The sequence below is a fragment of the Chlorocebus sabaeus genome, chromosome 24 (assembly GCF_047675955.1).
Source record: "Chlorocebus sabaeus isolate Y175 chromosome 24, mChlSab1.0.hap1, whole genome shotgun sequence".
Taxonomy (NCBI): domain Eukaryota; kingdom Metazoa; phylum Chordata; class Mammalia; order Primates; family Cercopithecidae; genus Chlorocebus; species Chlorocebus sabaeus.
Genome location: NC_132927.1, coordinates 51,470,317 through 51,542,405, shown reverse-complemented (window position 1 = coordinate 51,542,405; position 72,089 = coordinate 51,470,317). Strand labels below are relative to the sequence as shown.

The following is a 72,089-nucleotide window of genomic DNA, read 5'->3' as shown; positions in this document are numbered from 1 at the left end:
AGCGTCCATTCTCACCTTTCTTTTCTTTTCTTTCTTTCTTCTTTTTTTTTTTCTTTTTTTTTTTTTTTTTTGAGACATGGTTGACTCACTCTGTCACCCAGGCTGGAGTACAGTGGCATGATCTCAGCTCATTGCAACCTCTGCCTCTTGGGTTCAAGCAATTCTCCTGCCTCAGCCTCCTGAGCAGCTGGGATTACAGGCGTGCACCACCACACCCAGCTAATTTTTGTATTTTTAGTAGAGATGGGGTTTCACCATGTTGGCCAAGCTGGTTTTGAACTCCTGACCTCAAGTGACCCACCCACCTTGGCCTCCCAAAGTGGGAGGATTACAGGGGTGAGCCACGGCGCCCAGCATACTGGACTTTCTTATGTTAAAAAAGCTTTCCAGCTGCAAACTCAGACTCCCTCAAGTTAGAGTCCTGGATGATGCAAGTAGGCCCCATCAAATTTGATGCACTCATGAGAGATTTGAAAGGTAGAAGAAAGTTGACTCATGGGCCCCCTTCTTCCTGCTTTGGCCACGTTCTGCTGCAAGCAATGTCAAGGAGATGTGGGGATCCACAGCAGCAGTCCAGTGTGTAATTTCCAGATCCACAACTGGCTACTGGAACTTGTGGCAGAGGAGGTGGACATGATACCTAATCCCTGGATTACAGCTATGGTGGTGGTGAAATCTTAAACCGAGCCATCTCATTAGCAGCCTCCTGCTAATGAAGGAGTTACAGGTCCCCTGGGAGGTCAGTTCTGGGGTGCTCGGGGACTCGGTCCAAGAGGGAGCTCAGTTCCCAACCTTCGAATAATGTAAAATTATTAATTTCCTGCTGGGTTCGGTGGTCCACGCCTGTAATCCCAACACTCTGAGAGGCCAAAGCAGGTGGATTACCTGAGGTCAGGCGTTCAAGACCAGCCTGGCCAACATGGTGAAACCCCATCTCTACTGAAAATACAAAAATTAGCTGGGCATGGTGGCAGGCACCTATAATCCCAGTTACTCCAGAGGTTGAGGCAGGAGAATCACTTGAACCTGGGAAGCAGAGGTTGCAGTGAGCCGAGATCATGCCATTGTACTCCAGCCTGGATGACAGAGCAAGACTCCATTTCAAAAAAAAAAATTAATTTCCTTCTGGCTTAAAATACCTTGGGTAGCTTCTGTTTCTGGATCTGAACCTTGACTTCTGCAATAAGAGGATATATACAAAAGGGTAACTTTTCAATAGATAGACTCAAAAAAATTATTTCATTTGGCACCAAAACTACAATGAGTTAGGGGGTCTGGAATCACTGGTCTGGAATCACTGGCTCATGGACATTCCTAAACTAATGTTCCCAAACTGTGATAAACATACCTCTAGTGGCACACGGGAGGATTTTAGCACGTGGGTGAACATTTATACAATTTCAATAAATGTGTGTTTATTTTACTGTGCACTAGAAAAAAATGTATAGGTAGCATACCAGACCCAATTTCATGAATCAGCAACTTCATGAATATGATTGTTTATAGCAAGGCTAGCATAGGTAGTAACTATGCCAGCAAAAATATGTTAATTAATGAAAAGTATAAAATAAATAGCAGATGGATAACACGAAGATTTGGCAAACATTGTGAGGATGGTATTGAAATGACTGAAGTCTAGAAAACCCTTTCCTAGTTATTCACGCTTATAAGTCCCCTCACTCTAGGAATGGGGAGAAGCAAGTTGGGACCATAAGTTCTATTCTCCCACCTGTCCCACACTCCCACTCCCAAAGATCACCATTCCTTTTAAACTCCAGCAATTACTGAAAAGTAAATACTGTTCTGCAGTGTCCTAGAGAAAACTCCCAGAACCTGAGGTTTATCACATGCCAAGGCTGAATGAGCCTATCAGCAGGACCAAAGGGTAGAGTTGGGAGGAGAAACTGCAAAATGAGCCTGGCTCCAGGAACAGCACGTATTCAGCACAGAGCCATAAGTTCAGAAATACCACACTTGGGTGTGTTTGTTATGGAGACTTACTATAGCAAAAGGAAGGATAAAACTTGGGATTATTGTCCTCAAAGGAAAAGCTGACAAAGTCATCTCTAGAGTCCATGACAAAAGCCACAAGCCCCAGACACACTAACAAAATAAGGTGACATTTAGGAGCCAACATACCTCTCTGTCCTTGTTTTCATTCCGAAGACCTCAGAAGAGATCTTGCAGATATATGACTCTAAATGTAATGAGTACAAATTGCAAGTACTCAAAAGCTAAGCTTTGATAATGCTTAACTGCAAGAGCAAAGAGATAAGATGAGAAACTGGAATGGAGGACATTTAGAAAAAAGGGTCAATGGTTTCCAAATGCCCATCTACACAGACCAGTGTCTTCTATGGAGGATGGCTGTGTGTTTTAAAACTGTAGATTCCCAGTCACTACCCAGAGAGGATTCTAGTATAGGCTGGAGATGAACTCCTGGAGTCCCAACTGCCCCAGATGGCTCAGTCGAGTTTGCAAACTACTTTTTGAGCCTTGTGCCTCATATCTGGTGACTTCATTCCATTCTCCACCAGCCCAGCCTGGTTCATTCCTTCCACAGTGGTTGACAGCTAATAGCTTTCTAACACATCTCCTGCCTCTGTCTCTCTCTCTCTCTCTCTCTCTCTCTCTCTCTTTTTCTTTTAGATGGACTTTTGCTCTTGTCACCCTGACTAGAGTGCAATGAAATGATCTCAGCTCACTGCAATTTCCATCTCCCAGGTTCAAGCTATTCTCCTGTCTCAGCTTCCCAAGTAGCTAGGACTACAGGCATGTGCTACCATGCCCAGCTAATTTTTGCATTTTTAGTAGAGACGGGGTTTCACCATGATGGCCCAGCTGGTTTTGAACTCTTGACCACAAGTGATATGAGCCACCATGCCTGGCCCTCTCTCTTTTTTTCTTTTTCTTTTGGCCTGGTGCAGTGGCTCACGCCTGTAATCCCAGCACTCTGGGAGGCCAAGGCAGGCAGATCACGAGGTCAAGAGATCAAGACCATCCTGGCCAACATGGTGAAACTCCATCTCTTCTAAAAATACAAAAATTAGCTGGACGTGGGAGCACACACCTGTAATCCCAGCTACTTGGGAGCTGAGGCGGGAGAATCGCTTGAACCCGGGAGGTGGAGGTTGCGGTGAGCCAAGATCGTGCCACTGCATTCCGGCCTGGTGACAGAGCAAAAAGAAAGAAAGAAAGAAAGAAAGAAAACAAAGGAAAAAGAAAAAGAAAAATCAATGTCCAGTGGCTACTAGAGCAGATATGTCTCATCTGTCTGGCCAGCATCTGTTCCTTTGGAATTTGTCTCCTTCTCTCTGTTGTGCAGAATTCTGGAGGTCAACCAATCCCGGTCCCATGAAGGGGGTCCCACATGACCTAAGCTAAGCCATTCAAATTCACCCGGGAATTTGAATTTTGAACAGGGATTCAGGGATGGGAAGTTTGAAGTTGAATCATGAGTTAATCCCCAGGAGATCCCCTCTTGCCTGGTCAGTTTTTCCTTCAATTCTATAAACCCCCCAATATCCTTCCTTCAGATGGCTTTTTTTTTTCCCTGTTAACTCAGAATTGGTTCTTATCTCCTGAAACTGCAGAGCCCTGGTATAGTTCTCCATTGTCGATAGAATGAAGCTTACAAAGTTCTCACCCTATATTACAGATTCTCCCCATTCTGTTTATATCTTACATGATGGCTCTGTCCCAACTCAGTTTTAAGTCCCTATGTGATGATCCTCTGTGAGCTAGCAATTAAACAGTCTGCATTTTGTAGGCAAGGAAGATACATATCTTATGTCTATAAGGCCTTGAGATCCAATGCTAGATGGCATGATATGTTTTGATCAGATTTAATTAAGAACTAGCTCTGACATTTTATTTATTTATGTATTTATTTATTGTAGAGATGGGTAATCTTGCCATCTTGCCCAGACTGGTCTTGAACTCCTGGGCTGAAGCAATCCTCCCAGTTCAGCCTCCCAAAGTGCTGGGATTATAGGTGTGAGTTACCATGCCCGGCCCTACATATTCTAAAATAAGAAAAGGTGTTCTACTATTTAGAAAAGACTGCCAAATCACCATTCTTTTGTTGGGTTTGTGCTACTGTCCAATGAGTGCATAGTGAGGGCAGTACTGCTAACACCTACCAAAAAAAAAAGGCAAAAATAAACATGAAAAACAGAAGTGCTTTCCAGAGACTAGGATTACAGACAACCTGGATATAAACTAAGTTCTGGGGGTATTTTAAAAAGAGTATTCTAAAGAGTATATTCTAGGCCAGCCACAGTAGATCACACCTGTAATCCCAGCACTTTGGGAGGCCGAGGTGGATGGAACTCCCGAGGTCAGCAGTTTGAGACCAACCTGGCCAACATGGTGAAACCCCGTCTCTACTAAAAAGTACAAAAACTAGCCAGGTGTGGTGGTGCATGCCTGTAATCCCAGTTACTTGGGAGGCCGAGGTGAGAGAATCGCTTAAAACCAGGAGGCAGAGGTTGCAGTGAGCCAAGATCACACCACTGCACTGTGATCTGTTGCCTGGGCAACACAGCAAGACTTCATCTCAAAAAATTAATAAATAAATAACTAAAAAAGAGTATATTCTATTCCTTTGGTTGGAAATTAGACTTGGAAGTTTAAGATAGAAGGCCCAAACAAACTAGCCCACTGACTCTTAATGAAGCCAAATCCCTCTGGCTTGTTGTATCTTGGGAATTTAAATCAAGCAGAATATATGCATATATTCTGCAAAAGAAAAGGAGTGTAAATTTGTAACAACACAAATAAAATTAAGAAACAAGGTTGTTTCCAGATAGATGGAAAGACTATTAGTGGATTTTCTTTCCCTTCCTTATCTGCCCTGCTTGCTCGGCCAACGTTATTAGCTCCAGTCACCAATTAGCCATTGCTATCTTGGGCCATATTCACCAGAGCTTTTTTATTCCCTGATAATGGAAAGAGGTAATGAGTAAGGTAATTTCTCCTTCAAGAATGATGCAATGATCAAGACTGTCTTGGAGTCCAATAAACTCAGGTTTATACCCTGCTTCGGCACTTGTTGGTAGATTAACTTTGGACAAGTTATTTCCCCACTCTAAGGCTCAAGTTTTTAAATCTGTAGAATGAGGACAATAATGCTGGCCCCATCCTCAAGATTCGGATTCCTTTGGTCCATGGCGGCTTGAATCCTTGAAATTCTGTTTACAGTACCCAATGGGTTGTTGTGAAGATTAAATGTATAAAAAAACTCTAAAATAGTGCCTGGCACTGAGTCAAGGCTCAATCAATGTTCCTTACCCTTCTCCTTTGGTGCCCTCTTCTCTGGCACCATCTGCCCATTTCTACCCCAGACCTCTAATCACATTACATGGAGGTATAGCTATATGTCTGTGTACATAAAAACACATAATTTAATACATAAGCATTCTATGTCCATTTCCACTTATTTGTTCAACAACTGGTTATTAAGAATTCATCGGTGCCAGGCACTGTGACAAACTAGTTAGACAAGTTCCCTGTTCTCATGGAACTTGCTTCCTAGTGGGGAGTATTGTAGGTGATAATGATAGGGAGGGACAGGAAGGGAAAGGAGTGCTACGTGGACTAGGCAGGAGAGAGAAAGCTTCCCTGAAGAGGGGACCTCTGAAACCTGTAGGATGAGGAGAAGCCAGCCATGAACCAGGCTGGGGAAGAGCACCAAGCACAGGGTGCTTTGCAAGTGCAAAGGCCCTAGGGCAGGAGCAGCTCGGTGACTGTGAGGAACAGGAAGGTGCTAGTGGTGGTCAGGTGCGGTGACTCACATCCGTAATCCCAGCACTTTGGGAGGCTGAGGCAGGTGGATCACCCGAGGTCAGGAGTTCAAGACCAGCCTGGCCAACATGGTGAAACCCCATCTCTACTAAAAAATACAAAAATTTGTCAGGTGCGATGGCTCACACCTGTAATCCCAGCACTTTGGGAGGCAGAGGCGGGTGGATCACGAAGTCAGGAGTTCGAGACCAGCCTGGCCAATGTGGTGAAACCCTGTCTCTACTAAAAATACCAATATTAGCCGGGTGTGGTAATGCATGCCTATAGTCCCAGCTACTTGGGAGGCTGAGGCAGGAGAATGGCATGAACCGGGGAGGTGGTGCTTGCAGTGAGCAGAGATCGTGCCGCCACTGCACTCCAGCCTGGGCGACAGAGCGAGACTCCATCTCAAAAAAAAAAAAATTAGCTGGATGTGGTGGCAGGCACCTGTAATCCCAGCTACTCGAGAGGCTGAGGCAGGAGGATTGCTTGAACCTGGGAGGTGGAGGTTGCAGTGAGCTGAGATCATGCCACTGCACTGCAGGCTGGATGACAGAGCAAAACTCTGTCTCAACAACAATAGCAACAACAACAACAAACAAAGATTCTAGTAGTGTCAGGGGTGAGAGGAAGGTAGGGGAAGAGCCAGATCGCAGAGCATCCTACTGCCCCTGGTGAGGAGTTGGGATTGAAATGGGACATACTGGAGATATTGAAGTGGGAAAGGGATGGGATCTCATTTATGTTTTAGATGGAGACTTGCTCTGTCACCCAGGCTGGAATGCAGAGGCATGATCTTGGCTCACTGCGACCTCTGCCTCCCAGGTTCAAGTGATTCTCCCATCTCAGCCTCCTGAGTAGCTGGGACCACAGGCCATTAGACATGTCTAATTTTTGTATTTTTAGTAGAGATGGGGTTTCATCATGTTGGCGGGGCTGGTCTCAAACTCCTGGGCTCAAGTGATCTGCCTGCCTTGGCCTCTCAAAGTGCTGAGATTACAGGCATGAGCCACCACCATGCCTGGCCAGTTATGTTTAAAGGCCTCATTCTGGTTGCTGTGTTTCAAAGGGTAGATGGCAAGGGACCAGGATGGAAGCAAGTTCAAGTGATTACAACACATACATCATACCAGACATGCAGACACTTGGAGATAGAAAGGAGCACAAAGGAGCTCTGGCCCAATAACATGGGAATGCCTGGGGATCACCAGCCTTGAGAACTCTGGTCCTCATCCACCTCTGCACAATGCAGACACCTAGAGCACTGTTAACAAAATCCCAGCCACCGTGAACCAATGGAATCAGAATCTCACAGACGGAGACCAGGCTAATGGTATTTTTACAAAACTCTTGGGATATTTTATGGGCATCCAAATGGAAAACCATAGTATCTGGGGAAATTCTTCAGGGCCCAAGCTCTGGCTGCTGCCTCAGTCACTTTTCCAGCATGGGACATTTGTCACTACAACATCCTTTCCTAGAATGGGCTGAAACCGGCCTCTGGGGTACCTTCCCTGCACACACACTCCTGTGGGGCCAGTCTTTCCTTTCACCCCAACCATCACCCAAGGCAAATCTTGGCCAAGGGGACTGAGGGAACCCAGACTCAGGGAACATGAATGGGGAAGGGAGGAGCCAGGCTTCTGGGCATGCCCTCTGCCCTGCTGCCTGGCCGTCTGCCAGGCTGGTACCCAGGAAGTCTGGCGTGTGCTGCTTAGAGAGCGCAGCCTCGCAGCAGCCGCCATGTCTCCAGGAGGTGAACTGCTGTCTTCTCCCACCCAGTCTACTCACATTGCCAGAGAATTTTAGAACTTCAGAGACTTTAGCATAAATAGTTTCATTCTAATTTAACCATGGGTTGTCGGGGGAGGGAGCCAGACACTAAATATAGTCAGTCTTGTATTTCTGGGGCACTCCTGGAAGCTTGAGAAGGGGGAAGGGAACTTGGTCGCCTACATTTTGGCAGACTCTGTGCTATACAATTTACAGTCCTCACAAAAGAGCTATGAAACAGATGCTGTTATTCTCACTTGCAGATTAGGGAACTGAAGTTCAAAGAGGTAAAGTAACTTGACCAAGGTCACACAGCCAGTCGGTAGTGAGGGCCCCATGGAAACCAAGGTTGGCCTAACACCAAAGAGCATGCTGGGTCCATGGAGGCATCCATAGCTGCCCTGTGCTTCCTCTTGCTGTCCTTCCCCAGAATCTTCCTCCAACACCGGGAGTATCAGCATCCCTCTTTTCCGCGCTACCCCATTGGAGGCCAGGAGGGCCACTGGCCCAAATCCCCAAATCCTGTGACTCCTTGCCAGCCCAACACTCTGTGCTTCCTTCTCCTCACACAACCCGCATACCTTCTACCACGGCCAAGCCTCCTCCAGCCCTTTTCTCCTCTTCTCTCCCACGTTTCCTGCAAACCCAGGCCAGAGCATGAAGCAACCCTAAAATACTAAGAAATAAGCAAACATGTAGGTTTAAAGGTTGTCCGTCAGCAGGGCGTGGTGGCTCACGCCTATAATCCCAGCATTTTCAGAGGCCGAGGCGGGTGGATCACCTGAGGTCAGGAGTTCGAGACCAGCCTGGCCAACATGGTGAAACCCCGTCTCTACTAAAAATACAAAAATTAGCCGGGCGTGGTGGTGTGCGCCTATAGTCCCGGCTACTCGTTGAGGCAGGAGAATTGCTTGAGCCTAGGAGGCGGAGGTTGCAGGAGCCGAGATCACGCCACAGAACTCCAGCCTGGGCAACAGGGCAAGACTCCGTTACCACATTAAAAAAAAAAAAGAAAGGTTGTCTATTTAGGTTGCCTGTTCTGATGGAGGAGGGAAGAAGGGAAGCTGTCATTCCCCTGTGCCTTGATATAAGATGACTACTTTGCCTGCGTTGCTCTGATTTTGCATGCTGACTCCTTAACACTGAGAAATTTCCCAACTCTCGCACGCCTGCAGAGATCTCTCCTTCACAGGCTGTGGCCACAGGATAAGCATTTACCTAGGAAACAAACTTATCCCATCGTAATCTCTTGCTGTTGCATATGGGTATATTAAAACTAACCCCCTCCTAGCACTTTGGGAGGCCAAGGCAGGAGGATTGCTTGAGTCCAGGAGTTTGAGACCAGCCTGGGCAACACAATGAGACCCCATTCCTGTAAAAAATTTTTTTTAATTAAAAAAACACTAACTCCCACCACCACCCACTCCCGCTAAACTAAAGGGTTATGTTTATACCCTTATGTTTATGTGTGTTACGTTCATGTGTGTTCCCCACATTACCCAACACTTCCGTTTTGAATGCATTCTTGTTGACTGGATGATTGGCTGACCCTGTGGTATACAGGGACCTCTCAATTCATATTGATAGGTGGCACCACATGGACTGTGGAATGTCCTTATCTCAGGTGCTCTAGCAGGCCCTCTAGGGATCTTAGTTAGTCCTCACAACAAACCTAGACAGCATTACTCCCATTTCACAGCTAAGGAAATTCAAGATCAGAAAGGATGTCACTTGCTCCAAGGTAAGACAGGGAGTAGAGAGCAGAAATGGGATTCCAGTTGGCGGTGCTCTGGTCCACAAGGCCCATGGCATCTGAGATGCCTCGTGTGCCTCATCTCTACCAGACTCAAGATGCCCAAGGTGGAGACCAGGCTTGGGTTTCCTGCGGGCCTTAGCACAGAACCCGACATAGGGCAGTTGTAAGGTAAATGTTTGCTCAGTAAATTGTCAGAGGAAGTTTACACTGATTACCAATTGTGTGAGAACCAGCACTGGGGGAAAGGAAGTGTTTGCACAGTGATAAGGCCTGTGTGCCTGATAGTACACCTCATGCCCTGGGCCAGTGGCGAGAGTGGGAGGTGGGCAGTAGAGTGGGGCAGTGCGAGACACCTGCCCTAACAAGGCTGAGGGAAGGACTGTGGTGCCCAAGAGACCAGGGATATAGCGGGGGATAGGAGGGACATCCTGAGGGTTGACTGATTACCAGCTCCCCGGCATCAAGACCTTCAGGTTCTTCCACCAGAAGGAGCTACAGAGACACAGGGGAGTGAGAGGGAGGCAGCCTCTCAATGCACACAGGGTCACCTGGGGGCTGTGGGGAAAGCCAGCCAGAGTGACTGTGTGTGAGGAGAGGACTCCGAATGGAGATGCTGGAGTAGGCGGTATTTGGGTTTGGGAGACCCCGGGAACAGAGGTAGGATTTGACAGAGCTTCACGGGAAGGTGGAGGAGTAATGTGGCCTGATTTAACACCCCTGAGAAAAGGACATTTTCTTGGAAGGCCCAGACCAAGAATGAAACAGAAAGGCATAGTTTGAAGGGATCAGATGAAACTTTTTTTTTTGTTTGAGATGGCATCTCACTCTGTCACCCAGGCTGGAGTGCAGTGGGGTGATCCCAGCTCACTGCAACCTCGACCTCCTGGGTTCAAGTGATTCTCCCACCTCAGCCTCCCGAGTAGCTGGGATCACAGGTGAGCACCACCACGTTCAGCTAATTTTTGTATTTATAGTACAAAAGGAGTTTCACCATGTTGGCCAGGCTGGTCTTGAACTCCTGACCTCAAGTGATCCACCTGCCTCGGCCTCCCAAAGTGCTGGCATTACAGGCATGAACCACCACGTCTGGCCCATAAAAGATGGAACTTGATGTAAGGAAGCTATGTGATGGGAGGTTTAGGGAGTTGGTTCAAGAGGATGGTGGGCCTGATGACCACATGGGGAATGCCTTTGAGGTCCTGTAGAAACGCAGAATAGCCAAAAAGGCAGGGCCCAAGCTGATATTTCACGTCCCTGCCTTGCCCTTCACTGGCTGTAGGACTTTGAGCAAGTTAGTTACTTAACCTGTCTGACCCTCAAGTTCCCTATAAATGAAATGGGAGATAATAATATTACATGCCTTATACTTTGTTGTAAGGATGAAATGACATAAAGCATGACCTGAGTTTGGCACAGTGCCTGGAAGAGATAAAGGTCCAATCAACATTGATAATAATTAATGATGGTGGAAAGATCAGGGTACGATCCTGGAGGAGAGGGATCTAGAAATAGAGTGAATAATAATAATAATAGCCGGGCACGGTGGTTCATGCCTATAATCCCAGCACTTTGGGAGGCTGAAGTGGGTGGATCGTGAGGTCAAGAGTGTGAGAATAGCCTGGCCAACATAGTGAAACCCTGTCTCTATGAAAAATACAAAAATTAGCCAGGTGTGGAAGCATACACCTGTATGTAGCCAGGTGTGGAAGTAGCCAGGTGTGGAAGCTACTTGGGAGGTTGGGGCAGGAGAATCGCTTGAACCTGGGAGGCGGAGGTTGCAGTGAGCCGAGATCACACCACTGCACTCCAGCGTGGGTGACAGAGTGAGACTCTGTCTCAATAATAATAATAGTAATAACAAAAGTTTTTATTATTGAAACATTGCCAGCCTGTTCTGTTTCATGACAGGGTACATTTACTAAGTGTATATCATGTGATAGACACTGTTCTAAGAAGCTGGGCAGGGTGGAAATTATCCCAGCCCTATAATGCCAGTACTTGGGAGGCTGAGGCAGGAGAATTACTTGAGCCCAGGAATTTGAGACCTGCCTGGCCAACACAGTGAGACCTCATCTCTACAAAAATCTTTAAAAATTAGCCAGGTATAGTGATGTGCACCTGTAGTCCCAGCTGCTTGGGAGGCTGAAGATCTCCTGAGCCTGGGAAGTCAAGTCTATAGTGAGCTATGATCACACCACTGCACTCCAGCCTGGATGACAGAGCGATACCCTGTCTTAAAAAACAAAAACAAAAACAAAAACAAAAAAAAAGGCATTGTTCTAAGCACTTTACATGCTTTATTTCATTTAATCCTCCTGACAAACTTATGAAGTAGGCACTATAATTATCCTCATTTACATGAAGAAGCAGAGATGCAGAGAGTCCAGGTAACTATACTGAAGTCACACAGTTAATGGATAGTAGAGTTTGGATTTGGTTGTGTCTTTGTCCATTTTGTGTTGCCATAACAAAACGCCACAGACTGTGTAATTCATAATGAATAGAAATGTATTTGACTTACAATTACAGAGGCTGGGAAGTCCAAGAGCATGGCCCCAGCATCTAGCAAGGGTCTTCATGCCGCATCATCTCATGGTGGAAGGGAGAAGGGCAAGAGAGGGTGACAGCAAGAAACACAGAGGGCCAAACTCATTTTTATAACAACCCACTCTCACAATACCAATCTTACTCCTATGACAGTGACATTAATCTACTCATGAGGGCAGAGCTCTCATGCCCTAATCACCCCTTAACAATTCCAGCTCTTAACACCATCATCACAGTGGCAATTACATTTCAACATGAGTTTTGGAGGGGACATTCAAACCATAGCATTCTACCCCTGGCCGCACCAAACTCATGTCCTTCTTACATACAAGTTGCATTCATTCCATCCCACTTGCCCCAAAAGTCTTAACTCATTCTAGCACCAACTCAAAAGTCCAAAGTTTCATCTGAATTAGATATGGGTGAGACTCAAGGTATAATTATCCCAAGGCACATTCCTCTCCAGTTGACAGCCTGTGAAGTTAACAAGTTTATGTACTTCTAAAATACAATAGTGGGTAGGCATAGGATAGATGTTCCCATTCCAAAAGGGAGAAATTTAAGAAGAAATGTGTAATTAGTCCCAAGTAAATCCAAGACCTGACAAGGAAAAAGGAAAAACAACATTAAGTCTTTTTTCTTTCCTTCTCTTTTTGAGACAGAGTCTTATGCTGTCACCCAGGCTGGAGTGCAGTGGCAAAATCACGACTCACTACAGCCTCGAACTCCCAGGCTCAGCAAACCCCCTACCACAGCCTCCTAAGTAGCTGAGACCACAGGCATGCAACACCACACACAGCTAATTTTTTTTTTTTTTTGAAGAGATAAAGTCTCTCTATGTTGCCCAGGCTGGTCTCCAACTTCTAGGCTCAAGTGATCCTCACACCTCAGCCTCCCAAATTGCTGGGATTACAGGCATGAGCCACTGACCTGGCCATAACATTAAGTCTTAAAGATCCAGAATAATCTTCTTCGACTCCATGTCCCACCCTTCTAGGCACACTGGGGTGGGGATTGGGCCCTATGGCTTCACTGGCCTCAGTTCAACCAGCAGTTATCATGGGTTGGAGTCACATGCTTGTAGCTCTCCCAGGCTGATGCTGCAAGCTGCTAGCTCTACAATTCTGGGGTCTCAGGAGTGGCCTCATTCCCACGGCTCCACTAGGCATTGCCCTAGTGGGGACTCTGGGGCAGCTCTGACCCCACATTTCTACTCAGCACTGCCCTAGTATGGGGTCTCTGTGGGCTCTCTGCAGCGCTCCTGCAATGCTTCTCTGCTTGGGCCCCCAGGCTAAGATATCCTTTGAAATTTTGTAGAGGAAGCCATGCCCCCACAGCTCTTGCATTCTGCATGGCTGCACAATTAGCACCACGTGGACACACCACCAAGGTTTACCACTGTTTGTTGGTTTGTTTGTTTGTTTTGAGACGGAGTCTCACTCTGTTGCCAGTCTGAGTGCAGTGGCGCGATCTCAGCTCACTGCAACCTCTGCCTCCTGGGTTCAAGCGATTCTCCTGCCTCAGCCTCCCGAGTAGCTGAGACTACAGGCGCTCACAACTGCGCCTGGCTAATTTTTGTATTTTTAGTAAAGACAGGGTTTCACCATGTTGGCCAGGTGGGTCTCAAACTCCTGACCTTGTGGTCCACCCGCCTTGGCCTCCCAAAGTGGTGGGATTACAGGCGTGAGCCACTGCACCCAGCCGGTTTTTTGGTTTTTTTTTTAAGACAGATTTTTGCTCTTGTTGCCCAGGCTGGAGTGCAATGGCGCAATCTCGGCTCACAGCAATATATGCAACCTCTGCCTCCCAGGTTCAAGCAATTCTCTTGCCTCAGCCTCCCAAGTAGCTGGAACGACAGGCACGCGCCACCACTCCTGGCTAATTTTTTTTTTTTTTTGAAACAGAGCCTTGCTCTGTCACCAGGCTAGAGTGCAGTGGTGCAATCTCGGCTCACTGCTACCTCTGCCGCCCGGGTTCAAGTGATTCTCCTGCCTCAGCCTCCTGAGTAGCTGGGACTGCAGGTGTGTGTCACCACCACGCCCAGCTAATTTTTGTATTTTTAGTAGAGATGGGGTTTCACCATGTTGGCCAGGATGGTCTCAATCTCTTGGCCTTGTGATCCACCTGCCTCGACCAAAGTGCTGGGATTACAGGTGTGAGTCACCGTGCCCGGCCTAATTTTCGTGTTTTTTTAGTAGAGATGGGGTTTCACCATGTTGACCTGGCTGGTTTCAAACTCCCGACCTCAGATCTGCCCACCTTGGCCTCCCAAAGTGCTGAGATTACAGGCGTGAGCCATCATGCCTGGCCTAAAATGCACACTCTTGAGCCCCATCCCTAGAAGGTCATTCAAAGCAGTGACAGTGGGGGCTAGGGCAGAAAGGACAGGACAGACATGTATATTTTTAACCAACTCCTGAGGTGATTCTGATGCAGGTGGTCTAGAGGCAAGAGGAGAAGACATGTACAATATGGGCGTAATTAAATGGCTTGGTGGAAAAGATCATCTATGTGGCAGGAACTGGCAAGGCCTCCTGGACAAGGTAGCATTCGACATGGGGTTTAAGGATGGGAAGGATTTTATATATTCTTCTACACCTTTCCATCTGGAGGCTGATTGGGTTGAATTGTGTGCCCTCCCCCTCTCCCCTAACCCCCAAAGACATGTTGAAGTCCTAATTTCTGGAACCTGTGAAGGTAACCTTATTTGGCAAAAGAGGCTTTGCAGAGGTAACTAAGGATCTTGAGATCATCCTGGATTCTCTGGATAGGTCCTAAGTCCAGTGAAAAGTGTCCTTATGAGACAGAGAGAAGAAACACAGAGAGAAGAGAGAAGGCCGTGTGAAGACAGAAGCAGAGATTGTAATGATGCAACCAAAAGCCAAGGAATGCCTGGAACCACGGAAGAGGCAAGGAAGGATTCTCCCTTAGAGCCTTCAGAGGGATTGCATCCCTGCCAACACCTTGATTTCAGACTTCTGGCTTCCGGATCTGTGAAAGAAAGTATTTTCTGTTGTTTTCAGCTACCCAGTCTGTGTTCATTTGTTACAGCAACCAGCACTTTGGGAGGAAACGAACACTGTCTTTCATCCTGGTCCCAAAAGCTGCTCTGGGGAGGTCTTTGCAACTAGACTCCGCCCTATGGAGGTCAGAGCCTGCAGACACTTGAGCTATGCTTGCCAAATCCCTGGCTGGGACCCCAGACCCTGAAGGAGAATGGTGAAGCACAACTGTTAGTGATGTAGTAATCGTTGTCCTTGTGAACTTGATACTTCTTCACTTCTCTTTGGATGCAGATTTGGAAGAAGTCAAAGGCTCTGTTCTCAGTTTCTGGCTTCACATTTTACAAAGGAGGAAGTCAACACCTAAAAAGGGTAACTATCAGCCCAAGGTCATCCAGCAAGTGGCTGACAAAGGCAAAGCCTCTGTCCAGAGCACACTCTCGTGGGATGCCCAGTCTGTATCATTAAAGTCTGGTTGTGATAATGATGTAATAATGTTACTTTAATTTTACTCCAAAAAAAGTTGGTTACCTCTAACGATTTTGCTTGGTGGTCAGTCTTCTTGTCTCTGACCAACATGTGGGTAGTGGCTTTTGACCTCTGGCTTAGAAATGAAGATGGTCCTCTTCCCCGTAGTTGTGTCTTCTGCTTTAGGGATACAAGTTGAGCTATCTTTGGAAGCCTTCATCCAAAATGCAGAAGTTGGCCATCTGTAGAACTGACAGCACTGGTTGCGGTTTTGAAACACCAAATGTTGGAGAAGTGCGTCTTTAGAAAGGTTATTAATACTTCCTTTGTCCATGTGCCACAATGACTTTCTGCAAGGGAGAAGAAAAAAGTCTCCCCCACGTGCCTGTGCAGAGAGCTTCCTCCTCTTCTGAAGTCCTCCTAGCTTCCCATTCCTCCCTTTTTGCTAAAACTTGAGCTGGTAGCACGTGGCCAGCAGAGGAATGAACCTTGTCCTCAAGCTGGTATTGCAGGTACTCTACTTACCAGAGGACAAATTCACATAGTGTTCTAAGTGAAAGGGTGGCAGTGCTTCAGTAGGGGAAACAGGAATGTAAATCAAACTGAGCAATATTTATTGAGAGCATGCTACATGAAAAGCAGTGAAAGGTTAGGTGCGGAGATAGGAATGGGCAAGCATTACTTTGGAGCATTGGTTTTCAACTATGGATGTACATTGAATCACAGGGGAGTTTTTTAAAAAAAAACTGATGCCCAGGTTACATCCCACATCAATTACATCAGAATGTCCAGGAGTGGGAGACAGGCATCGGTATATTCTGTTGTTGTTGTTGTTGTTGTTTTGAGACAAGGCCTCGCTTTGTCGCCCAGGCTGGAGTGAGGTGGTGCCATCTCGGTTCACTGCAACCTTTGCCTTCTGGTTCAAGCGATTCTCCTGCCTCAGCCTCCTAAGTAGCTAGGGTCACAGGTGCATGCCACCACACCTGACTAATTTTTGTATTTTCAGTACAGATGGGGTTTCGCCTTGTTGGCCAAGCTGGTCTGGAACTCCTGACCTCAGATGTTCCACCCGCCTTGGCCTCCCAAAGTGCTGGGATTACAGGCATAAGCCACTGCGCCCAGCCGGCATCAGTAGTTTCTAAAGATACCCAGGTGACTTCCAATGTGCAGCAGAGTTAGGGAACCACTGGAACATACTATTTCCATGTGCCATACCGAGATGTTTTGTTTTCATTCATCTATGTTGGTAAGTTGGTAGTTTTTAAAAACTGCTCAGGTGATACTCAGAGACTATTCATTCCAGTAGATAATAAAAAGAATAGGCTGGGCGCGGTGGCTCAAGCCTGTAATCCCAGCACTTTGGGAGGCCGAGACGGGCGGATCACGAGGTCAGGAGATCGAGACCATCCTGGCTATCACGGTGAAACCCCGTCTCTACTAAAAATACAAAAAATTAGCCGGGCGCGGTGGCGGGCGCCTGTAGTCCCAGCTACTCGGGAGGCTGAGGCAGGAGAATGGCGTAACCCGGGAGGCGGAGCTTGCAGTGAGCTGAGATCCGGCCACTGTACTCCAGCCTGGGCAGCAGAGCGAGACTCCGTCTCAAAAAACAAACAAACAAAAAAAAAAAAAAAAAAAAAGAATAGAGGCCAGGCACGGTGGCTTGCGCCTGTAATCCCAGCACTTTAGGGGGCTGAGGTGGGCAGATCACCTGAGGTCAAGGGTTCGAGACCAGCCTGGCCAACATGGTGAAACCCCATCTCTAAATATATGAAAAATTAGCTGGGCATGGTGGTGGGCACCTGTAATCCCAGATACTTGGGAGGCTGAGGCAGGAGAATCACTTGAACCAGGGAAGTGGAAGTTGCAGTGAGGCGAGATTGCGCCATTGCACTTCAGCCTAGGCAACAAGAGCAAAACTTTATTTAAAAAAAAAAAAAAGAATGCAATCATACAGGCAATATCAAGAGGCCTGCAGCTGGTACTCTTTTTCCATCTATATGGTCCATCTCTCTCACAGGATGGAGCTTTTGTTGAAGGATAATGAATTTTGTCAGATTTCAGAGCCAACCAGTAATGGTGGATGCCAGATACTGACCACTTAATGGCCTGGAGAGGAAAACCAAAACTTTCTCAGAACCAGGAATAAAGATCTATAACAGTGTAGTTCTCCACTCTAGGCCACAGAGTTTTAAGGTTTCAGAACCCTTTTGAAGTAATCCCAAGCCCTCTGAGAATCTGCATATACTCAGGCTTCAGGCACAGCTGTGTCCAGGTGCTGAATGTAGCTAGTGTTTGGAGATGGATGCATTTTGACTCTCCATTAATCCTCCTTTGGTGGCCTCAACTCTGGAGCTATTTCTCAAAGCTCTGAGCAACTTCCCCATTTCTTTCTTTCTCAATAGTTTTTCCCCTTCCTTTGTAGCTCTACAGACATAAGGTAAACCAGGGCCCCCGCAGTTCCCATTGATCCTCCCTTACCCCACCTCTTTCTCCCATAGAGTCTCATCTTTACAATTCTATTTTTCTTTTTGTCTCTTGGTTCCTCCACTCAGACTAGTTCAGTGGATTTCTTTTTCTCTCATTCTTCCTTGGGATACCATCTTCCTGGCCTCTAGGACTTCTCTCTGCACCAGGACCTGGGGCCAAAACTCTTCATAAGCAAGTAATTATGGGGCAGAGGAGATGCCTCTCTTCTTTTAGTCCTATTCTTTGATAAATAAACTTTGGTTTATTTATCAAATAAACTTTAGCTTATTTTCAAAACATAGGAGTAGTGGTGATGGCTCATGTAACGGTTCTTACATTTTCTGAACTTGTTCTTTCGAGACACATCTTATATATTTTGCTTGCATCATCTCTAAAATTCTTCCTAATAAATTTTGTTGTTGTTGTTGTTAAATCCAGCCCACTTATATCAATCACTAGAAGAACTTTGGTCCTGGCAATCGGACTTACAGGTTATATAATAGCATCTAAGACAGGGTTCTAATTGTTTATCTCAACAATATCCTGTAAAAAACATTGATAAAGGGCATTAACTGTGACGACAAGCTGGTGGGGGTTGTTGTGAAAAAAACTTTCTCAAACTGTGTTTTTCCTCTCCTCTCACAGGAACATAACAATCAACACACAAAAGGCCCTTTTTTTTTTTTTTTTTTTGCTGGAGTGCAGTGGTATGATCTTGGCTCACTGCACCCTCTGCCTCCTAGGTTAAAGCAATTAACCTGCCTCAGCCTCCTGAGTAGCTGGGATTACAGGTACCCACCACCATGCCCGGCTAATTTTTGTATTTTTAGTAGAGAAGCGGTTTTGCCATGTTGGCCAGGCTGGTCTCGAACTCCTGATCTCAAGTGATCCGCCCATCTCAACCTCCCAAAGTGCTAGGATTACAGGCATGAGCCACTGTGCCCGGCCCAGAAGAAGACTTTTGAGTTCAAACGTGTGGAAGTTTTTCCTCACATACCAAGCAGCGGGGCATCCTCTGATTCAACTGCGACACCATCTACCTGGAGATAGCATCAGATCCTATAGGATGAGGGCTCTGTCCCCAAGTCTTCCCCCAACTCCGCCCCCAGTCAGACCAAAGTCCAGGCTTTCGGAACTTCTAACCAATGGGCTTTAAATAGGGTTCCCACAACTCCCTCTTTGAGTTTGATTAATTTGCCGCAGAGGCTCATAGAACTCAGGGAAACACATTTTTTGGCTTATTATAAAGGATATTACAAAGGATACAGATAAGAGATGTGTAGGGAGAGGTATAGGGGAAGGAGCAGGAAGCGTCCAGCCCTCCCTGGGTGCCCCACCTTCTAGGAGCTTCCACGTGTTCAGTTATCTGGAAGTTCCCAAAACCAGTCCTCTTGGGCTTTCACGGAAACTTCGTGATGTCAGCATTCCTTCCCCCAGGGAATAGGGAAGGACCCTCTCTGGGGAAGGCCTTAGGACCCACAATCAGAAAGGTGGGGGAAAATTAGAGGCCTGCCTTGGGGCAGGTGAAAGGAGAGCAGAAGAAGGTCAGCAAGATTCTGTTACCTGAGGCCTGCCTCTGAGGACTAACACACCCAACATTACAACAAAAACTGTAACAAGGGCTATGGGAGTTATGAGCCAGAAACTTGGGAGAAGAATCATGTGTATACCACAGGGGTTCATGTTTCCCACCTAGGAAGAGAAAAATGTAGCACCATACCACGGGAATCTGGAAAAGAAAATAAATCTTGTTTTTTCTTTTCTTTTTTCTTTTTTGTTTTTGAGACAGAGTTTCAGGTTTCACTCTTGTTGCCCAGGCTGAAGTGCAATGGCGCAATCTTGGCTCACTGCAGCCTCCACCTCCCAGGTTCAAGCGATTCTCCTGCCTCAGTCTCCCAAGTACCTGAGATTACAGGCTCCCGCCATCACACCTGACTACTTTTTTGTATTTTTAGTAGAGATCAGGTTTACACCATGTTGGCCAGGCTGGTCTCGAACTCCTGACCTCACATGATCCACATGCCTCCCAAAGTGCTGGGATTACAGGCATGAGCCACCACGCCCGACCAATAAAATCTTGTTTTTTCAAGCAAAATGAGTTGGGAGAGGCTAGTGGATCTTATACTAGCCTCTAAGTGAAAGTAGAGAAAGACTGCCCAAGAATTTAAAACTTCTTAGTAGAGTGGAAACTAAATGATAAATACCAAGTTTTATCAAATGTAATGACAAAAACTGGACTGCAGTTAGGAACTCTCATTTCTATTTTCAGCTCTAACACTGACTCATTGTATGACTTGAGGCAAGTCACCAAGCAGTTTCGGATCTCAGCTTCTCCATATAAAAAATGGCAATTAAAATATTGTACCTACTAGATAGAGGAACTTGTTTTTATGGAGCAACTGCTCTATGTTCATCTCGTGCTAGGAGCTTTATATTATGTTCTGTTTCATTTATTCAGTATTTGTTGAGCACTGACTACAAACAGGATGTTGTGCCTGATCTCAGGGAAAGATCAGGCAAAAATCAAAGCCCTTGCTCTTCTGAGCTTAAATTCCAGTGGGGTTGGGTGATAATAAACAAGAAAGATATATACAAGATACTTTCAAACAGTGAAAAGAGCCATGTAGATAATAAAACCAGGGCCAGGTGCAGCGGCTCACACCCGTAATCCCAGCAATTTGGGAGGCAGAGGCTGGAGGATTGCTGGAGCTCAGGAGTCTGAGACCAGCCTGGGCAACATAGTGAGACCTCATCTCTTCTAAAAAAAAAAAAATTAGCCAGGTATTGTGGCATGTGCCTGTAGTCCCCAGTACTGGGGAGGCTGAGGTGGGAGAATCACTTGAGCCAGGAAGATGGAGGCAGCACTGAGCTATGATGGCGGCGCCACTGCACTCCAGCCTGGGTTACACAGCAAGACCCTGTCTCTAAAAAAAAATAAAAAGAACCAGGTGTGGTGGCTCACACCTGTAATTCCTGCACTTTGGGAGGCCAAGGCAGGCAGATCACTTCAGGTTCAGGAGTTCAAGACCAGCTTGGCCAACATGGTGAAACCCCATCTCTACTAAAAATACAAAAATTATCCAGGCACAGTAGCATGTGCCTGTAGTCCCAGCTACTCGGGAGGTTGTGGCACGAGAATCATTAGAACCCAGGAGGCAGAGGTTGCAGTGAGCCGAGACTGTGCCACTACACTCTAGCTTGGACAACAGAGGGAGACTCCATCTCAAAAAAAAAAAAAAAAAAGAGAGAGAGAGAAAATAAAGATAATAAAACCAGATAATGTGATAGAAAGTAACCCAAGGGCGGGGTTACTTATGTGGGATGGTGACATTCAGTTGGGTCCTAAATGATGAGGAGCAGTCAGCAGAGTCTATGAGACAACAGCTGAGAAGCAGGGCTCCAGGTAGGCAGCAAGGTCCAAGGCTCTGATGCATGTAGGAGCTTAAACTGTTTGCAAGGCCAGGTGAGACATTAATGGGTAGAATGAGCACAAAGAGGCAGGCATGAGCCAGAGCACAGTGGCCTTCAGCCTTCAGGCTGTGACTGGGTGTCTGGATTTCAATCTAGTTGATCTGCTTTACTTAAAATAATAATAATAATCATCATCAGAGAAAAAAAAGAAAAAAATTCTGGGTACATCAACGAGTATGATTATTGTCAGGCAATAATAAAAGCAGAGATAACCATTAAGGAGGCTGTTGTCTTGTTTGCTTAACTGACAGAAATAAACTTTTTCTGTAAAAGGTCAGATAGCAAATATTTCAGGCTTGCAGGTCATTTGAGCTCTCTATCGCACATTCTTCTCTTCTTTCTCCTCCTCCTTTTTTTTTTTTTAACAGCCCTCAAAAAATGTAAAAGCCATTCTTAGCTCTTGCACAATAGAAAAACAGGAGGTTGCATGCCAGATTTGGCCTGCCTAGCTAGGCAGCAGTTTATGGACCCCTAGCTTACAGAGAAGTAGAAACTGATCTGCATATATTTTAGGACCCAGTCCAGAACTGATGGGACTTGTTGATGAACTGACTCTGTCTGGGGAGGTTAGTTAAAGAGGAACCAGGAATGGTGTCATTGACTAGGCAGAAGGTGGTGCCATTTACTGAGATGCAGAAGAAGCAGATTTGGGAGCAGGACAGGGGAAGAGGGCAGAAGGGAAATCAAGAGTTAAGTATGAACTGCCTATTAGTCATTCAAGTGGAGATGTCAAGTAGGGAGCTCGATATAGACTCTGAAGCTTATGGGAGAGGTCAGGAGAATTATCAGTTCTTATGTGGGGTGGTGACATTCAGTTGGGTCCTAAATGATGAGGAGCAGTCAGCAGAGTCTATGAGAAAACAGCTGAGAAGGAGAGCTTTTGGGAATTATCGGTCTACAGATACATTTAAAGTCATGGAATTGGGTTGGGGAATTGGGTTGGGGGCGGTGGCTCATGCCTGTAATCCTAGCACTTTGGGAGGTCAAGGAGGGTGGATCACCTGAGGTCAGGAGTTCGAGACCAGCCTGACCAATATGGTGAAACATCATCTCTACTAAAAATACAAAAATTAGCTGGGCGTGGTGTCGTGGGCCTATAGTCCCAAGTCCCAGCTACTTGGGAGGCTGAGACAGGAGAATTGCTTGAATCTGCGAGGCGGAGGTTGCAGAGAGCCGAGATTGCGCCACTGCACTCCAGCCTGGGGGACACAGCGAGATTCCATAAAAAAAAAAAAATAAATAAATATATATATATATATATGGCCGGGTGTGGTGGCTCACGCCTATAATCCCAGCACTTTGGGAGGCCAAGGTGGGCGGATCACCTGAGGTCGGGAATTCGAGACCAGCCTGACCAACATGGAGAAACCCCGTCTCTACTAGAAATACAAAATTAGCCAGATGTGGTGATGCATGTCTGTAATCCCAGCTACTCAGGAGACAAAGGCAGGAGAATCGCTTGAACCCTGGAGGCGGTGGTTGCAGTGAGCTGAGATTGCACCATGGCACTCTAACCTGGGCAACAAGAGTGAAACTCTGTCTCAAAAAAATAAAAATAAATTAAAAATATAAAAATAAAGTCATGGAATTGGATGACATCACCTGGAATGCAGAGCAAGTTTCCAGGAGCAGGTCCTGGGGGACTCTAATATTTAGAAGACCCATTAAAGAGGCCCTTGGAATCACTCTCTGGGTCAGAGTATGGCATGTGGCAAATATTGCCAAATTGCTCTCCAAAGGGGTCTTTTGTATCCTCACAGAATCCATCTTGTCTTAGCTATGTAAACACATACTCCATGTGGGGTTATATACATGAGTAGGCGGGAACAACCAAGTCAGGAGTCCTTGATGGCTTCTGCATGGAGCTGAGGAGTCTCAAGCCACACTGGACGATTAGGCTGGTGCAAGGAGGTGTCAGGAAAGGGTCCAAGCACTCCCAACCACAGAATCACTCAGCAAGCTTGTTACAAATGCAGATTTTTCTTTTTTTCTCTCTCTCTCTCTCTTTTTTTTTTTTTTTAGACATGGCCCCACTCTGTCACCCAGGCTGGAGTGCAGTGATGTGATCTCGGTTCACTGCAACCTCTGCCTCCGAGGCTTAAGCAATCCTTCCACTTCAGCCTCCAGAGTAGCTGGGACTATAGGCATACACCACTATGTCCAGCTGATTATTGGTATTTCTTGTAGAGATAGGGTTTTGTCATGTCACCCAGGCTGGTCTGGAACTCCCAGACTCAAGCAGTCTGCCTGCCTTAGCCTCCCAAAGTGCTGGGATTATAAGCGTGAGCCACTGCGCCCAGCCCAAATGCAAATTTTTAGTAAGAGCTTCTGATTCACCATCTGGGGTGAGGTGTGTTTTAAACATGCCCCCTCTTACACAAAGGAAAAGTCGAGAAACATACAGGTTAGGGATAGACTGACAGAGGGTGTCTTCATGATATTTCTTCACCTCCAGAGGCTCCAGTGGCTCAGGAATCTTAGGTGGATTTGGCTGGGGAAGTTTCAGGATGACAGGATGGCAGAAGACTGCTGGCCAAAGAGCAGCATTTACTGTAGTTATGGGACACTTTCCATTTGCTCTTCAATCCAAATGAGGCCTTTCTACCATGTAGATATAAAACGGTGTCCTTTTTTTTTTTTTGATGGAGTCTTGCTCTGTCACCCAGGCTGGAGTGCAGTGGCGCAATCTCGGCTCACTGTAACCTCTGCCTCCTGGGTTCAAGCGAGTCTCCTGCCACAACCTCCCAAGTGGCTGGGATTACAGGTGTGAGCCACCACACCCAGCCAATTTTTGTATTTCTAGTTGAGATGGGGTTTCACCACGTTGGCCAGGCTGGTCTCGAACTCCTGACCTCACGTGAATTGCCTGCCTCAGCCTCCCAAAATGTTGGGATTACAGGCGTGACCCACTGCATCTAGTGCAATGGTAACTTCTTTTTTTTGTTTTTTGTTTTTTTTTCTTGAGACAGAGTCTCGCCCTGTCGCCAGGCTGGAGTGCCGTGGCGCAATCTAGGCTCACTGCAACCTCTGCCTCCCAGGTTCAAGCAATTCCCCTGCCTTAGCCTCCTGAGTAGCTAGAACTGCAGGCATGTGTCACCACGCTGGGCTAATTTTTTTGTATTTCAGTAGAGATGGGGTTTCACCATGTTGGCCAGGATGGTCTTGATCTCCTGACCTCGGGATCCACCTGCCTCAGCCTCCCAAAGTGCTGGGATTACAGGCATGAGCCACCACGCCGGGCTGGTAACTTCTTTAACACAGGTGCAGGTCTAAAAGTCTCGGTTCCATTCCACAGCATACAGAGGAGAATTGTGGTTTTGTTTGTTTGTTTCTGTGTCCTTACATAGAAACAAGCATATATTTTCCAATTTTTTTTTAAGAAAAGATATACATGTTGTTGGTGACACTGAAACTGTACCTACACTTTAGATACATTATGGATTAAACAAATGTATGTGAAAACAGCTAAAGAATAATGGGAGAAATTTGCTATTGGGCTTTCTAAGGTATCAGTCTTAAATTCACTGCATCATTATTTATTGTACCTAAGTGCTAGGCACTGTTTTAGGTTCAGAAGATAAAACAGTGAAAAAAATAGACAAAAATCCCTGCCCTCACAAAACAGACATTCTAGTTAGGGAGACAGACTAATAAACACAATTCATAAGTAAAATGTATGCTTTCTTTGATAGTAATGAGTGCTGAGGGGAAATCTATAAAGGAGAGAAGAAAGACAGGAGGTGTTGGAGGATGGGGATAAGTGAGACTACAGGACAAGAAAGGCCTGGAAGCCGGGCACAGTGGCTCACACCTGTAATCCCAGCACTTTGTGGGCTGAGACGGGCAGATCTCAAGGTCAGGAGTTCAAGACTAGCCTGACCAACATGGTGAAACCCCGTCTCTTCTAAAACTACAAAAATTAGCTGAGCATGGTGGTGTGCACCTGTAATCCCAGCTACTCAGGAGGCTGAGACAGGAGAACCACTTGAACCCAGGAGGCATAGGTTGTGGTGAGCCAAGATCACACCACCACACTCTAGCCTGGGCAACAGAGCCAGACTCCATCTCAAAAAACAAAAGAAAGGACTTGAGAGCTGTGACACAGAAAAGTAACTGCTCTGTATCTGAGTTTCTTCATCTGTAAAATAAGGAATCATAGCATCTTCCCAAGGACAGCTCAGGCCCCCAGACAGCTTTTATCACTTTTAAGCTCATGGGGTTTGGAGTACTGACAAAGATTCTCTCCTTGACCAAACTCTACCCAGGCTGTTCTGATCTGCCTTCTCAACTAGGCTCTGACTTTTGGACTTCCATGACTCTGCATTGTCCAGTTTTAGGAAGAATCCTGCTAAGTTAGTTTAGCCAGAATCTCCCCTTACTCCCAATATTTCCTTTTAGTAATTTTCCATTCACTGACCCTGATTCTTGGCTGTAAATCCCTACTTTTCCTTGCATTTGGAATTGAACCCGATCTCTCCCTCCTGCTACAAAATCCTATTGTCGTAGGCGCCTGTATTACCTATCTTGGCAGTACCCCTTGAATAAAGGTTTGCTCTGCAATTTTTTTTTTTTTTTTTTTTTTTTTTTTTTTTTGGAGGAGTCTCACTCTGTCATCCGGGCTGGAGGGCAGTTGTGTGATCTTGGCTCACTGCAACCTCTGCCTCCTGGGCTCAAACAATTCTCCTGTCTCAGCCTCCCAAGTAGCTGGGATTACAGGCATCCACCACCACGCCAGGCTAATTTTTTGTATTTTTAGTAGAGACAAGATTTCATCATGTTGGCTGGTTTTGAACTCCTGACCTCAAGCGATCTGCCCGCCTTGGCCTCCCAAAGTGCTAGGATTACAGGTGTGAGCCACCATGTCTGGCCGGCTTTACAGTTCTTTAACAAATGTCATGAAGTATTTTTTTCTTTAACAGTATGATTCTTTGGCCTCAGAACCTCAGTTTCCTCATCTGTAAAATGAACAAATTGTCCAGACTATTTCACAGGGTTTTTGAAAATGTCAAAGGAGATCATTATGATATGTGAAAATATTTTAAATTGCATTATCTATTATGTAAATGTAAGATGGAAATTTAAAGAAAACACATACACAGTTTTTTCATGGGTTGCAGATCTCTTGCTATTGGTCAGCAGAGCCTCAGGAATGCAAGTAGACAATGAATTAGATAACTGCTTAAACTGATTCCCTGCATTGGCAGGGAAAAGGCCAATGCAAATTATCAGGATGCACTGTGTGGACTAGCAATCTTATCTTAGATCAGTGATACGACAATCAAATGAAATGTTCGTAAGTGGACACCTCATAAAATAATTATTGTATGGCATTTGTCAAAATTGTAAATGCTTTACAGCTTCTTTGTTTGTTCTTGTTTTGTTTGTGGGATTTCGTTTCTAGGAAAATAACTAAATGGACTAAGTTTAAAAAAAAAAAAAACACCAATCGTGTACATTACTAAGGGCAGACAGTCCATCTTCTGGATATTTCTGAAGATGCTCAATAAACGTTAATCAAAGTAGGTAATGATTCCCAACATGGGCTACTGTGTCTTCCACGTTTATTTTCTATGCTTGATCTTAGCCAAAAGGCCAAGAAGCAATTCCATTTTCTTTCTTTCCTTCTTTTTTGAGACAAGTCTCGCTCCGTCGCCCAGGCTGGAGTGCAGTGGTGCCATCTCGGCTCACTGTAACCTCCACCTCCCGGGTTCGAGCAATTCTCTGCCTCAGCCTCCCAAGTGGCTGGGATTACAGGCGCCCGCCACCACGCCCGGCTAATTTTTTTGTATTTTTAGTAGAGATGGGGTTTCACCATCTTGGCCAGGCTGGTCTTGAACTCCTGACCTTGTGATCCAAAGTCACAAGGCCTCCCAAAGTGCTGGGATTACAGGCATGAGCCACCGTGCCCGGCCGTTTATTTTCATATATTCTTCAGCTCTGAATATTTGATAGCATCTCAGTAATAGTTTGTTAAATCAATAAACGTGTTGACATACATGCATAGTATAGTGTCTGGCACACAGTAGGTACTCCATTGAATGAATGTATGAATTATTACCATGTCAATTTGCTTGTCTATTTGCAATTGATCCCTAAAGTGTTTGTGAACTTACAACACACACATATTCACTTTCCCTGACAACACTTATCTGCTAAACCCTTAACTATGTTCATCTGAGACTGGACCAAAACATGTTGTTTTATTCAATTTAAATACCAAATTCAAATTTGTTTTGAATATAGCTTAGAAGACATTCAATGTTTGCTACAATAATAATAACAACAATAATAATAATAATAATAATAATAATAATAACAATAACACCATGTACATTCAGTTAGCCAGACAGTTAACTCCAGCCCAAATACCCTGCTCTGGGACATGAACTGGATGTCTGCCCGGCACACATTCATCAGGTAACCTCTACAACTTATCTAAGGTACTGGTCCACACTCGCTAATAGCCAAGTTTAAATCTTTCCTCGAAATTTTCCTCTCTAGTGTCTCAATGCCCCAGGTGTCATCCAGGTGTCAAAGGCGCCGAGAGTGCCTTGCAACCCGCCTCAGCCTCGGAGACTCGGCCTTATTCCCCGCCCGCGCGCCCAACCGGCCGATGGGCGGGCCCAGCAAAGGGCCTTGTGGCTGTTTCCTATTGGGGCTTGGTTGCTATGGTGTCACTCGCCTTTAAACTCGTGGGTACAGCTTTCGGAAGTTAAAGGAGAATTACTTCCAGGGCTGCCCATACTTGCCATGGCCGACTCAGTAGTCACTAAGTTCAACGAAAATAAAACTTTTGCAACAGTATTCTATTAAAGCTTCTTTAACCACTTAAATTTGTGGTTTTGACATGGTACCTATCCCTTATTCCCTTTTCAAAAGATTCGCTACAGAGTCTTTCTCTATTTGCCAGACTCCAAAATGGCGCGGACGGCATCAGTAGGTCAGAGGTGAGTCACGTGGGTCCTCCCGGTTCCGGCGCGGTAGAGGCCTTGGGTGGTGAGCGAGTCTACAGCACCATGTCTGGTTTGTCTGGCCCACCAGCCCGGCGTGGCCGTTGTCCGTTGGCGTTGCTGCTTTTGTTCCTGCTCTGCCCCAGCTTGGTCCTCGCCATCTCCTTCCATCTGCCCATTAACTCTCGCAAGTGCCTCCGTGAGGAGATCCACAAGGACCTGCTAGTGACTGGCGCGTACGAGATCTCCGACCAGTCTGGGGGCGCTGGCGGCCTGCGCAGCCACCTCAAGGTGCGGCACTGGGCGACATGGGGCCGGGAGGGAAGACTGCAGGCTTAGGCCAGGGGAGGCCCGGGTTCGGGGGAGTCGGGCGAGCGGAGGCCCGTGAGTTGTTCTCGCCTCTGGGGAGCGCAAAGGACGTGCGGTGGAGCCCGCCCCCTCACCCCGCTGGTTGCCTTTCGCGGGGCGGGGCTGGGCACCAACGCCTGGGAACCCCAAGAAGGGCTGCGAGGCTTTGGCGGATGTGGTGACACCTGAGCTGCAGCGGTTGTTGTCAACGTCCTATACCAGTTTTGGTCTCAGATACCTTGAACCGTAACTTGGTTCTCCAAATAAGTGTTGGGATGTTGAATATTTATGGGAATTGGCATCATAAGATACCGCGATACCTGCAGGAAAGTAATGGAGACAAAGCTGTGATTAATAGAATGTTATTGAGCATCTGCTGTGTCAGTTACTGTGCTACTTTGCATATATTACCATTTGGTTCATGCACTGTCCTATGAAGTAGATAGGTACTGTTAGCCCCATTTTACAAATGAGGAAACAGACTCAGAGGTAGAATAAACTAGTGTCACAGATGGAATAGATTCTTTTTTAAAAAATTATTATTATACTTTAAGTTCTAGGGTACATGTGCACAATGTGCAGGTTTGTTACATATGTATACATGTGCCATGTTGGTGTGCTGCACCCATTAACTCGTCATTTACATTAGGTATTTTTCCTAATGTTATCCCTCCCCCATCCCCCCACCCCACGACAGGCCCCGGTGTGTGATGTTCCCCGTCCTGTGTCCAAGTGTTCTCATTGTTCAGTTCCCACCTATGAGTGAGAACATGGCGGTGTTTGGTTTTCTGTCCTTGTGTTGGAATAGATTCTTACTTAGTTTGGTAGTTAAGTATGTTGAGGGAAAAGCGCTGCAACTTTATTCCTTCCTTGTTTTAAATTCGTAATTTCTGTAATTGATTAAAGTCTATTATTGGTTACAAAATGGTCTCAGTCTCTAGTCGTTTTTCTTTGGTATACCGGAACCTGAACTTGGCTACTTTTATGTAAATACCAACTATGCTCTTGGATGGTGACAACTACTACCATAATACTAGTTTGGTCCCATTCTGTAGCTAAGAGTAGCCTGGCCTGGTCTTTGAGACATTAATATAATTTGATATCTGTCAGTATTTGGTTGTATTTTAGGTAATTTTATTCATTCACAATAAGCAAAGTGTTTTTTTTTATTTCTTTGTAACACAATGAGGCTTGCTTTTCTTATGCTAAATAGTAAGAAACATTTTTACTTTTTTTTTTTTTTTTGAGACGGAGTCTTGCTCCGTCATCCAGGCTGGAGTGCAGTGGCACGATCTCAGCTCACTGCAGCCTCTACCTCCCGGGTTCAAGCGATTCTCCTGCCTCAGCCTTCCGAGTAGCTGGGACTACAGGCACCCGCCACCACACCCAGCTAATTTTTGTGTTTTTAGTAGAGATGACGTTTCACCATGTTGGCCAGGATGGTCTCGATCTCTTGACCACGATGGTGATCCGCCCGCCTCGGCCTCCCAAAGTGCTGGGATTACAACCATGAGCCACTGCACCCGGCGGCCTCGTTTTTACTTTTTAATAGAGTTTCAGATATAATAAGACCGTTACTTATGTTAAAGTAGTGGAACCCAGTAGTGTGGTAATACATGTAGTTTATTTCTACTTTATTTGGGAGAGATAAACTATTTTCAGGGCAATTAATCTGTGACCCATCCTTTTATTATTCACTTTGGGTACCAAACATCTCTCTACCCAGGAAAATAGTGATGGCATGATTTTAGAAGCTTAGATATAGTGTTTCCCGGGTGGGAGATCATGCTTCCAACTCTTCAGAGGATGTTCATGGACTCAGGGAATTTCAGCAATGAAAGAGACCTTGCTCTCATCTCCACTGTTGCTGTCTGATTTGTTCTTATATTTTAAAGCCCTTCAGTGGCTCACTATTGCTTATTGATAGTTTAAATTTCTCAGCATGCTTTGTTGTGCTCTTCATGATCTGTTTCTGAGCTATACGTGTGGTCACTTCCCACTTTGCATTCTACGTGGAGCCACCCTGAACAGTACCCTGAACTCACCTATTTTCTGAACTGCTTTTGTTTATGCCTTGACCTACTTATTAGACTGTTAGTATCCTCAGGGTAGGAACTATTTTCAGGTTCATCTTTTCAAGAATGCCAGGCATATTACCTTGTTTCTAGTAAGTACTCTAAATAACAGGAAATGTAGTTTAGCATGGCCTTATGGGAATTACATTGAATCTAGGGCTGGTGAAGGGACCTCAACAGCAGGACTTTAGGCCAGGCTTGGTGGCTCATGCCTGTAACCCTAACACTTTGGGAGGCCAAGGCAGGTGGATCACCTGAGGTCAGGAGTTCAAGACCAGCCTGGCCAACATGGTAAAACCCAGTCTCTACTAAAAATACAAAAATTAGCTGGGCATGGTGGCATGTGCCTGTAATCCCAGCTACCCGGGAGGCTGAGGCAGGAGAATCACTAGAACCTGGGAGGTGGTGGCTGCAATGAGCTGAGACTGCCACTGCACTCCAGCCTGGGCAACAGAACAAGACTCCATCTCAAAACAAAACCCAGCAGGACTTTGTGCATACACCCTAGCATTTTACCATCACTCAGTTGCTCTCCTGTGTCTGCTCTGTTCTTTTGCTACTAACCAGCTTAATGGAACTACAAGGGTCCTAAAGCCAAATGCCAAATAGGTAATATAATTGAATAAATTGGACCAGGTATTTAAAATAAACAACAGTGATGATAAATGGGAGAATAATTGGACGTAGTGGAAACTGTTATTAATTAGGAGTGACCAATACTCAGTTCTTGATGAGACTTGCCGTGCAAACATGTGGGCCCCTTTGCCACATGTGATTCTTCGGCCCACATGTGATTCGCTTAGCTTCTCTTCTCTTTTCTTCTTCTCTTCTCCTCCCCTCTCCTCCCTTCTCCTCCCCTCCCCTCCCCTCCCCTCCCCTCCCCTCCCCTCCCCTCCTCTTCCCTTCCCTCCCCTCCCCTCCCCTCCTCTTCCCTTCCCTCCCCTCCCCTCCCCTTCCTTCACCTCCCTTCTCATTCCATCTCCCAGACTGGAGTGCAGTGGCACCATCACAGGCTCACTGCAGCCTCGACCTCCCCAGGGCCCAGGTGATCCTCCTACCTCAGCCTCCTGAGTAACTGGGATTACAGGCACATGCCACCGTGCCCAGCTAGTTTTCATAATTTTGTTGTAGAAATGGAGTTTCACCATGTTACCCAGGCTGGTCTCGAACTCCTGGATTCAAGTAATCCACCCACCGCAGCCTCCCAAAGTGCTAGGATTACAGGCATGAGCCATTGCACCCAGCCCACATCTGATTTTTCATATGAAATAGGAACACCAGGTTTTGATGTGAAAGCTCCTGACTTAAATTTCACCAACCAGGTTTCAGCACTGTAGAGCGTGGGTGCTCCCGGCTCACCTGAGGGCCATGGATCTTTGTTCTCACCACTGCTTTGCCACTCCGTTTCCCTCAGTAAAATGGTTTGGCCCCCTAAAAATAAAAAAAATTCACCAGCCAATTCAGATTGGTTTCGGCATTGATTTGTTTTCAGGGTTATAGAGAATAGTATAGTGAGTTCACCTTTCTACCCTTTACTTAGATTCAGCAGTTATCAGGATCTTTCCACACATGTCATCTTAACTGCTTTCACCATATCATTTCATGCTAAATTGTATTAAAGTAAATCCCAGATGTCATGTATTTCCGTCCTGCCTACGTCAGCATGCATCTCTTTAAAAATATAAACCACAGTGTTATGTGGCTAATCACACCTCACAAAATGAACAATGATGGCCAGGCGTAGTGGCTCATGCCTGTGATCCCAGCACTTTGGGGGGCCGAGGCGGGTGAATCACAAGGTCAGGAGTTCGAGACCAGCCTGACCAACACGGTGAAAACCCATCTCTACTGAAAATAAAAAATTAGCTGGGCGTGATGGCACACATCCGTAATCCCAGCTGCTCGAGGCTGAGGCAGGAGAATCGCTTGAACCTGGGAGGCAGAGGTTGCAGTGAGCTAAGATTGTGCCACTGCATTCCTACCTGGGCTACAGAGTGAGACTGTGTCTCAAAAAAAAAAAAAAAAAAAAAAAAAAACAATGATTCCTTAATATCCTTAATACCCAGTCCATATAGTATGATCCCACTTGTCTCAAAAATACCTTTTGAAAGTTAATTTGTCTCTTCCAAGTGTCTAATCTAGAGCAATCTCCTCTTCCTCTCATCTCCTTTCTTACGCTTGCAATTGAATTGTTGGAGTCAATTGCTCTTAAAAGAACGTACAACATTTTGGAGTTGTCTGTTTGCTTCCTGGAGGTGTCTTTTAACCAGTCCTTCCCTGTAATTTTTGTAAAAGGAATCAGCTGTAAAGATGTAACCAGAGGTACAGCAAATCACCATGGCACATGTATACCTATGTAACAAACCTGCACATTCTGCACATGTACCCGCCCCCCCCAAACTTAGTGTTTAAAAAAAAAAAAAAAGATGCAACCAGATTCAGGTTTATCTTTTTGTCAAGAGTGTCACTGCAGGAACACACAGTACTTTTTGTGCCCCTGATTGCAGCTGCTAAGATTGATAGGTGGATTAAGATGTGTCTTAGTGTCCTGTTGCTGTAACAAATTACCGCAGATTTGTGGCCTAAAACATCAGGGATTTGTCTTAATCGTTCTGAAGGTCAGAAGTCCTAAAATCAAGGTTTTGGCAGAGCCATGTTTCTTAAGACTTTCATAGTGGGGTGGGGATCAGTTTTCTTGCCCTTTTTAGCTTCTAGAGGCCACTTGTATTCTTTGATTCATATCTCCTTGCTCCATCTTTAAAGCCAGGCTGGTCACGGTGGCTCTCGCCTACAATCCCAACATTTTGGGAGGTCAAGGCAGGCGAGTCACTGAAGGATAGGAGTTTGAGACCAGCCTGGCCAACGTGGTGAAACCCTGTCTTCACCAAACATACAAAAATTAGCTGGTCATGGTGGTGCACACCTGTAATCCCAGCTACTCAGGAGACCGAGGCAGCAGAATCGGTTGAACCTGGGAGGCAGAGATTGTAGTGAGCTGAGATCGTGCCACAGCACTCCAGCCTGGGTGACAGAGCCATACTCTGTCTCAAAAAAAAAAAAAAAAAAAAAAATTAAAGCCAATAGCATAGTATCTTTAACTTTCTCCCTCTCCTTCCCTTTTCCATCCTCTGCTTTGTTCCTCACCACCCCTTCTCCCTCTCTTCCTCCCTCCCTCCCCGGCTGTAATCATCTCATCTCATTCTCTTATTTACCTGCCTCCCTTGTTCTCTTATAAGCACCCTTGTGATAATCTTCTCCACCTCAAGACCCTTAATGTGATATAATCACATCTGCACAATCCCTTTTGCCATGTGAGATAACACATTCATGGGTTCTAGGGATTAGGATGTGGACATCTTTGTGTGGGGGAGGCATTTTTCTCTCTGGTAATAGCCTGAAGCCTTCATTGTAAAGTTTCCCATTAACCTTTCACTTGGGAATCTGCTGATGACTACTGTGTGAATTTATTATTTCATTAAGATTGTGAAATGATGATTTTCTAATTCTGTTACTCCTTCCATATTTATTAGCTGAAATTATTCTTAAGGAATTAATATCATCTGACTACCCTAAAATTTATCATTCATGTTGGTAGGATAAATGCAGAATTTATTTATTCTAATTGATAATTGTCAGAGTAAGAGATTGTTGCCCTTGTCATTTTCAGTGTTGTCCAAGAGTTTTTGGGTTTTTTTTAAAGTATTTTACTGAACTCTTTTTAATTGTTTGTTTCAACTTTTAGAGTCATTGTGTTTTAGGCAGTTGTTTCCATTCTTTATGCCCAGTTTGTCCCTTTGGTTGCTTCGTGTTGGCTCCTGTATTTTTTCGATATAATCCTGTTAGGTTTTGAGAGCATCCTTGTTTTCTGGCATGACAAAGTATTCTAGGCTTATTTTGTATATGTCTATCCCCTGACCTCAGAACAACTGTTTCTCTGAGGAATTCTGGTTCCTTTTTGTGGGGATTGGTATTTGGAGACCACAAACTAGGTGTCATTTTTGAAAATGTAATATACCATGCAAGCCACAGAACACATTTGTGAGCAGATTCAGCCCATAGCAGCTTTCAGTCTTTTTCATAGTGTCCGTTCACTTAGTTCCACTTTTTCTTTTTTTTTTTTTTAAGACAGAGTCTCGCTCTGTCACCCAGGCTGGAGTGCAGTGGCACGATCACTGCAAGCTCTGCCTCCCGGGTTCACATCATTCTCCTGCCTGAGCCTCCCGAGTAGCTGGGACTACAGGCACCCGCCACCATGCCCGGCTAACTTTTTGTATTTTTAGTAGAGACGGGTTTTCACCATGTTAGCCAGGATGGTCTCAATCTCCTGACCTCATGATCCTCCCACCTCAGCCTCCCAAAGTGCTGGGATTACAGGCGTGAGCCACTGCGTCTGGCCGCCACTTTTTCTTATATTTTGATGACTGCTTCAGGGATTCTCTCTATGCATCATTTTAGCTCCTGAAGTGCAACTCCTGAGTGCCAGAGCTCCTTTTCATACGCTAGGCCACATTCTAGGTCTCAGGTCAGCCAATGGATTGTTTTGTCTTTGGTCACTTTTCCACCCTTGGTTTAGGCAGCTGTGGTTTAATTTGAGATAGGATAAGAACTGGAGACTGGTGCAGAACCTGGCCAGCTGAGCTTAGCATTTGGTGGTTGTGCTGAATGAGGCAGTCTTTTTTTTTGAGATGGAGTTGCACTCTTTTTGCCCAGGCCGGAGTGCGATGGTATGATCTTGGCTCATTGCAACCTCTGCCTCCCAGGTTCAAGCAATTCTCCTGCCTCAGCCTCCCAAGTAGCTGGCATTACAGATGCATACCACTACTCCTGGCTAATTTTAGTATTTTTAGTAGAGACGGGGTTTGACAATGTTGGCCAGACTGCTGTCAAACTCCTGACATCAGGTGATCCGCCTGTCTCCCAAAGTGCTGTGATTACAGGCGTGAGCCACTGTGCCCGGCTTGAGGCAGTCTTTCTTATAAGGGTCTCTGAATGTAGTGCCTTGGTAATCTGTCTGATTCACCTTCTTTCTATCTAGGAAAATCTTAGTATCCAGTGAATGCACCTATGTTATCATGTACCACTCTGTGTTGCAGTTGTGTATTTGCCCATGTCCTGGGATAAACTATAAGCTGCTTGAACAGAGACTAGGTTTCATTCATCATTGCAATGCTTGTCTAATATAAGGCCTGGCACGTAGTAGGACTTCATCCTAAGGAATTAGTGAACACATGAACAAGCACTGTCCTTGCCTCATCTCTGATCTTTCCCTCTTCCATTCTCTCTATTTCCTTCCTCCCACTCTGACTTTAGCTATACTGAACACCTTACAGTTCTTTGAATATAATGTTCTCTTAACCTGGATCAGTGTTTGACTTTCTGTGTCCCCTATGTGCCCCATTGGCTTATAACTTTTTTTCCCCTCACCAAAAGCTGTAGGAAAAGATACTGTAGTATATATACCATTACATCCTGTTTTACATGGCACTTTTCACATAGTGTAGTGTTTACTTTGTGAACTGTTTAATGTCTTACTCATCTTTGTGTCTTTAGTTTAACATACACATTGTTGTATAACTGAGTTAAACATATTAGTCTTCTTGAGAAGCCTTGTGGTATAGTAGAGACTAGATCTGAAGTAAGATAGATTTGGTTCAGATCCCAGCAGCTCCACCACTTAAAGGGTATGTGGGTCTTGCAAGGATTACTTAGCCCTTCTTCTCTGGTCCTGTTTCTGTAATACAGGAATCGTAGAGCTCATAAACTTGTTAGAAGGACTGATTGAGATGGGTGAGGTTTTTATTGTGCAGGGCCCATTATGGCGCTCCACAGATGTTAGTACTCTTTCTTCTGTATCGAATGAAAATTGAATTACTCCTCAGAGCCCCTCGTGCTATATGTCATTGAAATAACTAGATATGGAGTATTTTAATGAGAGGAATTATGAGTAGTTTGTTTGTGATTCTTTCATTCATTCAACAAATATTTATTTAATATTTAGTATGTGTCAGACCTGGCTGAGAATATGGGGATAAACAAGGGGCAAGGTGCTCGAGCTCTCGTGGGGAACAAAGACAAAAGACAAGTTAAAAGAATAGAATTTCAGGTAGTGATGAGCACTATAATGAAAGTTCAGGCACTAGGGAGCAGGGGGTGACTGATGGGTTAAAGGGTGTTTGAGTGGTCAGGGGAGGCCTTTCTGAACAGAGAGAGAGAAATGGATTGAAATGATGGGTGGTCCTCTCCTGCAAAGATTTCTACTTCAGGCCTATGTTGAGATGTATTTTGTGTTAAGATTTCCAAACTGAGTTTATTCCATACTTTCCTACTCATTTCACAAAGTGAGGCTAAATCAAGCTAACTAGTGTCAGGTATAAAGACTTTGCTGCACATAATTGAAGCAGGAAGTATCAACTCATCATTTACAGTGAATGTAGAAGTTTCCCCCATTACTTCAGGTCCATAATAAAAGCCTGTTGTAGGGACTCAAAAATTTGGGTAATATTTTTATTATTATTTTGCTCTGGCTGGAGTGCAATGGCATGATCATAGCTCACTGCGATCTCAAACTCCTGGCCTCAAGTGATTCTCCCACCTCTACCTCCCAAAGTGCTGAGATTATAGGCGTGAACCCCTGCACCTGGCTGAAAATTTGGATCTTATACCCAGTTATGATTTCAGTCCTTCCCAACTAGCTTGTAGATAAGAAAGCCAAACAGATCCCTTAAAGAGTTCAGCCTTGAGTCATAGGCCTACCACAACTCAAGCCTAAAAATTATGAAGAAGTAACTCGGCAGTTGGGAAACTATTGACTTATAACTTCTTTTTTCCCTCACCAAAAACTGTATGAAAAGATACTACAGGCCAGGCATGATGAGAGAGAGGAGAGGGAGGAGGGAGTAGAGAAGGGCGGTGGTGGGGTGGGGGGTGTGGAGGAGAAAGAGAGAGGCAGAGGGGAGAAGAGGCAGGGGAGGGAGGAAGGAAGGAAAAGATGGTATATATGCTATAGTTTTCAGATTATTTTGTTTGGAATTACTGTATTTCAGCTTTTTTATTACTGGTATTTGTGCTGAGGTCTGTACTGTGCTGACAAGGAGAAACAGTAGGATGCTTCGGCTGGGTGCGGTGGCTCACACCTGTAATCCCAGCACTTTGGGAAGCTGAGGTGGGTGGATCACGAGGTTGGGCGAATGAGACCATCCTGGCCAACAGGGTAAAACTCTGTCTCTACTAAAAATACAAAAATTAGCCAGCCATGGTGGTATGCGCCTGCAGTCCCAGCTACTCAGGAGGCTGAGGCAGGAGAGTTGCTTGTACCCGGGAGGCGGAGGTTGCAGTGAGCCGAGATCATACCACTGCAGTTCCAGCCTGGGCGACAGAGTGAGACTCCGTCTCAAAAAAAAAAAAAAAAAAAAGGAATAGGATGCATGTTGCTCTGTCATCAAAATGAACCATCCTTTTTATCAATAACGATCTGTGAACGCTTACTTATGCCAGACTTTTTCTGTAGGGAAAAATATGGCCCTTTCAGCGTGAATTTAATGTGACTATTGTCCACTGGGTTAGAAACAGGTCAATAAATAGATGGTTCAGTACAGAAGGCTAATTGGTACATTAACATTTAATAATATAAATCGAATTTCTTTTTGTACTACATACAAAGTTCCTAGCTTTTAATTATAACTTGACCTTGTGCTTCCTTCTCCATAAAAGTTAAAGGATACATTACTTCATTTAAATCTCTCTTAATCAGTAAACAGTTGTCTATAGCCTTCTCTGTTTTGAACTGATCTAGAGAAGGGGGCTGCTTCCAGTTTGGAATTCCTACACCATATCTTTATGCTGACTTCTGAAGACTGCGTCTGGTTTCTAGGAAAGTGGAACAAATATGTAAAGGTAACCTAGTAGGGATGCAGTGACTTCTATGCTGTTTCTTGTGTGAATTGCTGACTGGTAGTTTGATCCTAAGCCATTGCCCCCATACGCATATACAGTCTGGCAGCCTGGACAGTAGAGCCCTCTGTGAAATCAGCCAGCTGGCCACAGACCCAAACTTGGGCTCCCAAACAAGTCTCCGACTTGAGGGAGGTTGATGTCATCTGCTTTATCCTGTGCTCCCAACCTCATTGTTCAACATAAAATGTGGGAAATCAAGGGACTAGTTGTTAAGAAAGAACAAGGCTTTGTTTGTGCCCGTAATAAAAGGGTCACGCTGGAGGTTTTTACCGTAAATAACTTTGGAACAGTATGAAAAAAAACATTTGATCTGGCTTCACCCCCGCAGTAGTATTGTTAGGGCAGCAACTGGTCTTTCGTTCTCATTCCCCTCCTTTCCTCCCTCTCTTTCTCCCCTTTTCTCCTCCCCCCCACTCCTCCCCCAAGTCAAGCATGACGTATTGCCTGTGTTAACTTAATGTAGCAAATGCTGATAGAAGCAGGAAGAGAGCATCTATCCATTATCATGCCAGTGCCTGGAAATTTGCTATTTCTGGTTTTCAGCACTTCTAGAAAAAGCCTCCCAGTCTCGATCATATTTTAGCTTAAGCAATACTTATGTACTATGTTATACTATCAGTGAACTGTACTAGAAATTTGAAAGAATTTAGTATTGCCAAGTGCTGCTTGGGGGGTAAGTTTGACTTTGTTCTGGGTAAAATCTAGATGTGATTTTTTATTTCAGGAATATACTTGATAGACTTTGTACATGCTTTTGTTTAAAAGATCAGCTTAAATTCATTTTATGCCCATTAAATATAGCACCTAAGCCATCAGAGTTTATGTTTTTCGTTTTTGAGATACAGTGGTCCCTTTTGAAAGTGTTTCTGAAGCTGGACACGGTGGCTCACGCCTGTAATCCCAACACTTTGGGAGGCTGAGGCGGGAGGATCATGAGGTCAGGAGTTCAAGACCAGCCTGGCCAACATGGTGAAACCCCATATCTACTAAAAATATAAAAATTAGCCATGCGTGGTGGCGTCCGCCTGTATTGCCAGCTACTCAGGAGGCTGAGGCAGGAGAATCACTTGAACCTGGGAGGCAGAGTTTGTGGTGAGCCAAGATCACGCCATTGCACTCCAGCCTGGGTAACAGACCGAGACTGTCTGAAAAACAAAAAGAAAAAGAAAGTGTTTCTGGTACTTTTTTTCTGTCTAAAACCATAGCATCTTTAATGAGCTGGTGTTCTTTCTGCTTTTTTATATCTTAGGGGAATAGACCCTTTGGCTCAGTATTCACTTGTGAATTTTTATGAAGTGAAGAGTAGAGATAATTATATATGCAGCCTCAATCCTCTTTTTCCCCCCATATCTAATGTTGGATTCTTCGTGTAGTTTATTCCTTATTAAGTTAAAAACCACATACAGGAAAAGCTGGCATCATCTTGGATTCCTTACTGTCTCTTTTTATCAGCTAAAAGGATCAAACATCTGCTTTGTTAGGCATTTTGTATCCTTTCATTTTCTAAATCTTGCTGCTGCTTCCTTGAGAGTGTACCTGACTACCCCTTTCTCTCTGTTTCCATGCAATAGCCATTTGGGCCCTAATCATCACTGGATTTAGTGAACATAGCGTAATTTATCTAGTTTGCCATCCATTAGTACTGTTAGGTTAGAAAATATGGTTAATGGGCAAGGCACAGTGGCTCACGCCTGTAATCCCAGCACTTTGGGAGGCTGAGGCGGGCAGATCACGAGGTCAGGAGATGGAAACCATCCTGGCTAACGATGTGACACCCCATCTCTACTAAAAATACAAAAAATTAGCCGGGCGTGGTGGCGGGTGCTTGTAGTCCAGCTACTCGGGAGGCTGAAGCAGGAGAATGGCGTGAACCCAGGAGGCGGAGTTTGCAGTGAGCCGAGATCATCCAGTTCACTCCAGCCTGGGCGACAGAGCGAGACCCCATCTCAAAAAAAAAACAAAAACAAACAAAAAAACAGAAAATATGATTAATGGGCCAGACGTGGTGGCTTACGTCTGTAATCCTAGCACTTTGGGAGTCCGAAGCAGGCAGATCACAAGGTCAGGAGTTCGAGACCAGCCTGGCCAACATGGTAAAACCCTGTCTCTACTAAAAAATAAAAATAAAAAATTAGCCGGGCCTGGTGGCATGCACCTGCAGTCCCAGCTACTCGGGGAGGCTGAGGCAGGAGAATCGCTTGAACCCAGGAGACGGAGGTTGCAGTGAGCTGAGATCGTGCCACTGCACTCCAACCTGAGCAACAGTGCAAGTCTCCATCTAAAAAAAAAAAAAAAAAAATTGCCTGGGCATGGTGGCACGCATCTGTAGTCCCAGCTACTGTGGAGGCTGAGGCACAAGAATTGCTTGAACCCGGGAGGCAGAGGTTGCAGGGAGCCGAGATAGTGCCACTTTACTCCAGTCTTTACGACAGAGCAAAACTCTGTCTCAAAAGAAAAAGGGAAGAAGATATGGTTAATGATCTAAATATTTATGGAGTTCTGAGTTATCACCAACAAACAGTTATAACAATAATATAACACCTCTCGAATGCCTGCTATGTGACAAACACTGTTCCAGGCAGTTTACCTGTATAACATTTAATCCTCACAGTAGCTGGGCATGGTGGTATGTCCTTGTAATCCCGGCTACTCAGGAGGCTGACACCAGAGGATCTCTTGAGCCCAGGAGTACACGACCAGCTGGGCAACACAGTGAGACCCTACTAAAAAAAAAAAATTCCTCACAATAACCGTATGATGTATGTACAACTGTTGTCCTTATTTTACAAATGAGGTAGAGGAGTTAAGGAACATGCCCAAGTGTTTACAGCTGGTAAACGGCATGCCTGTGATTTGAGCACAGACCAGAAAGTCTGACTCTAGAACCTTCCATCTTAAAAGTACTATGTTGTACAGTCTCTGAGAGAGAGAAAAGGCTAGATATTCCTGTTTCCATTCTTTTTTTTTTTTTGAGGCGGAGTCTCACTCTGTCACCCAGGCTGGAGTGCAGTGGCGCGATCTCGGCTCACTGCAACCTCTGCCTCTGAGGTTCAAGTGACTCTGCTGTCCCAGCTGCCTGAGTAGCTGGGACTACAGGCGCGTGCCACCATGCTTGGCTAGTTTTTGTATATTTAGTAGAGACGGGGTTTCACTGTGTTAGCTAGGATGGTCTCGAACTCCTGACCTCGAGTGATCTGCCCGCCTTGGCCTCCCAAAGTACTGGGATTACAGGCGTGAATTACTGCGCCTTGCCTGTGAGTTTTTTGTTTGTGTGTTTGTTTTGAGACTGGGTCTTGCTCTGTCACCCAGGCTGAAGTGCAATGACATGATCACAACTCACTGCAGCCTTGACCTCCTGGGATCAGGCAGTCCTCCTGCCTCATGAGGCCTTCTGAATAGCTGGGACCACACCCAGCGAATTTTTTTTTTTTTTTAATTATTTGTAGAGGCAGGGTCTTCCTGTGTTGCCCAGGCTGGTCTCAAATTCCTAGACTCAAGTGATCCTCTCCCTTTGGCCTCCTAAAGTGCTGGGATTACAAGGTGTGAGCCAGTGGGCCTGGCGGACCTCGTGAGTTTTGAGGACCCTGGCCAAGTATTTTGTAGGATGCCCTCTATTGAGCATTTGTCAGATGTTTTTCTCACGATAAGCTGAGGTTATGGGTTTTGGGGAGGAAGACCATAGAGATAAAGTGTCATTTTTTTTTTTCTTGTCAAAACCATGATTCACTTGTAAAGTGTCATTTTCATCACATGGTATCAGCATGATTTGTCACCGTTGATACTGCCGTTGATCATTTGGATGAATTAGTGTTTGTCAGGTTTCTTCACTATACAATTATTCTTTTCTTTCCTTTTTTCCCCCTTAATGATGTTTTGGTCAGTCCACTACAGAGTTACTCTTTTTTCCCCCTTTCTATACTGTGTTCTTTAGAAGGAAGTCACTTTATGTAGCCCACACTTAAGGAGTGGGGAGTTATGCTTCACACTCCTTACGAGTGCCTACATAATTTATTTGAGAATCTTCACGGAAGATTTGTCTCTCTTCCTTATTTATTTATTTAATCAATCATTTATATGTAAGTGTAGATTCATGGATGTTTACTGTGTACTTTGGATTATAAATCAGTACTGTATTTTATTGCCCTAATTGTTTCAGCTTTAGCTATTGGGAGCTCTTTAGGCTCCTGTTTACCTTTGACATACCCTCATTCTTGTATTTTTTGGATTTTGATTTTTGTTTGTTTTGTGATGGGGGCTCGCTCTGTCACCCATGCTGGAGTGCAGTGGCACAATCTTCTCCCACTGCAACCTCTGCCTCCCGGGTTCAAGTGATTCTCATGCCTCAGCTTCCCGAGTAGCTGCAATTACAGGTGCGTGCCACCATAGCTGGCTAATTTTTGTATTTTTAATAGAGATGGGGTACCTCCATGTTGGCCAGGCTGGTCTTGAACTCCTGACCTTAAATGATCTGCCCCCCTCGACCTCTGGTTTTTGATTTTGAGCACTTTCTTACTTTCTGGCACTATAAGATGCTCCAGGCTCATTTTGTACATTTCCTTCCTCAGTCTTAGGATCATTTATCCAAGGAGCCCTGGTTGCTTTTACTGGAGAAGGGAATTAAGTCTGGGTGGATAGTGTTATTTTTAAGACATCTTTTTCTGGTACTGTTTTTTTTTTTTTTTTTAAACTCAGTCGTGCTAGCAAGTGGCCAAAAGTAGTCCCATCCTTCCTGCAACTCTAGAGTAAGGCTGGAATTCTGTGAGCAGCCAGAGTGGGCTAGGATGGGGAGAAATGTAGTGCTTAGGGGCAGGGCAGAGAACCAGGTCTCACCTCTGCATTAGATCAGGTCATTCATTGTTAGAGAGGTTCACTAAAAGAACTCATTTGAACTGTGCTTGTATCTTTAGCGAGATCATGGTTGAAAATGAAGAGTCTGTTAGTTACAGTCTTTCTACAAGGACCTTCCTGATAAATGGTTGTTCGTGGTTACTTCCAGGAAAATTGTCCCTGAGATAAATTTGTGAGCTTTCATCAGAAAACAAATGAGGTCTCTTTAGTCTTTTAATTTTGGCTTCCAGAAAGCTTAGAACCAAATTTATTATACAGTTATCATTTGCTTAATTCAGGTTCTTGATAAGACTTATTTCTTCCCTCAGGTGAACTCTTATTTCATTTTATTCCTAATTGCCTTATTGACCTAAGCTACTTATAGATCCTTTTAAAGTTTTATTTTGAATGTTTGGTAAAGGAATGAGAGCAATTTCAGTAGCAGGACCTGCTCAAAAATCTGTTTCCAGCCACTGCCTAGCATGGTCCAAGAAAATCCAATTTTAAATGAGTTTATCTTCCCAGTTACCTGTTTTCTCACTTCTCACAGGCTCAGTGTGAGTATTCACATATTCTTGACATCACCTACTCTGCATATAAAATTAACACTTTTTTTTCCTTTTTTTTTTTTTTTTTTTGAGATGGAGTCTAGCTTTGTCACCCAGGCTGGAGTGCAGTGGCACGATCTTGGCTCACTGCAACCTCCACCTCCCAGGTTCAAGCGATTCTCCTGCCTCAGCCTTCTGAGCAGCTGGGATTACACTCACCTTCCACCATGCCTGGCTAATTTTTTATTTTTAGCAGAGACAGGGTTTCGGCATGTTGGTCAAGCTGGTCTCAAACTCCTGACCTGAAATGACCCGCCTGTCGGGATTACAGGTGTGAGCCACCATGCCCATCCCCCCTACTTTTTAAGTTGTGAACTTTGGTTTACTTTTCTTCAGAAGGTGACATCTAGAAACAGATCTTTATTCCCATTCCTTGATGTCATATGGGCAAATTTTATAGCTTGGTATTACCTTTGTTTAATTAAAGAACTTTATGATTATTATTATAAGTATTTATTGTTAAAAGGGAAGAAAATAATCCTTTTAAGGTCTTGCTGTTATAGTAGGTAAAAGTAGCAGTTATTGATTCACCAAGGTGGTTCTCTAGGACAGTTTACGAAGAAAAAAAAAACCTCTCAATTCTTGAGAAACCAGATGGCCTTTTAAGGTGATCTATAATTAGAACATTTTAATTAAAGGAAATTAAGCTATCATTTTAGCCTATTAGACTTTGCTAGCTCTGGTTAGTCATTGAGCTTGGCCCAGTTTCCTATTCCCTAATTTTAGCTACCTGGTTTATGTAATGATGTTAGGGTTGGGAGATATGATTTTTGTTTTGTTTTGTTTTTCTTTAAGACCAATGTCTTGGCTCCTAAATAACTACAAAGTTATATGAACTGGATAGGAAACCCACTGATTTTCAGAAAAATCCTGAGATGTTTTAGAATGTCCAAACAGTCCATATGAGTGAGCCCCACCTGAAAGTTCAGTTGTCAGGTTGCCTGCCTGGATTTCCAAATATCTGGATAAATTCCCTCGTGCAGTTGTGTCATCTGAAGGTTATAGGGAGTGTAGACATGTGGAGGCCCTGGGGGAACTTCCAGCATCATCACACACTATTTCTGGGAGGTAAATTTCGTGTTGATAAAAGGTGCAGGCTGCAGTGGTGCGCCCTTTGCCTTCAGCCTCTTGAAATGAATTTCAGTTTTTGCTTTAAAATGAGTCTTTAATGTTCTCCGGATGTCATAGAAGAGACAATGCAAATGGTTCTTCTGTGATTGCAGTTCCTCAGTACAGTGTGGTAGAGGACAATTTAAATAGTATTTACCCCTTTGGAGTACCAGTTGGAGATGTGATTTTCCTGGAGTCTTTCAGAAAAACATAGCAGATTTCTTAATTCATTTTGTAAGATACTTTTAGCAATGCCTTAAGAGTTTTATGACCTGCATTTAAGCTCCTTTATGATGTAGAGAGACTCCTCTCCTTAAAAGAAAAAAAAGTTTTTGAAGGACACTGTTCATATCTTGGAGGAACCAATCTATTCTTCCAGGAAATAAAGTGGTTGGGCAAATGTGTGCCAAATCCTGCAAGCACTGTTAAATTCAGTTGTTTGTCCTAGGCCAATGACTTAGTCTGTTTCCTTGCCTTAGCATGGAGATGATGAAATCTGTGATGACTCTTTTCAGTACTTTCACCTTGATGCTTATTCCAGGCTGTCCTCTACCAGTTTTACTTACATTTAGACATTTTCAGCAACCTGTAATTCTTAATTAACTTCTTCCTTCAGAATTAAACCAATGCAATGAGCAAATCTGGAAAGTCATGTTACCCAAGTTCTATTTGTCTGCAACTTTATTCATAGGAAAAAAGTCCAAATCCAAATTAGGGTTTCTAGATTGGCTTGGAATGTGAAAAATCTGTTATTCCTGCTGTCTACCTTTTTGAACTTCTTCTTTGCTCTTAAATTTTGTCTTTATGCTTTATGAAGTGAGAATCTTGGGGAAGTGAGTATCTTTGTGGGTCAACTGATTCTGAAGAAAGGAAGAGAGGCATCATACTGATGACTACACATTACTTAGTGATGGTTAGTTCTCAGACCTTTTTGACTTATATGTGTGTATCCAAGGTTCTAAAGTACTTTATTTATTTATTTATTTATTTTGAGATGAAATTTCACTCTTGTTGCCCAGGCTGGAGTGCAATGGCGCGATTGCGACTCACCACAACCTCTGTCTCCTGGGTTCAAGCGATTCTCCTGCCTCAGCCTCCCAAGTAGCTGGGACTACAGGCGTGCACCGCCACGCCCAACTAATTTTTGTATTTTTAGTAGAGGCAGGGTAGGATGGTCTTGATCTCTTGACCTCATGGTCCACCTGCCTTGGCCTCCCAAAGTGCAGGGATTATAGGTGTGAGCCACTGTGCCCGGCCTGAGGTAGTTTTTCAAATGTTGGGATTGGTTGTAAATATTTAAAAATTAGGAGATTTCAAATAAAAGTTAAAATATCTACCTTCTCTTGAAAAACTGGATGATCTGAAAACCTGGAGTGCCATGGCAGTCACTGGCTTTTCCTATGACACAGGCCATCTTTTCTAGTTTGCTATGTATGGCTTGTGCTGGTCCAGTATCAGTATGTTTCTCACTTGATCTCTGTGGGCATTTACTTTTTGGTTTTGTCCTGTAGACTCTACCTCCTTAAAATCCCTCGAACTCTTCAGTTCATGGGTTACTAAAATTTTTTTAATTAAATAAAATTGTTTAATTAAATACAATTTAATAAACTTTTAAAAATTAAATAAAATTTAAAATTATTTTAATTAAATAAAATCTGTCCCCTCTCTATACTGAAGGCCCTTCTCCTTTCTTGGCTGGAGTACTGGAATAGTGTCCCAGCCCACCTTCTTATCTCTAGGGTTGTCTCTCTCTCGTCTGTCTCCATAGTACTGGTAGCTTCACCTTTCTGAACTGTACATTGACTCACATCATTCTGTTTCAAATTCCTTATTTCCTTTCCACTTTGTACTAAATGAAGCTTAAACTCCTTAGCATGCTACTCTAGTTCTACATGATCGGGCCAGTACCTCTCCAGGCACTTAACCTCTCCGGGCCTCAGTTTCCTCCCATGAAACATGGGGGCAATAATTCTTGCCAGTAGAGTTATAGTGAGGATTAAATTTAAAATGCTTATAAAGCAGCAACACAGTATTTGACACTTAGTAAGTCTTCAGTAAATACTAGCTATTAGTAATATGATAATACCATATTTTTGTTTATGTTTTTCTGAACCCAGGCCTTCATATTTGCTGTCTCTTCTACCCTGAATGTCTTTACCCCTCTTTCCCTTGATTGAAATTCATCCTTTAGGACTCAGCTCATGTGTTACCCACTCCTAGATACACTCCCTGACCCTCCATAATCCCATGGCACTTGCGCATACCTCTGGTAGCATGCCTTGCACATTGCAGTGAAACGCTCTCTCTTAGCTTTATTGAGGTATAATTGATAAATAAAAATTGTTTATATTCAAGATATATAATGTGATGTTTTGGTATACATATACATTGTGAAGTGAATGCCACAATCAAGCTAATTAACATATTTTATCACCCCATACAAATGTCTAACAAATATATTAAAAGTTCCCCAGTATCGCTAACCATCAGGGAAATGCAAATTGAAACCACTATGAAGGCATCTCATTTCTTATCACCCTCCTCGCCTCATTTAGACTCATAAGCCTTTGAAGACAGGAACTATCTTACTCATACTTGTATCCCAGTGACCAGCACAGGTCTAGGTATCTTAAATGTTTGACAAATTAGGCCAGGCGTGGTGGCTCACACCTGTAATCTCAGCATTTTGGGAGGCCAAGGCAGGTGGATCACTTGAGGTCAGGAGTTCGAGACCAGCCTGGCCAATATGGTGAAACCCCATCTCTACTGAAAACATAAAAATTAGCCGGGCGTGGGGACACATGCCTGTAGTCCCAGCAACTTGGGAGGCTGAGGTAGGAGAATCACTTGAATCTGGAAGGCAGAGGTTGCAGTGAGGGTAGATTACACCACTGCACTCTAGCCTGAGTGACACAGAGAGACTGTCTCAAAAAAAAAAAAAAAGGCCAGGTGCGGTGACTTATGCCTGTAATCCCAGCACTTTTAGAGGCCAAGGCGGGTGGATCACAAGGTCAGGAGATGAGGACCATCCTGGCTAACACAGTGAAACCCCGTCTCTACTAAAAATACAAAAAATTAGCCACGCATGGTGGCATGGGCCTGTAATCTGAGGCAGGAGAATCGCTTGAACCCAGGAGGTGGAGGTTGCAGTGAGCCGAGATTGCACCACTGCACTCCAGCCTGGGTAACAGAGCGAGACTGTCTCAAAAATAAATAAATAATAAACATAAATTTAAAAGTTTGCCAAATTAGTAAATGGTGCTAGATGGCAGAAGACAGTTGACTAATACTAACTACTGTTTATTAGGGAATTTAGATGTGCCATAAAACTTTTTTTAGTTGATCTATCATTTCAAATTTATCTAGTAGTGATAACTTTATCATCAATTTTTTCCAAAATAAAATAGCTTTATTATTATTTTTGAACATAAGTGATCCAGTGATACATGTCTTTTTTTTTTTTTTTTTTTTTTTGAGACAGAGTCTCACTGTGTTGCCCAGGCTGAAGTGCAGTAGCACGGTCTCGGCTCACCACAACTTCCGCCTCCCGGGTTCAAGTGATTATCCTGCCTCAGCCTCCAAAGTAGCTGGGATTACAGGCACCCAATACCACGCCTGGCTAATTTTTGTGTGTGTGTTTTTAGTAGAGACAGGGTTTCACCATGTTGACCAGGCTGGTCTCAAACTCCTGACCTCAGGTGATCCGCCTGCCTCTGCCTCCCAAAGTGTTAGGATTACGGGCGTAAGCCAATGCACCTGGCTGAGCCACCATGCCCGGCTACATGTCTTTTTAAAAAATGGAAAAAAAGGCCAGGCACGGTGGCTCGTGCCTATAACCCCAGCACTTTGGGAGGCTGAGATGGTTGGATCATGAGATCAGGAGATCGAGACCATCCTGACCAACATGGGGAAACCCTGTCTCTCTAAAAATATAAAAAAATTAGCTGGGCGTGGTGGTGGGTGCCTGTAGTCCCAGCTACTCGGGAGGCTGAGGCAGGAGAATCACTTGAACCCGGGAGGCAGAGGTTGCGGTGAGCTGAGATCACGCCACTGTACTCCAGCCTGGGGACACGGTAAGACTCCATTTCAAAAAAAAAAAGAAAAAAAAGTAAAAATATAAAGAGAAAGTCTCACCCCTCAGAAATAACTACTGTTATAAAGTACTTTTAAATATATAAGCTTAAATGTGTGCTACTTAATTTTCCTGATTAAAATTTCCCCTTAAAAGAATAGCATTAGAATATCCAGTTTAATGTAATGAAGCCACTACTTTTGTGTTCCACATTGCAAAGTAGCTTCCAGTCTTAAGTGATGAAATATGCTTTCTACTAAGACAGCCGCGTTCTCTAGAAATGAAGGCTGAGATCCAGGCTGTTAAATTACCGTGGAATTCCCTTGCTTTGTATGTGGCTGTTTACTTCCCAGTATATGCCCTTTCTTCTGTGCTGATAGGCTGTTCTTTGGTAATAGAGCAGTTTAAGTCTGAAGAACTAAAGCTAAGGATCTAGAAGAAAGGAATAATCATTTATGGAAGCCAAGGATATCTTTTTTTTTTTTTAGGATAAATTTCCCTCCTTTTTTTTGTTTTGTTTTTGTTTTTTTGAGACAGGGTCTTGCTGTGTCACCCAGGCTGCAGTGACAGAGCAAGCTTCCCAGTAGCTGGGACTATAGGTGCGCACCACCATGTCTGGCTAATTTTTGTAGAGATGGGGTTTCACCATGTTGCCCAGGTTGGTCTTGAACTCTTTTTTTTTGAGATGGAATCTCACTCTGTCATCTGGGTTGGAGTGCAGTGGCACAATCTTGGCCCACTGCAACCTCTGCCTCCCAGATTCAAGCGATTCTCCTGCCTCAGCCTCCCGAGCAGCTGGTACTATAGGCATGTACCAGCCACTATGCCCAGCTACTTTTTGAATTTTTGGTAGAGATGAGGTTTCTCCATGTTGGTTAGCCAGGATGGTCTCGATCTCTTGAACTCGTGATCTGTTCGCCTCGGCCTCCCAAAGTGCTGGGATTATAGGTGTGAGCCACCGCGCCCAGCCAGGTCTTGAACTCTTGAGCTCAAGTGATCCTCCTGCCTTGGTGTTCCAAAGTTTGGGATTACAGGCATGAGCCACCATGCCTGGCCAGAAATTTCTTGTTTGTTTCCTGTGTTTTGTTCCCACTCTATGTAGCTGTTGACATAATTAACATGAAATTTGCAGGAATAGATCTCCTGGATTATCTTCTCTATGCATGCTTTTTTTCCTGCTGCCCTTGTATTGTGTGTCCTAATTTTATTCTCCACCCACACCCCTTCCCTATCAAATTTGTTTTATAGAATAAATGTGTTTTTATGTATCTTTGTCCCTCTTGTATAAGCTTTTGATAATTGTCTACTTTCATTTTTGTGACATGTTCCTCTATGCACAATGATACTGGTCTGCATCTATAAAGTGAGTTTTTGCCAATAAGTCCAGTGTATGTAACTTGGAGCATTAGCTAGATTAACTTTTTGGTATGGTAAGACATCCTATAGCAGCAACAGATTTTAGCCTGCAATGTGATTAGACTACTTGAATGAATGAAATTTACTGTATTTGGATTTAATCTTCTAATCCAGTTTTTGTCTTTGGGGATGGCTGGAAGATAGTCATCATAATGAGAACTATAAATTGTCTTTCGTAGATAGTGTCTCTGTCTCCCCAGTTTCTGTAAGTTCTCTTCCTGAGTGTTATTTGCTGTCTATTCTTATTACATTTCTTATTTTAGATCACAGATTCTGCTGGCCATATTCTCTACTCCAAAGAGGATGCAACCAAGGGGAAATTTGCCTTTACCACTGAAGATTATGACATGTTTGAAGTGTGTTTTGAGAGCAAGGGTGAGTAATCAGAGTGTTTCTCTGGATTAAGAATCTTCTCCAACTCTAGTGCACTAGTGCTCCTTACTACTACGGTCAGCACTTAATATCCAGTTTCATTTGTATTCTTTATTTATTCTGATTTGGAGACCTGTTACCTTGTAGTCTTTGGAGCACCTTTTAAAAGGTCAACTAAGTGGAATGAAAGATTGAATAGGTGGAACAGAGGGAACTTTTAGGGCAGTGAAAATATTCTGTGTGATACTGTAGTAGTGGATACATATCATTATATGGTTGTCGGAACATGACATTTGGAATGTACACCAAGAGTGAATCCTAATGCAAATTATAGACTTTGGTTGATAGTGATGGGTCCATGTAGGTTCATCATTTGTAACAAATGTACCACTCTGGTGGGAGATGGTGATAATGGGGGAGGCTATGCATATGTAAGGGGAAAGGGAATATGGGAAATCTTTGTGCCTTCCTCTCAGTTTTGTTGTGAACCGAAAACTGCTCTAACAAAATGAAGTCTTAAAAAAAAAGGCTGGGCATGGTGGCTCGTGCCTGCAATCCCAGCACTTTGGGAGGCCAAGGCAGGCAGATCACTGAAGGTTAGGAGTTTTTTTTTTTTTTTTTGAGATGGAGTCTTGCTCTGTCGCCCAGGCTGGAGTGCAGTGGCCGGATCTCAGCTCACTGCAAGCTCCGCCTCCCAGGCTTACGCCATTCTCCTGCCTCAGCCTTCTGAGTAGCTGGGACTACAGGCGCCCGCCACCTCGCCCAGCTAGTTTTTTGTATTTTTTAGTAGAGACGGGGTTTCACCGGGTTAGCCAGGATGGTCTCGATCTCCTGACCTTGTGATCCGCCCGTCTTGGCCTCCCAAAGTGCTGGGATTATAGGCTTGAGCCACCACGCCCGGCCAAGGTTAGGAGTTTGAGACCAGCCTGGCCAACATGGAAAAACCCTGTCTCTACTAAAAATACAAAATTAGCTGGGGAGGCTGAGGCAGGAGAATCACTTAAACCCAGGAGGTGGAGGTTGCAGTGAGCAAGATTGTGTCACTGCACTCCAGCCTGAGTGACAGAATGAGAGTCCATCTCAAAAAAATAAACAACGACAACAACAACAAAAAAAACTGGCCAGGCATGGTGACTCACTCCTGTAATCCCAGCACTTGGGAGGCTGAGGCGGGTGGATCACCTGAGGCCAGGAGTTCGAGACCAGCCTGGCCAACATGGCAAAACCCCGTCTCTACAAATACAAAAATTCGCCGGATGTGGTGGTGGCACATGCCTGTAATCCCAGCTGCTTGGGAGGCTGAGGCAGGAGACTTGCTTGGACCATTCTGAGAAATGGTGTTTAGGCGATTTTGTTGTGCAAATATCAAGTGTACTTCAAATATCAGGTGTCCTTACACAAACCTAGATGGTATAGCCTACTACCCACCTCAGCTATATGGTGTAGCCTATTATTGCTCCTCGACTACAAACCTGTAAAGCATGTGACTGTACTGAATACTGTAGGCAGTTGGAACACAATGCTATTTGTGTATCTAAACATAGAAAAGATATAGTAAAAGACAGTATTATAATAATCTTATGGGACCACCTTCATATATGCAGTCCGTCCTCGACTGAACTGTCTTCATGCAGTGCGTGACTGTACTGTGCTGTGACAATCAGGGAGGTAGTTGGAAGACTGTACGTAAGAAGATATCCTGATCATTTGGACCAGGTGGGGCTGTGAACTGCTTAAGTTTCACAACTTTTTCAATGAGGAAAGAAAATCAGAAATTTGTATTACATCTTCCGTGGACAATGGCATAATCAGGATTACACATTGGATTTGGGAGAACAGAACACTCTGGGTGCGACATTTTGTTTTGTTTTGTTTGTTGTTTTCATGCTCAGAAGACGCTGTGGCTTGTCTTACTTTGTTCTCAGTCTTACCCTGTGCAGTCTTATTTATATTTCTTTGCTTTCAAATTAATCTTTCCAATCTATCCAAAAGAAGTTGTTTTTTTGTTTTTTTTTGTTTTTTGTGAGACAGAGTCTTGCTCTGTCACCCAGGCTGGAGTGCAGTGGCGCGATCTTAGCTCACTGTAACCTCTGTCTCCCGGGTTCAAGCGATTCTCATGCCTCAGCCTCCGGAGTAGCTGCAACTATAGGCACGCATCACCATGCCTGGCTAGTTTGTGTGTTTTTATTAGAGATGGGTTTCACCATGTTGGTCAGGCTGGTCTCGAACTCGAACCTCAAGTGATCCACCTGCCTCGGCCTCCCAAAGTTCTGGGATTACAGGCGTGAGCCATTGCACCCATCCCAAAAGAAGTTCTTTACTGTCTTTCAAACATGCCGTACTCCGATTTTAATATCTGAGCCTTTGCTCATGCTTTGCCATCTGCCTAGAGTACTTTGCCTAAGTCCTGCCTTTAGGTGTTCCCTCTTTAGTGAAGTCTGTCCACAACTACTGTCTTCCTTCCTCTTCCCTTTGCTCCATATTGGGATTGTCTGAACCAGTTCCTTTGGCTTAAAATTTTACAGTGCTTTGCATTTTCACTGTAGTCGTTTTGTGTATATGTCTTAGATCCCAGTTGAATTATTTGAAGGCAGGGATTGTATCCTGGCTTAGTCCATTTTGTGCTGCTATAACAGAACATCACAGACTGGGTAATTTATAAACAGTAGAAATTTATTTGATTCATGGTTCTGGAGTCTGGAAAGTCCAACATCAAGGGGCCACATCTGGTGAGGGCCTTTTTGCTGTGTCACAGTAACATGGCAGAAGGTATCACATGGCAAGAGAATGCACAGGAGGGCAAGAAGGGGCTGAACTCACTTTTAAAACAAACCTACTTCTATGATAATGACATTAATCTATTGATGAGGGCAGAGCCCCATAACCTAATCAATTCTTAAAGGTCCTGCTTCTCGGCCAGGCACAGTGGCTCATGGCTATAATCCCAGCACTTTGAGAGGCTGAGGCAGGAGGATCGCAGGAGCCCAGGAGTTCCAGATCACCCTGGACAGTATAGTGAGACCCTGTCTCTACAAAAAATACAAAAATTACCTGGGTGCGGTGGCTCACGCCTATAGTCCAGCTACTGGAGAGGCTGAAGTGGGAGGATTGCTTGAGCCTAGGAGTTTGAGGCTACAGTAGGCCATGATGGTGCGTGCCATTGCACTCCAGCTTGGAAGACAGAGTAATAACCTATCTTAAAAAAATTTTTTTTAATTAAATAAATAAATAAAATTAAAGGTTCTACCTCTCAACACTCTTGCATTGGGGATTAAGTTTCCAACACATGAACTTTGAGAGGGGCACATTTAAGCCATAGCATGTCCCTTTAAAATCTCCAGCACAGTTCTAGTACTTAGTGAGTTCTCAATGAGTAGTTACTGCATTGACTTCAGTTCATTTCAGAAAACTTACAGTGTCTCTCAGGCATCAGAGGGTACAATACCATTCAGTGTGGCTTATGGTCTCAGGAACCTCAGTGCTTTAGTGGTACTGTGTATCCCAGACCTTTTGATTTCATGCAGGCAGTTGTAAATTTTATAACTAGGTGAATTCCAGGGGATTGGGGCTGAACAGTTTTCTGGGGCTCTTTGGGTCTTTTCCTTTCTCCTACTTGATGATTTAAGATTAGTATGCCTCTTTGATCCAGCTGAATCAGATCGACTCTTCTAACATGAACTCTATTATAAGAAGCATCCCTGAGATTTGAACTCTTACTGTAAAGTTTTTTTTTTTTTCTTCAGCTGTTGTAACTCTTTTAAGGGCTTAGTGGGAATAGCTCTGTAACATTGTACTTCTACTGAAATAGGCCATACATTGATCAAAATGTTTTGAATTAAAGTGGAATATTAGATAAAACTTATGTTCTTTTCAGTACTTAGATTTATATTAAGTAAATCTAAGCTTAGCTCATACCCAACAATCCTAATTCATCATGGCCTTCCCTCAAAATTTGACAGGGCAACCTTTTCAGATGTGGAAATACGCATTTTCAGCCGAAGTTGTTGGCCACTATCTCTTGATTTATATGCCACTCAATTTCACACTGTTTTGATTTTTGAGTTTTATTTCCCAATTCAATAAGCCTGTGTGTTTTCCCTTCTGTTCTGTTCCTCTGTAGTACCAGTTGCAGTATCTTGTGTCCTCGCCTGCTCAGAGATGTTTGCCAGCAGCATGTTCTTGTTGCTTTCCGGCACCCCACACAGATAGAGGCTTTGTCTGGAATGTTTGTGATTTTAGCCAGAGCCAAGAATTTTCTGCAACTGAGCAGGGGGAGGAGTTGTGGCTGTTTCCCTCTATTGAGAGGGTAGGGGTTCTGGAGAGGGAGGGCGGGTGGGTGGGTGGGTAATTTCCCGGAATTTTAAGTATTCCACACAATGAATCCTTTGATTTCTTTCTCAGGAACAGGGCGGATACCTGACCAACTCGTGATCCTAGACATGAAGCATGGAGTGGAGGCGAAAAATTACGAAGAGGTATGTCCTGCTGTAACAGCCAGAGGAGGCAGCAGTGTGCTATGCTGTGAGGTTTCTGTGACCTCGGCAGGCCAACAGGCTGTGCTTTGCCCAAAAGGCTGTGGTTTCTTAGCAGTCTTGTGACAGCCAGCCATGAACAAAAAGTTGTATTAACAGCCTTGGTCGGGCGTGGTGGCTCACTCCTGTAATCCCGGCACTTTGGGAGGCCGAGGCTGGTGGATCACCTGAGGTCAGGAGTTTGAGACCAGCCTGGTCAACATGGTGAAACCCCATCTCTACTAAAAATAAAAAATAGCCAGGCGTGGTGGCGTGCGCCTGTAATCCCAGTTAGTGTACTCAGGAGAATTGTTGGAACCCGGGAGGCAGTGGCTGCAGTGAGTCGAGATCGCGCCACTGCACTCCAGCCTGGGCAACAGGGCAAGGCTCCGTCTCAAAAAAAAAAAAAAAAACAGCCTTGAAGACTAATTCTGGCTGTGCTGTCAGCCAAAGGACTGAACTAACTGTCCCACAGAAATGTGGGTTTGATAAAACACTGAAGCATATGGCATTAGTTCTCTTGAGGCAGAAACCGTGTGTGTGTGTGTGTTGTGTAGAGACAGATATTTTACATTTTTAAAGCTGGAATTCAGTTATTTGTAAATGCCCAAGGTTAAGAAAAGTGATTTGTTTTTAATTCCTAAGACTTTTTCCCCAAGACCAACAGTTGTATATATCTATATATATATCTAGGGCATGGATTCAGCGGGGTTTAGTCTTGAACAACTGTTTTGTCTTTGGGAAATAACAATAGTCAAATATAGTTTTGAGTTAAAATAATTTCAGACTTTTAAGGAAGAGGGCAGGTGGAGGAAGAAGCTACAAGAGACTAGGAATGTTGATAATAGAAATGTCATGCTGATAGGAAGTATTCATTATAGAGTAATAAAAACTGACATTTATTTGGGTGACAGGGAGATGGAGGTGTGCACAGAATGAGGAGAAGGGCAACAGCCTTTTTCATCTCTGCGAGACTTTGGGGGCAGCACAAAAGGGTTCTTCAAACAAAGCACACCTTTGAAAAACCACAAGAACTATTTAAGACTAGATAATTGATCTTTACAGAAAGATAAGAGTATTTTTACCCAGCAAAACAGTACATAAGGGCATGAAGGAGGAGTGGGGCACAGGAAATAGAATGGGCTTTTGAAGAATGCAAACTAAGGAAATGAAGGAAAATTGGTTTAAGTGATTTAGGGAAATTGTCTAGGAATAGTGGAACAGAAGTTGCTCTCTCTTTGGACAGGACTTGGGAAGGGAAATATCCTAAAATGGAAGAAGATTGGAAATGACTGGTTAATTCTGCAACAGGAAGTAGTACAACAATTGCAGCTCTTTCCTTGTTCAAATCCTCAATTGAATGAAACTGGGTAGCGTTCTTTAGAGGCAGTAAGTGGGAGCAAGTGATATAGTTGTGAATGGGAGACAGTTTCCAGTAGAGACTTTTCAATTGTTTGTTTCTGTTTCCAGGCTAGTTTAATTTAAATAAATAAAACAAGAAAACCTCTTTATTTGATGAATGTAAGAGTAAGTTGAAAAATTTTTTTAAACCTTCATGATTCAGAAGAATCTTAATTATATGTAAATAAGATTATTTTAAAGTGCTTTTGTAAGATACAAAACACAAAGGAAGATGTCATTATTATGAGGTGGAAGAATAGGTGAAATGATTTCTAGTTTGTGGTTACTGCTTCTATTCCCGAACTGTGGACCATTCTCAGTTGAATTTGTACTCTGTGGAATTTTACCTATTGTAATTTTTTTCTCCAACATGTTGGCTGTCATTAAGGGTATTTATTTATTTATTTATTTATTTATTTATTGAGATGGAGTCTCGCTCTGTTGCCCAGGCTGGAGTGCAGTGGCGGGATCTCGGCTCACTGCAAGCTCCACCTCCCAGGTTCACGCCATTCTGCCTCATCCTCCCAAATAGCTGGGACTACAGGTGCCCGCCACCACACCCAGCTAATTTTTTGTATTTTTAGTAGAGACAGGGTTTCACCACGTTAGCCAGGATGGTCTTGATCTCCTGACCTCATGATCCGCCTGTCTCAGCCTCCCAAAGTGCTGGCGGATTACAGGCATGAGCCACCCTGCCCAGCCCAAGGGTATTTATTAAATAACAACACATCAATGCCCTATTAGACAGTAGACGTAGCTAGTTCTCCTCAAAAACAGATGACATTATTGTGGGTTTAAATAAAGAATGCTTTGGACAGAACTGTCGTATAGCATTTTAGAACCCCTATACCTCCTGGAATTTCCATCATCCTTGGACTTCATAAACATTAGGAAAGGGGCTTTACCTTTCCTGACCTTTTGCTTAACCCAAGAGGGGAATCCCTAGCCCAAAGGAAACCACGGTGCTTCCTTTGCCAGCTTCCTGCTTCAGATGTCTGACATGTCCTAAGCCTTTCTTTATGCATGTAGTTAAAGCACAGCTCCAAGGTTCTACTTCTTAACCAAGAAACTCCTCCCCACTACTTTAACATCTGTCCCCACTCTCCTACCCCTCACTTCTGCCCCCCAGCAGCAGACCAGATTGATGTAGAGGAGGAATGGCTATGACACGGTCCAAAGACCAGCCATTTCTTCAGTATGCAGCAAGGCTCCCTTGAACCTTGCTTACAAATGGCTGTTAGCTGGCAGGGTACGGTGGCTCACACCTGTAATCCCAGTACTTTGGGAGGCCAAGTTGGGTAGATCACCTGAGGTCAGGAGTTGGAGACCAGCCTGGCCAACTTGGCGAAAACCCCATCTCTACTAAAAATACAAAAATTAGCTGGGCATGGTGGCGGGCACCTGTAGTCCCAGCTACTTGGGAGGCTGAAGCAAGAGAATCACTTGAATGATTTAATTTCAGGCCCTTGAGATAATGGAGAGGCTTTACCTCCAGAGGATTTGGAACCCTTGGCATCAGTATTAAGATTTGGTAATGTGGCACACTTCTTTAATTTTCTTCATGTCCAACACGTCTCTCCCTCATATTTGTGGACTCATAATTCTGAAATCCCATGTGGTCCTGTAAGATTGGATAGTAATTGTACCACACTACCTACCTAAATTGTTATTAGTTAATCCATATGAAATTGCTGTGTAACACAATACAAATGTAAGATGATATTATTTGGAAGACAGAGTGTTTGTCATACTGTGAAGAAGCATTAAGTCTTGTTGTTTGATTCTTTAATGAGAAAGAATGCCTCTCTCTGTCCTCAGAAATAAAGCGCTTTTGATTTTGATTTCCTGTATTGTATTTTATGAACCTCTGACCACTGTCTCGCTTTTGCCCTTCAGAGGGTGTATCTTTGTAGATTCAGGATGTGAACCGAGCCACTTCTTTTTAGCTTGTGATTTGTGAATTAGAGCAGTTGTTTGTAGGGACTTACTGTCTGATTGTGCAGTTGGGAGAATGCAGGCAATTACTGTCCAACAAAGAAGAAGCTATCTGACGCATCTTCTAACTCCTGGGCTATCTATGTGTCCCATGAGTAAAATACCGTTTTGCCTAGCAGTTCTGTTTGTCTGTCATTGGCTATCAACAGATACACCAAAAACACACCTGCCCTGGTTGGAGCAACAGCTGTCCAAAAGTTCTGTTTATCTGAGTGCTCTCAGGAAGGAGGAACTCTGATTCCATGTACTAGATCCAAAATCCTTTTTTTTTTTTTTTTTGAAACAGAGTCTCACTATATCGTCCAGGCTGTAGTGCAGTGCAGTGGCGTGATCTTAGCTCACTGCAACCTCTGCCACCTGGGTTCAAACGATTCTTCTGCCTCAGCCTCCTAAGTAGCTGGGATTACAAATGTGCACCACCACACCCAGCTAATTTTTGTATTTTTAGTAGAGATAAGGTTTCACCATGTTGGCCAGGCTGGTCTCGAACTCCTGATCTCAAGTGATCCAGCCACCTCAGCCTCCCAAAGTGCTGGGATTACAGGCATGAGCCACTGTACCAGCCCAGTTACGTTTATCTTGCTTGTGTTAGAGTAGATGGTCTTCACATTTATTGCTGTGTTCCTGGAGTTGGTAGGGGCTGTGGTGGGAGGCGTGGAGGCCGCAAACTACTTTGACTGAATTTGTCTTGTCACAAGAAGCTTCCGTCTTGGATCTTGATGCTCCACCAAGGAAAAGAATTTAGAGATTCCCTAGAGGTTAGATTAACATCTCTGTTTTAAGAAGCAGTTTTTTCAGAAAGTTAATACCGTTTCTTGGTACAGTTACTTATAACTCTGTAAACTCTTTAGATTCAAATCTTCATTATAATGGAAGATTTGGATATGGTTTTAGAAGAGTTTAATTTTACCAGTATTTTGGATGTGTTATATAGGAAAAGGCTTTGTAACTTGTAGCTTTTCCAAATGGTACCTACCATGACCAGTAAGAATGATGTTAATAGATATGGTGGTAGAGAAGGCTTTCTCCTAGGCGGCAGGCCTTATGAAAATAGATGCAGGCCAGGCGCAGTGGCTCACACCTGTAATCCCAGCACTTTGGGAGGCTGAGGCAGGTGGATCACCTGAGGTCAGGAGTTCAAGACCAAGCTGGCCAAAATGGTGAAATCCTGTCTCTACTAAAAATACAAAAATTATCTGGGTGTGATGGAAGGCACCTGTAATCTCAGCTACTCGGGAGGCTGAGGCAGGAGAATTGTTTGAACTTGGGAGGTGGAGGTTGCAGTGAGCCAAGATCATGCCACTGTACTCCAGCATGGCTGACAATGCAAGACTCCATCTCAAAAAAAAAAAAAAGAAAAAGAAAAAAATAAGAAAAAAAATAAATGCAGAGTGCTTTTAGTACATAAGAAACACTTGCTTCAGGGGACCAGCAGCACTTAGCTACTTTGAGAAAGTTGCCTTCTTTGAAGAAGGCATAGAGTGGGCAGAACAGATCAATTACAAGTGTTTACTATGTATCAGGTCTTTAAGACTATATAAACTATAAATCATTTTAATTTCCTTGAGTTCAGGGGCCAAACTAGTGTGAAGGGATAGGATAAAAATAAAACAATTTGTGAATGTGACAATATATGATTGAGTGTTAACTGTGTGACACAGTAAGTGCTGTAGAGCTTCAGGGAAGAGAGCGTGGACAGGAGTGGTTGAAGGAAGCTTTCAAGGAGGCTTGAAAGATAGGTCAGATTTGGGTACAGAGAGCATAAATGCTTTTGGAAGTCAAGGATTCTGTTCTCGAATTTTACAGCAGAGTTTCGCAGTTTAAATGCTGTGATGACCCTGAGTAGGGAGTTAAGAGACCATGGTACTGTTAATTTTGGTTGGGCACCCAAAGGGCTGAGTAACTTTATGGACTCTTTAGTTTCCTCATTTGAAAAATGAGGGACTCACTGCAAAATGAAGTACCTTGAAAGTTATAACATCCTTCGATTATTTAACAACTACATGCAGCCTGCCAGGGGAATGTCAGCCCCTGCTGGAGAACCTGTGGTGCACATTGTCTTACAGACTTGGCAAAACATACCTCATGCTTCCAGTGATGAAGGAAAGTAGAATAGAATACCAGCCTGCCTTCATGAAACATGTATAATTTGGCATTCTTACAGATACTTCGAACAGTTTAATCAACTGTTTACAAGAGCAGAACAACAGAAAGTGGGAATTTTGATACTGAGGATTTCTTTTTTAGCTTTTTGTACAGTGATATAAAGTCTCAGTGCTATTTATTAAATGCTTAGTTCTGAGCAAGTAAAGAGCGTCTTCTTGAGAATACTTACATGATTCGTTTTAAAATTTTACTCTGTGACCCTGCAAAAATAATAGCAATGGGAAACCCAGGAAGTTTATTAGTCAAACTTTATTAGTCAAGCAAATAGGACAACCTATATAGATCCTTGTGGCCTAATATAGCTTGTTCATTTTCACCTTTGATTCAGGAAAAGCTTAGTATAGTCATCTGGTTTTCTTTATTACATTTCTGGTACTTACAGAATAAACTCACATAGACTTGGATTCTAATGCCAACTCACCAAGCTGTGATACTTTGGGCAAGTATATTTAATACCTCTGAGACTTAGTTTCCTCATCTGTAAAACTTAAGGATAAAAATATTCACCTTATAGGATTATGAGGATTAAATGAGATTACAAAATATACCACATTGTGAGCATATATGAATGACCCTGATTCATTATTCTACCTTTTTCTTCCCCTTCCCCAATTTAGTCTCAGCCTAACTTTTGAGCCTGTCATTTGCTGTTATCCCCTTATCCCCTACCCTCCCCAAGCACAAGTGTGTGGCAGTTATGTGGGTACATGCACACATATCCTATAGTCTAGTTTCTAGCACACCAGACTACTTAAGTCTAGACTATTCATAGTTGCTAAACATGCCTGCACTTTACTCCCTCCGTGTTTTGGTTTACAGGTTCCCCTCAGCCTTGAATGCCCTCTTAGAAGTCCTGCCCAACTTGGGAGACCCAGCTCACGCACTTGCTGTTAAGCTTCACTTTGTCCTCCCGACTAGAACTCTGTTTTTAATGTGTATCTTTGTTATAGAAGTTACTACATAAAGCCGTATATTATGGTTATGACTTACTATGTAAGCTGTGAGAGCTTAAGATTGTAACTTACCTTGGTACCTTGCACATAATAAGAACTCAGAGCCAGGCGCAGTGGCTCACACCTGTAATCCCAGCACTTTGGGAGGCCGAGGCGAGCAGATCACAAAGTCAGGAGATCGAGACCATCCTGGCTAACACAGTAAAACCCAGTCTCTACTAAAAATACAAAAATTAGCCAGGCGTGGTGGCAGGCGCCTATAGTCCCAGCTGCTCGAGAGGCTGAGGCAGGAGAATGGCGTGAACCCTGGAGGCTGAGCTTGCGGTGAGCTGAGATCACGCCACTACATGCCAGGCTGGGGGAAAGTGTGAGACTCCGTCTCAAAAAAAAAAATAAGAACTCAGAAAAAACGTTAAGGCCTTAAAATGTTTTTTAAAAAAATCAAGAAACTTTTTACATTTGTTTTAAGCTGGTAATAAAAGTTTATTGTTATATATTCTTGTAGTAAAGTTTTTTTTCTTTATTATTACTACTACTTTGTAATAGAGATGGGGTCTTGCTGTGTTGCCCAGCTTGGTCTCAAGCAGTCCACCTGCCTTGGCTTCCCAAAGTGTTGGTATTACTGGCATGAGACACTGCGTCCAGCCTGCAATGAAGTTGTGTGGTTTTTTTTTTAACACTACTACTTCTTTATTTATTTATTTATGTATTTATTTATTTATTTATTTATTTTGAGACAGAGTCCACCCAGCCCAGGCTGGAGTGCAGTGGTGCCATCTTGGCTCACTGCAACCTCTGCCTCCCAGGTTCAAAGGGATTCTCATGCCTCAGCCTCCTGAGTAGCTGGGACTACAGGTGTGCACCACCACACCCAACTAATTTTTGTGTTTTTAGTAGAGACAGGGTTTCACCATGTTGGCCAGGCTGGTCTCAAACTCCTGGCCTCAAGTGATCCACCTGCCTCAGCCTCCCAAAGTGCTGGGATTACAGGCGTGAGCCACCACACCTGGCTAATTTTTTTCTTTTGGAAAAATAAACAGGCCAGGTGTAGTGGCTCACTCCTGTAATCCCAGCACTTTGGGAGACTGAAGCAGGAGGATCACAAGGTCAGCAGTTTGAGACCAGCCTGACCAACATGGTGAAACCCTGTCTCTACTAAAAATACAAAAATTAGCTGGATGTGGTGGCGTGCGCCTGTAATCCCAGCTGCTTGGGAGGCTGAGGCAGGAGAATCTGTGTGACAGAGCAAGACTCCCATCTCAAAAAAAAAAATAAAATAAAAATAAAATAAACAACAGAAATTATTTCTCATAGTTCTGGATTCAAGGAAGTTCAAGATCAGGGTACCAGTGTGGTCAGGTTCTGGTGAGGGCCCTCTTCTGAGTGCATACTGCCTTCTCACTGTGTTCTCACATGGAGGAAGGTGGAATTGCTTTCCTTAATAGCATTTAATTGTTAAGTCTGTCAGATTTTGGTGGTTTGAAAAGATTTTTGTTCTTTGATTTCCTCCAGATATTATTTTGATTTCTAGGTTTAGATTCAACGTAGAAATATATCCATGATTGTTGTTATTTACTATTGAGTATCCATGGTGTACTAGGTGTTTGGAATGGCAAGTTAGATTTCAGTATTGTTTTAGTCTCTTGAGATTTCTTTAAGATTTCTATATTTTAAATTAGTATCATGAGTGAAGGTAATTATTAGGCAAAAATGGCTTTTAGGAAATGAGACCAAAATGAGACCTTCATCACACTAATGAAGGTCTGAAAATAATTTCCTGGATGAAAGATGGGATTCAATAGAGATTTATTTATTTATTTATTTATTTTGAGTCGGAGTCTCAGTTTGTCTCCCAGGATGGAGTATAGTGGCATGATCTCAGCTCATTGCAGCCTTGACCTTCCAGGCTCAAGTGATCCTCCTGCCTCTCAAAGTATTGGGATTACAGGTGTGAGCCACCATGCTTGGCCTCAGCAGAGATTTTGTGGAGGAAATAAAATCAGCTTTGAAGATAGGAATTTGACTGTTTGGTTATGAATAGAGGTATAGAGTCTGGAGTAGCACCTGTACTAGAAAAGGAGTTGGGGATTGAATGATTAACTAAACAATGTAGAATACTAGCAATGTGGAATGCTATGCAGTAGTTAAGAAGAATAAGGTAAATTTATAAGCACTGCCATTTTTGGAAAGATCTTATTAAATGGAAAAAAGCTGTAGGACAATATGTGTAGTATGATGCCATTTATAAATATATTTTGTTATATTTTTGTGTACATTTACATATAAAAGCATAGTGTCTCAGACGAAAAGGTGTGGAAAGATAATACATCAAGTTTATAAGCATCGTTACCTCTGGAAAGCAATGTGGGAATTGAGGAACCATGAAGGTAGACTTTTGGTTCATATTCTCTTTGCTTCTGGATAGTTTAAATTTTTAGCAGAAGACTATATTTATGTGTTGGTTGTACAACTAAAAAATAAATTTTATTACTGTAAAGAGATTGAGAACAGCTTATGGGGGGCTGTAATCTACAAAAGCCATCTTCAGTACCAGGTTTAATTCCATCATTGTTTTTTGGGTTTTAGGTCTCTGGACTATTGTCCTTTAACTAAAAAAAGAAAGAAATAAATAAAGAAAAGCAGGGGCTGGGGGATTCAATAGGCTTTAAAGTAATTTTTTTTTTAAATATCATTTTCAGCTGGCAGAGGCACAGCCGTAGTTTCACTTCCAGTTTCTTTTGCAAGTTTCTATTTAGGGAACTTTAATTTATCTCTAAGAAGTATCATGCCATTTCCTTTATACTGTCTCATTTAGGAAGCTCAGAGTGGGGAAGTATAGAGCAGGAGGGAAGATGTTAGACTAAGGTTCAGCTTGTATAGCTCCTCTTATTTTTCTTGGGGAATGTTTTTTTGTTCTGCAGCTCTATATGAGATCAATGAATAGATATATATTCTAGGTTAATGACAAAACCTGGCATTTGGCCATTCACCTAAGAAAGTTAGCTCTGTGCATTAACTGTTGGTTAAATCTTACACCCAGAAGCTGTTCTGCAGTTACCAGTCACACCGTTAACTCTAGCCAACATTTTATAAATGCAAAAAAATGTGCATCTGGTGAGAGAAAACGTAGGTGTATCATCGCGTCTATCACCATATTTTTATGAACCTTAAATATAAACTCAATTTTTACATCCCAATCTTAACAGCAGTTTGTTTTATTTTAAATAACTTTTGTTCATCGCACATTTAGTGAAAAATATAATAAGAAAATGTAAAATAAATTCCTCCTATTCATCCCTTGTTAACTGCTGTTAACATTTCACAAAGAGAAAGAACAAGGACAATGAATTGAACAAAGGAGAGGAAAAAAAGTGGGCCATAGGGAATGTAAATAAATAGGGAGTAAAGAAGCAGATATAGAAACAGAATTATTAGGTGTAGCCAGGTGTGGTGGCTCACACCTGTAATCCCAGTACTTTGGGAGATCGAGGCGGGTGGATCACTTGAGGTCAGGAGTTCAAGACCAGCCTGGCCAAAGTGGTGAAATCTCATCTCTACTGAACATATAAAAATTAGCCAGGTGTGGTAGCGCACACCTGTAATCCCAGCTACTCAGGAGGCTGAGGTGGGAGAATTGTTTTGAACCTGTGAGGCAGAGGTTGCAGTGAGCCAAGATCACACCACTGTACTCCAGCCTGGGCAACAAAGTGAGACTCCATAAATAAATAAATAAATAAAATTAATAAAAAGAAAGAAAGATAGTTATTAAAGAATTCTCTATGTGGAAACTTTAAGAGCAACTGGTATGTAGAAGTTTTAAGATCTAGAAAGCTGGCCAGGCGTGATGGCTCACGCCTGTAATCTCAGCACTTTGGGAGGCCGAGGCAGGTGGATCACGAGGTCAAGAGATCAAGACCATCCTGGCCAACATGGTGAAACCCCACCTCTACTAAAAATACAAAATATTAGCTGCGTGTGGTGGCGCATGCCTGTAGTCCCAGCTACTTAGGAGGCTGAGGCAGGAGAATCACTTGAACCTGGGAGGCGGAGGTTGCAGTGAGCCAAAATCATGCCATTGCACTCTAGCCTGGCAACAGAGCGAGACTCCATCTCAAAAAAAACCAAAAACAAAAAATCTGGAAAGCTCTGGTGGTGTATCCCATTTTAAAGCAAAGCATAATCTAAGATTATGATAAGAAAAAAAACAGAATAGTGCAATCTTTGGTGTGATAGATGCCTCTAGTTATTAGATACTCTTAAGAGTTTTCTTAGGGATCTAACTTGAGAACAGAAGACAGTTAATTTCTTTCTGACATCCTTCATTCCTCAGCATACAGGGAATTCCTTGGAGATTTCTTTTGATAACTGTGTCATTCTAAAAGAAAAAAAAATACATAAAAAATTCAGTGCAGTTTTCTCACATCTGAGCTCTGATACTAAACCTTAAAAGTTGTTGTAGGATTTATATGAACAAACCAGAATTGTCTAATTGTGTATTTTGAAGTATTACTTTAATGCTATAAAAGCACATGCTCACATTCATATGTACTGTCAAAGGTTTAATGAATTTAGTGGTTTTTCTTCTAAAACCAGGTTTGACCTAATATGACTCACATTTATTATATTAATAATGTTGTTTACTTCTTAGACATGAGTGGAAGGGCAAAGTAAAGTGCTTTTCTAAAGTCAAAAATCAGCTGGGCATGGTGGTTCACACTTGTAGTCCCAACACTTTGGGAGGCTGAGGCGGACAGATTGCTTGAGCTTAGGAGTTGGAGACCAGCCTGGGCAACATGGCAAAACCCCATCTCTACAAAAAGTGCAAAAATTAGCTGGGTGTGGCGCTGCATGACTGTGGTCCCAGCTACTCGGTATGCTGAGGCAAGAGGATTGCTTGAGCCCAGGAGGTCAAGCCTGCAGTGAGCCAAGGCTATGCCACTGCACTGCAGTCTGGGCAACAGAGTAAGACTCTGTCTCAAAAAAAAAAGTAAAAAATCTTGAGACAATAGTATATCTTGCTTTATAGCCTGTGGTTATTATATTACTTGTAAAGAGATTTTAGTCAAAATTAAAGTATAGGAAAAGGTCTGAAATGGAAAGATACAGTCTATAGGGAAAGAAACAAGCCCAAATTTTAAAATATGTTAGGATGATTGATAGGAGTGAATTTAAATCTGGTGAAACTTTAAAAAAGACTCTTCTGTTGCCTTCTTTATGTTCTTGACTGAAGCGATGTTTTTGGAGAGCTGAAAATATTCCATTCTTTTCCAGATTGCAAAAGTTGAGAAGCTCAAACCGTTAGAGGTAGAGCTGCGACGCCTAGAAGACCTTTCAGAATCTATTGTTAATGATTTTGCCTACATGAAGAAGAGAGAAGAAGAGATGCGTGATACCAACGGTGAGGGGGAAGGCGACTCTTACTTCTTAAGTGACCCATAAATGAGACAGTCTCCAAACTTTCAATTCTGGTGTATCCTTTTCTCAGTTTTGCCAAGGCGGGTATATGGAAGGGAAATTGCTTACTTCGCTGTTGTTGCTGCTAAAGGTAAATGAGCCTTGTTAGATTTTCAAGAGAGTAGAAATTGCTACTGTGATAGGCAGTTGACAGCATCCTCAATTAGTCTATACCCATATCAAATTGATAGCAGCAATCTTTGTTATTTTCAACATTTATATATAGGATAATGAACTTTTTTTTTTTTTTTTTTTTTTTTTGAGATGGAGTCTCGCTCTATGGCTCAGGCTGGAGTACGGTGGTGTGATCTTGGCTCACCGCAACCTCCGCCTCCTGGGTTCAAGCGATTCTCCTGCCTCAGCCTCCCAAGTAGCTGGGACTATAGGCGCGTGCCACCATGCCTGGCTAATTTTTCATATTTTTAGTAGAGACAGAGTTAGCCAGGATGGTCTCGATCTCCTGACTTCATGATCTGCCTGCTTCAGCCTCCCAAAGTGCTGGGATTACAGGCGTGAGCCACCACGCCCAGCCAGGATAATGAACTTAAAAAAAAAATTATCTGAAATCCTACTATTAGACCTAGGGACAGAGTGAAGTTAATTAATTGCCTTTACATCCCTCCCCTGCCATTGTTTAGCCAGCTGAGGAGGCTCACTCATTATGTTTACAATGTTTTTGGTTTTTTTAGAGTCAACAAACACTCGGGTCCTATACTTCAGCATCTTTTCAATGTTCTGCCTCATTGGACTAGCCACCTGGCAGGTCTTCTACCTACGACGCTTCTTCAAGGCCAAGAAGTTGATTGAGTAATGAATGAGGCATATTCTCCTCCCACCTTGTACCTCAGCCAGCAGAACATCGCTGGGATGTGCCTGGCCTAAGGCATCCTACCAACAGCACCATCAAGGCATGTTGGAGCTTTCTTGCCAGAACTGATCTCTTGGTGTGGGAGGACATGGGGTACCACCTACACCCAACAAATCAATGAGGGACTTTTTAATTTGGTAGGATTTTGACTGGTTTTGCAACAATAGGTCTATTATTAGAGTCACCTATGACAAAAAAATAGGGGTTACCTAGATAATGCCAAAGTCAGCATTTGTCCTGGGTTCCCTTGTGTGATCTGTTTGGAGTATGTTTTCTTTTCTCCCACTTGCTCAGCAGCTTGGGCTTCCATTCTAGTTCTTTTACCAAGATTTTTGTGTGACCATGTTGACTTCATTCGGATTGCCCTCTTTCAATTTCCTTGTGAAAACACCCTTAACTTTCTCTTTACCCTTAGCTGAAATGTTTACGTAGCTTCTGGTGATACCTTTTCATGATTTTATGTCTTAAAATGGTGATGGATGTGACACCTCATAAAAATGAGCTTTGAACTGTAGATAACGCTTAAAGAAAATGTCATTTTAGACAATTAAAATATTTGTGCTTAACTGCTTGAACTTTTTTCGTGTGTGTATTTAATTATATGCAATATTATCACGTGTAGATTCATGTGACCACCATCACAAGAGACAGTTCTGTCACATGAATCCCTTTCGCTGCCCTTTTACAGCCACAGTCACATCCCTTTCTTATACCCTCACCCCAACCTGTGGCTACCACTGTTCTGTCCTCCATCTCTGTAATTTTGTCATTTCAAGAATGTTGTGTGAACAGAATCATACAGAACGTAATCTTATGAGGTTGACTTTTTTTCATTCAGCATAATTCCCTTGAAATCCATCCAAGTTGTTGCATGTATCAATAGTTTCTTCCTTTTTTTCTTTTAAAAATTTTTATATATTTAGGGGGTATGTACAGATTTCTTACATGCATATGTTGCATCGTTGTGAAGTCTGGGCAGTTCCTTTTGATTGCTGAGTAGTATTCCATGGTATGGATGTACCACAGTTTGCTTAACCATTCACCCACTAAAGGACATAAGAGTTGTTTTCAGTTTTTTGCCCTTACTAATAAAGCTGCTATGAACATTCATGTACAGGTTTTTATGTGAACATACGTTTTCATTTTCTGGGATAAATGCTCAAAAGGGCACTGTTGGGTTGTATGGTAAACACGTATATTTTTGTAAGAAACTACCCTACTTTTTCCAGAGTGGCTGTACCTTTTACATACAGCCACTCATACAATTCATACAGCAATGTATGATTGATCCAGTTTCTTCACATCCTCACCAGCGTTTGGTATTACTATTTTTTATCTTAACCAATCACATAGATGTGTGTAATGACACCACATGTGGTTTTAATTTGCATTTTCCAGTGGCCAGTCATGTTGAGTATCTTTTCATGTGCTGATTTGCCATCTATATATCCTCTTTGGTGAAATGTCTGTTCATGTCTTTTGTCTGTTTTCTATTTAGGTCATCTGTTCTTTTTACTATTGAGTTTTGAGAGTTTTTTTTTTATTATTATTATATCCTAGATAAAATTCCTCTGTTTGATACGTGGTTGCTTGAATTTTTAACATAACTTATGCCAAGGAAAAATAAATAAAATTTCCAGCTCTTGCATGGCCAGTCACTTAATTCCTGTCCTTCAGTGTTCCATCTAGAGAATTAAGAGATACGATGTATAAAATAGACATCTAGGAGGGCCATTAAGAGAGTAAATACTTAAAAATACATGTTAAGAAAGCAAAGCCAATAATCACTGTAGGAGTATGAGGTGCCTAAGGGCCAAAACTAATGTAAATAAGAGAAAATGTGGATATAAATGACCATGTTTATAAAGTTATGAAAAATGTTGTGACTTGAAATCTTTCCCACATCTCCCAAGAAAGTAGGTAGGAATTTATCCTTTCTGTAATCTCTTTTTAACCCTGCTCACTATTACAGGGCTTGTTTAATCACAGTCGCAAGAATTACATGTATCTTACAGTAAAGCAGCAGAATACTGAAATTGTTAGAGAACCCTGATGTATTGACCTGGATAAAGTACAAAGGTGGAAGAGGGAATGAGTTATGTTGTTAAAATCTCAGGCTATTCTGTTAATGTTCCTGCTACTATGAACTCAAACCGTTTTTCCCCCCCTTTTGACTCTGTTTATCTTCCTCTCATGTGGCATAAAAGTAGCTCTGTCGTTAACTTGTACAACATTGCCATCTGCTGTTGAGAATTGGTAGGTACTGCTTCTGAGAACCTGGCTGCAGATCCTTAGCATAGGCAGCAAAGGTTGAGAAAGTCTATCTGTAGTATTACATATACTAAGTCACAGAGGATGCATCCAAGTAGAGAAAATAATATGTGGGTTAAGATCCATCCTGAAACTTTTTTTTTTTTGGGGGGGGGGGGACGGAGTCTTGCTGCGATGCCCAGGCTGGAGTGCAATGGCGCTATCTTGGCTTGCTGCAGCCTTCACCTCCTGGGTTCAGGCAATTCTGCCTCAGCCTCCTGAGTAGCTGGGAATACAGGCGCACACCACCACACCTGGCTAATTTTTGTATTTTTAGTAGAGTTTCACCATATTGGCCAGGCTGGTCTCAAACTCCTGACCTCAAGTGATCCGCCTACTTCAGCCTCCCAAAGTGCTGGGATTACACGCGTGAGCCACCATGCCCAGCCTCCATCTTTAAACTTTTAAATGTGAAATTCTATTATGTACCATTAACCTAACAAGATTTTCTTTCCTATTTCTGACTGGTGCCTTTCCCCTTTTTAGGAGCAATGAAAGCTACTCTGTTAGTTATGTTCTTCTGATGTGACAAAATGTCAAGAAGATAGGAGAAGAGAATATTTTATGTTGTTGATGCTTTTGTTCCCAAGTGTGACCCTAAACTTAAGCTTTGTAGGAGATGACATTCTTTCATGTCCCTTCCCTTTACTCATGCCTATCAACTGGGACATTTTGTGCTTTTGGTTTAAAAGTTAATTGATATTATACCTTGGTTTTATCCAAAAAGTAAAAGTATTTGCCTTTGACAAAAGACTGACACAAGAGCAAATAAGCTTTAAAATCAGGGGTGTTATGTGCTTTCCTCCATTTTTGAGCATATTATCCAAAATAGTCTGTATAAATGAGAATGATGCAGTTTAAGTAAGCCTTGTATACCATTGTCATGGACCCCTGTCATAAAGCCATTTTTCGGTTTGTTTGGGAAAGAGGCATATGGGATTTATACAGATTCACTTGTAAATGTTGGATTGGGGATTTTTGTGTAAATTTTCTCAAATAAAGGCTAGCAGAAACCATTTTAGGTGTATATTCTGTTACTCTTGAGTACTTCTATGTCTGGATTGATGATAATTCTTCCATATTTCTCCATTTTAAATTATGGCAAATGATACCTGATGAATTAGAGAAAAAATATTGTTATTCTTCAGTTACTGCAGATCGATAGTTTATATGAGCTAGTAAAAGATTATATTTTTTGTATGTAATATATGTAAATTTTATACATATATATGTATATATAATTAAGAATCCTTAATTTTGCATCCTCAGACCAAATATGGTTCTGTAAGCTAGGCATTTTATTCTATCTTCTCTCTTTTGGAAACTGTTACTATGAGGTTCGCTCAAAAGTGATTGCGGTTTTTGCAATTAAAATTGCAACTACATAGAATCACTCCTACAGAAAGCCGTCTCCCTTGCCTTTCATTCCTAAA

The 72,089-nt window shown here is 43.4% G+C and overlaps 1 protein-coding gene across 1 annotated transcript; it reads left to right on the top strand.

Annotated features, from left to right (window-relative positions):
• Positions 1 to 28,230: 28,230 nt before the first annotated feature.
• TMED10 (transmembrane p24 trafficking protein 10) lies at positions 28,231 to 71,672 on the top strand. Its single transcript, XM_037984286.2, has 5 exons — positions 28,231 to 28,508; positions 50,890 to 51,001; positions 55,400 to 55,473; positions 67,296 to 67,422; positions 68,168 to 71,672. The coding sequence occupies exons 1-5, from the start codon at positions 28,284 to 28,286 to the stop codon at positions 68,287 to 68,289; spliced, it is 660 nt and encodes a 219-aa protein (XP_037840214.1). The 5' UTR covers positions 28,231 to 28,283; the 3' UTR covers positions 68,290 to 71,672.
• The last annotated feature ends 417 nt before the right edge of the window (positions 71,673 to 72,089 follow it).

Coding starts and splice junctions, on each gene's coding strand:
- TMED10 (XM_037984286.2), top strand. CDS start 28,284: ATGTCTGGTTTGTCTGGCCCACCAGCCCGGCGTGGCCGTTGTCCGTTG. Junction 28,509..50,889: donor GCCTGCGCAGCCACCTCAAG/GTGCGGCACTGG, acceptor TTCTTATTTTAG/ATCACAGATTCTGCTGGCCA. Junction 55,474..67,295: donor AGGCGAAAAATTACGAAGAG/GTATGTCCTGCT, acceptor ATTCTTTTCCAG/ATTGCAAAAGTTGAGAAGCT.